Genomic DNA, 72,089 nt, shown 5'->3' with positions numbered 1-72,089 from the left:
TTTTCTGGCTGCCGTGTCTGAGGCGGTCAGGCTTTCTGCACACAGGGCTGGATGAGAGAAACCTTTGTCCCCAGTGGAAAACGCTGGCTGGTCTTCATCCTCCCTTGGGCTCTAGCAGCCAGTTCGGGACCAAGAGACTGTACAGTAGGTCCCCTACATACGAACCTTCAAGTTGTGAACTTTCAAAGATGCGAACGTGTGTCCACATGTCCAATCACATAAATTAGTTCACGTGTCTGGTGTACCTGGTCACCTGCACGCATCCTCTACAAGTGGTTGTGCTTTTGTGTACTTTACTGTACAGAGTACTGTTATTTGTGTGAAAAGTATTATAAACCTATTACAGTACAGTACTGTATAGCTGATTGTGTTAGTTAGGTACCTAGGCTAACTTTGCTGGACTTAGGAACAAATTGGATTTACGCACACACTCTCGGATCGGAACTCGTTCATATGTAGGGGACTTACTTTGTTAGTTGATTTTAACCTGCTGCTGCTCGGGGCACTGGGCACTTGCCTGGGAGGGTCTGGGGTTCGGAGACAAGAGAATCACTGACGGGCACGTCACCTCTTCCTGCCCTTCCATCGTCAGTCCCAGCTTGCTGTCTGATCACGCTGCAGGCTGATCCCCTGGACTTGGGGCCTCTGTTCTGCTTAAATAACTGTCCAACCCCCTCACCCCAGGACACCATGGAAACCACAGCACTTCCGGGTGGGAATTATGGGTTGTGGGCTCAGACAAATAATCCTCGCTTGGATGGAAATGAAGTCAGGTGAATTGGGGGGTGAGTGTGTAAGGACCGCAGGGCCTTGGGTAATGGGTGGGACCCTGGAGGTGACAGGTGGGTTCCTAAAGGAAAGGGGCTGGGAATCAGGAAACATGAGGTTCTAGAACAGGTTCCTCACCTCTAAAGGGAGGAAATTAATATCAATATCACGATTCCAGTCCCTGTGCCACCCGAGTGCTTTCTGAACAGCGCTGTGGGCCATCCCTGCCCGCAGCCCAGGGCTGCCTGCTTGTTCATGAAAAGTCACAGCCCAGCCCCGCATCAGCAGCAGGGACTACAGCAAGTGCGAGAGACGGGCTTGAAAATAGAGAGAGTCGTTCCGTCAGTCTGAGTCCAGCTAGGCAAAGAAAAGCCACTGTGGATTTCAAACAGAGAGTGCGTGCCGAGGAATTTGTTACGGGGGTGAGACAGTCCTGAATTGGCAACAGCAGATAGCAACTACCACCTGAAGGCTGGGGAGGTGTGGGGTGAAGGGAGACGGGAGAACCAGAGCCGAGGCGGGAGCCCCCAGACAGGAGCGAAAACCAAAGCAGGCCTGCCTGGTGGGAGTTAGAATCATGGAGCAGCACCCAGGCGGGGAGGGAAAGGATATAAAAGTATCTTAGATTTTCTCCCTGTGCCCTCGCCTCCGACCTTCTCCTGGCGTACGGTCTTCAGGGGTCAGGCCCTGGCAGGGAGAGTGGAACAAGGCAGCGCAAGTTGGGGCAGATGAAGGGGGTCAGGTATTCTGTGAAACAGTCTCCTCACCTCCTGTGCTCTGCCCTCTGCAACCACCAGAGTTAAACGACAGAATTAAATATTTGCGTAATTATTAGTTTAATGTCTTTTTCACCTCCTCCACACCGCCAGCACTGCAAACCCTGAGCTCCATGAACGCAGGGACGGTGTCGGCGTATTCACTGCTGTAACACGGCACCCAGCATGGTAAGTGATTCCTAGCTGATTCTTTAGTGCATGTGTTAAGAATAATTGAATGAATGAATGGTTGTGTACTGCCCATCGTGCAAGCAATGGATTCTCAGAGTAGAGCCTGCAGGATTTAAAATCTAAAAACAGTAGCACTTAAACTCACCACACACTCCATAAAGTCTAGGAGATCACCCAGCCCCTAGGGTCGACCTTCCAAGAGCTCAACGTCATGCAACTTCAGTGGGATTTTAGAATTTAAACAGCTCTTACTGTGTTACCAGGACAGAATTTTGCCCCTTGGTGAATATGAAATTATTTTGTAAATCACAAAATAACGCATTTATCTTAGAGAGTATAGTAACGTTCATTACATTTTACACGAGTAAGCCCCGCTTCTGCATCTACTGAGAGTGCCACGGAAGGATTTTAGGGTTCCTCTTTTCTAAGACCTATTAACAACTAGCACAGATAGAAATTCCAGGGGATAACTTACACCAGTTACTCACAGGGAGAAACGATTAAGGGGAAGACGAGAAATTGGGTAGAGAGAAGGATTCAAAGAGAGAAAAGGAAAGATAGCCTGAGTCGCTCACACATTCTCAGGAAGGAGGAGCTGACGTGGACCAGGTGACAGGAGGGCAGCAGGACAGTTGCCATGGTTGCAGTGCGTGCTGAGGGCCAAGGGGCCAGAAAATGAGAAGTGAAGGTAGCAGATGCCAATTAGGGCAAAAGCACAGCCAAAACTTGACAGGGTGGATTCAATCAGGGCAGAAAGGGACTAGCAAATTGATAACTATAACAAACAACTACAACAACTAACATCTGTTTATTGCTTTCAGTGTGCCAAGCAACCAGTTCCACAGTAATTCTCAGGACAACCCTGCAAGGTAGATACAAGTATTTCCCCATTTTACTGGTAGGAAACCAGTAGAAATCTGGGGTGTGTGTGTGTGTGTGTGTGTGTGTGTGTGTGTGTGGTGTTCTGTTTGGGGTTTGCAGCATCTAATCCCCCTTCCTAACCACACACTGGTTTCCTTGCGAGGAACATGGCAACTGGTCTCCCAGATGGTCCCATGAGCCTCCCCTTCTGGTATTCACACCCTTTAGGGTCCCCCCACCCCCATATTAAATAAGGCTGACCAATTCTGAGTGTTGCTGTATATTAACTTATTAAATCCTCCCAGTAATCCTATAAGGTAGGTACTAGTATGTCCGGTTGTACACATTCTTACAGAGGAGGAAATAGAGGTACAGAGAGCTTAAGCAACTTGCCCAAGATTGTGGAACTAGCTAGTGGTGGAACTGGGATTTGAATCCAGTTTTCTCACTCCAGAGTTTGTGCTTAACTGAAGCAAAAGTAAATGTGTTGAAGGAAACTAGGTTTACACAGAACTGATGGAGAACAAGGCTGCAGTGGTTTCTTAACTCCCAGAAGGAAGGCATAGTCTTGCTGGATGCCCAGGTGCCCTGTGGTTTGCCCCATCCCTCCCCATTCCATCACAGACCTCCTCGCCTGCCCCCCACCCAGCGCTGCTCTGCTCCAGCCTCCTTCCTCTGCCTGTAGCGCCGGGACCACATCAGAGCCCCGGCACTGACGCTGCCTCCTGGAACCGCCCCCGACGCCCTCCCCACCTTGTCCACCCCCAGCTCCCTCACCTCCTTCAGGTACTTTCTCAGCAAGCTCTCCCTGACCAGCCTCTCTAGGATTTTACCTTCCGCTTGCACTTTATTCCCCCTTCCCCCGCCAAGGTAGACACTGTTGTCGCCGCACCCAGATTGTTTCCTGGGCCAGTGCACTCACCCCAAGCTGCTGTGAGTGTGGCCGCCAATGGCTCCGAGATGCCCTGCTTCTCTGGGGAATTGTCCTCTACCAACAGGCTCTGCCTTGGCTGAAAAGTTACAGCCCCTTCTTCACCCAACCCAGGGCAGCCCACAGCCAATGACTGAAAGATAAGGGGACCCAAGGTGCTGGCTTTCATGCTTCCAGGTGGGGACAATTGTGTAAGAGTTATATGAATACTCCAGAGTCTCTCGTGGATCAGACCTAAGCCCACATTCTTCTTGACTTTTTTCCATTCATTATCTACTTCCTTCACTCCCTTTCATCTAAGAACTCTCGCTCAAAATAAATGAACAAACAAAACAAAAAAACCCACCTTCACCAAATCCCTGTCTCAGGCTCTGCTTCTAGGGAACCCAACCTAAGACCTTCCTGTTGTTTTTTTCTTCTTCTTAGTGCTCACTTAACATAACATATATTTAACTTTGTCCATCTCTCTCTCACTAAGATGTCCATCCAGGAGGGAAGTCACTCTGTCTGCTTTGTCCCCTGCTGCATCCTCAGTAGATAAAACAGCACCTGGTATATAGTAGGTGCTCAACAAATGTATGTTGAAGGAATAAATGAGTCCTCAGGCCTCTATGCATCCCAGGACTTGCACAAATCCTGACCTTGGTGGTCAAGCCAGGAGTCTTGAACTGCTAATGCTGTCGCCCACAAGCTCATTCCACCTTCTCATCTAATTCCTCCAGCCTATGAAAGCTGGCTTCTGATCCCAGTGCGCTATTCCTCCCTATCTTGGATGATTTGCCAGTAACGCAGCTTACTTGCTTGTTTGTCCAAAGGCATCTGTCAGCTCCTCTTGGGACTACTGGCCTCCCACAGTCTGCCCACTCAGGTCTCAGTCAAATGATAAGGTAAACAAGGGAAGTCTATGCATCTGCCTCCAGATGGGATCTGAAAACTAGGTGGATGAAGAAAGGTACTCGGTAGAAGGCACCCAGGTGCAGCTGTGCTTCCTCATTGGGGTGAGGGATCGGAACGCGTGGCAGATAGGAACGGCCACGGGCAAGGGGGAAAGCTCCTTTTTTCCTGAGCTGGAGCCCTGCCAAAGCCAGCTGAGGGCCATTGCCTAACTCATTCTAGAGGTTAATTCTGGCACACTTCACCGGGGTGTCTTAGGGCTGTGTTCCAGCAAGGCTGCATTGCTGCCAGCCAGGAGTGACTAAGGGACTGGAGATGCGGAATCAGTCAGGTGGGGCTCAGATCTTGAAGTTTCTGTGCTATTGACTCGTCAGCGACCTAGTTACCTTCCTGGGCTTGGTTTCTGGGCAGTATATGTTCTTTGATTTCAGTAATAGCAAACAATACTGTTTTCTGTGAGGGCAATCCTGGCTGTGGGCTGCTCTGGGTTGGGTGAGGAAGGGGCTGTAACTTTTCAGCCAAGGCAGAGCCTGTTGGTAGAGGACAATTCCCCAGAGAATCAGGGCATCTCGGAGCCATTGGCGGCCACACTCACAGCAGCTTGGGGTGAGTGCACTGGCCCAGGAAACAATCTGGGTGCGGCGACAACAGTGTCTACCTTGGCGGGGGAAGGGGAAATAAAGTGCAAGAAGAAGGTAAAATCCTAGAGAGGCTGGTCAGGGAGAGCTCGCTGAGAAAGTACCTGAAGGAGGTGAGGGAGCTGGGGGTGGACAAGGTGGGGAGGGCATCGGGGGAGGTTCCAGGAGGCAGCGTCAGTGCCGGGGCTCTGATGTGGTCCCGGCGCTACAGGCAGAGGAAGGAGGCTGGAGCAGAGCAGCGCTGGGTGGGGGGCAGGCGAGGAGGTCTGTGATGGAAGGGGGACGGAGGGGGCAAACCACAGGGCACCTGGGCATCCAGCAAGACTATGCCTTTCTTCTGGGAGTTAAGAAACCACTGGAAGGTTCTGAGCAGAGGCCTGACATGATCTCACTTTCGTTTTAACAGGTTTGTTCTGGCGGCCATGTTGAGAGTAGACGAAGAGACCAAGAGTGGAAGCTGGGAGGCCAACCAGAGGCCACTGCAATAATCCAAGTGAGAGAAGAGAGAGGCTTGGACCAGGGCAGTAGCAGGGAGGGTGGTGAGAGTGGTCAGATCCTGGAAATATTTTGAAATTCGAACCAGTGGGATTTTCTGAGAATCTGAATATCAGGTTTGAGAGAGAGAAAGTCAAGGTTGGCTCCAAGGATTTTGGCTTGAAATCTTGAAAGATGGTTGCCATTAACTGACATGGGGAAGCTGTGGGTGAGGCATTTTCCTTTTCATGTCCAATGGGAGCTCCGTTTGGACATGTTGGTGTGTAACGTCCACTGGACACTGGACATCCAAGTGGAAGTGTTGAGTGACTTGGATATAATTTTGGGAGTCATGGGTGAAAAGATGTCACTCAAGCTATGAGATCATACAGGGAGTCGAGATGCAAAAGAGAAGGGGTTCAGTAATATTTGTCAAACAAAGCACGCTGAGCATGGGCCTCCCCACTGGACGTAGGGGTGTCTCCCTAATGGCCTGGGCCAGATCCACTTTTACATTCCCCGAGCACTCACCTGTTGCAGGGAATGTCACTGATCTCCAGAAGCCCCCCACCCTTGGTGATTATGTTTCAGAATCATAAATACAGAGATACTCAAATTTAAACAATCACATCAAAAACCTACATTTTCAAGAGAGATAAAGTAGGGGGTGATAATAGGTTGTGTGAATGAGTCCCCACAGACCTGCTGTCAGTCAAGCTTCACACACAGCCCTCTCGGGCATTTCAAACAGGATCCTGTCTGTAAAAATAAGGCCCCAGCTTTTATCAGTGCACCTGTTGTTCAAAGGGTCACCGGTCCCCAAGTGGAGATTTGCAAAGGTCACCTGTTCACACCACCCCGTGGGAATGTTACCTGCCAAGCTGCCCATCCAGGCGCTCTGTGCCGCGGAAGAGGATGAGAGCAGAGCAGGGAGGGAGGAAGCAAAGCTTTCTCTGCTTCTGGGCCCTGTCCCCCAGCACCACTTGTGAGTCCCGCCTGTCACTGAATTCTCTCTCTCTCCCAGTCCCATGCAGACGGAGGCATGCCATCACAGGAAGACACTAAAAGAGTTTGCCTTTTCAGAAATTACTCTAGTTTGGAGGCCTTTTTTAAAGCACCTGTGCTGTGGTAGAAGGAACACTGGAGTGAGAGGCCCTCCATCCTGGTTCTGCCAGGAACCAGCAGGTTGGCTTCGGGAGCAAGTTTTACCTACTTGTGCCTCAGTCTCCTCATCTGTGAAATGGGTATCTGAGTGCCCCATGAGGTCATTCTGAGGGTTAAAGGAGTTGAAATGGGTAAAGTACACAGAAGAACGTCTGTCACAAATTAAGGTATATTTTATTTCATGTTGTGTTAGCAATACTATAGCTCTTGGTTGCTGTTATTTTTGTTGTTGTTGAATTGACCCTGCCAATTAGCTTTGCGATCTTGGGCAAGTCGCCCCACTTCTCAAAGCCCTCAGGCTCCTGTCCTCGGAGGTGCTCTCACAGTAGTCCGTGAACAGCCCTCCCTTCCAGGCTCTGAGAGTGGGGAAAACTCCACAGCCGCACATTTGAGAGGCCCGGTGACCGCTGAGGCCCTTACAGGAAGTGTGATGGCACTGTCAGAAGGGGGGGATCCGCACAGGAGGTGAAGGGGCTGGGAGGTGGCAAGGCTGCCCTCGCTCCCCTTACTCTGTTTCCCTTTCCCACTGGAACACGGGTATCTTCTCCAGTCCCCCCACTTCTCCTTTACACCCTGAGTCCCTGCAAGAGCTGTACAGAGTGCTCTGAACAGCCTATCCTGGTGGTGTTCTTTGTCTACAATTTCAAGAAAACAATCACATGTCATCTGTTTATTCCAGGAAACAGGTTCCGTAGTGACGAGAAGCCCCAAACTTCTGAGAAAGAGTCTCTGTTTACAACATTTGTAGAGTCTTGCTTATGTTTGCGTTTCCCCTACTAGTAATAGTTTTGGCACTCCATCTCCTGCTGCACGCAAGGGCACTACCTGAGCCCGGGTGCACCTTGCCAAGTTGGAAGGGAATTGCTTATAGGCAGCCCGTAGGAATCGTTGGGTTCCTGGGGCTGTGCCAGCACGGGAAGAGGGAAGTAAAGGAAGAAAAAGTAAGAGAGCCTTGGGCTGGGAATCAGGAGCACACCCAACTGAGGCACCCCAGGCAAGCTAACCATTTGGCTCCTGACTCAATTAGAAAGAGCGCTTAGGGCTTCCCTGGTGGCGCAGTGGTTGAGAGTCTGCCTGCCCATGCAGGGGACACGGGTTCATGCCCCGGTCCGGGAAGATCCCACATGCCGCGGAGCGGCTGGGCCCGTGAGCCATGGCCGCTGAGCCTGCGCGTCCGGAGCCTGTACTCCGCAACGGGAGAGGCCACGGCAGTGAGAGGCCCGCGTACCGCAAAAAAAAAAAAGAAATAGCGCTTAATTGCTCATCTTAGCGGTACCTTCAAGAAGAGGTTTATTCCTCTCTTACATAAAAGAAGTCTAGAGGGCTTCTGTCGTAGCTCCACAAACTCTTTAGCTCTCTGCTCCACCATCCTAGTTCATTGCTTTTATCCTTCAAGTTTGCTCCATGATCCAACATGGCTGCTAGGAGCTCCAGCCATTACAGCCACATGCCAGGCAACAGGAAGGAGGAACCAAGGAAGGGCAAAAAGAGCATTCACACGCTCTACCTTTTACAGAGCCTTCCCAGAAATCCCATACAACAGCTCTGCTTACATCTCAATAGCCAGAGCTCAGCCACACAGCTGTTCCTGACTGCAGAGGACGCTGTGTTACCTACGGAGACACTGAGAGTGGTTTGAGGGAAAGGGGAGAATGAGGACTGTTAGCAGCAGCACAGCCTCCAGTTTTCTGTCCTGAGCAATTCTGCTCTGGCCCCAAACTTGCACACCCACCTAGCAAAAAAAAAAAACACTTCATAAAGCACCGTATTTACTTGTTGCTCAAATATTCCCCCAGAGAATGTTAAGATTTCTCCCATCTTTGTTATACTATACTCTCCTACAGAGGAATTCTAATAGAGTTTGTTCCATGTCAGAACACGTCTAAGGATGCTTTAGCTTAACAGCCATGTTTAAACTCCCCTCAACTCTTGGTCTGAGAAGTTACCTGGCTCTGACAAGAGACCTAGGACCTAGTCTTAGCAAAGACACCATCAGTCTGGATCCTTTATTCATTCAACAAATATTTGTTTAACATCTAACTTGCCCAAGACGTTGCGCTAGGTATTGTGGACCTGGGAATCAACACATGCAATGTCAGTGCCCTCGCGGTGCTCACAGTATAGGAAATTCACAGGCACTGGTAATACATGATGGAGAGGTGCTGGGGGCCAAGTGTGTGAGGCTCCCTGGCAGTTCCTCGGCAGGTCTTTGACCCTATCCAGGAGTGTCAGGAAGGCTTCCACAGGGGTGACCTCCAAGTTGAGAGCTGAAGTTCAAGCAGGGGTTATTCAGACTGTGAATAACAAAGAAGTCACAAGATCAGAGGATGAAAGATCCTTGTGGCCACAGTGCAGAGGAGGAATTGGAGAGGGGCAAGTGTGGGGGCAGGGAAACCGGCAACGAGCCTGTTCCTCCATCCAGGAGAGCAGGAGAGGCAGAGGCAGCTTGGATGGTGAGAAGGGAGGCATACGAGAGGCATCCTGGAGGTGGCGTCCAGAGGACGTGGTGACTGGTTGGTGACGATCGTCTGTTTGGAACAGGAGGAGGGATCCAGACCTGAGGCAGGTTTCTGGCTCAGGGTTCCCGGCTTCAGAAGCTGGCTGGTGGTGTATCCCAGGGCTGGATAACACAGCGGAACAGGCCAGGGCCCGTGGCTGAAGCCTGCCCCTTCCCCCGCATCATGAGGAGTCAGGCATGTAGACACTCCGGCCCACGCAGCCCCTGCACACCACCGGTCACACGAACAGCTTCTCCTGAAGCAGAAAGCATCCTCTGGGGGACTGACCCGGCCCAGAGGCCTTCGCAGACTCGGGGAGAAGCGTGACGCTGTTTGAGCGGGGAATTCTAGGGCCTGGGAACATAAGGTGGTTTGGGGGTCAGCACGTCCCAGTGGGAAGGGGCACAGCCAAAAGTCAGCAGGAGAGGGGGGCCTCCAAGTGCCCTGGGGCAGAGGTCCCAGGACCCCGGGTGTAAGGGCAGGACCGGCCGGAGAAAGTAGGGTGCGAGGAGATACTGACTTTAGTGCTGGGGAGCTTGTGTTTGAAGGGTCTGTGGCGCTAACCAGGAGGTAGTCAGAGCTGTCATTCGGGGGCACAGAAGGAAGATTTTGAAGTCATATATCTGTCTTCGCACACTGGCTACCCTCAGCATCATGTATAAAACAGGGCTATGCTGGGCTATGGGACCTGCTCCCGGAGCCTCCTTCCTCCTCCGAGCGTCTCCAGGCCATAAATCAGCCTCCCCATTCCACTGCCCTGCCCCAGGGCTGGCGGGCCTCGTTGGGGCAAAGTCTGAGGAAGCCTGTCCGAGGGGCCCAGCCTCGCCCGATTCACCAGATTCCTGTAATCAGTTTGGTTACACAACAAAATTCAGATCAGAGTGAGGATTAGCAGAGGAAATTCGTGCACGGCGCTTTGAACTTCACAGATGAAAGCCCCCTCCCCCATTCGCACAAAGAAAGCCAGAGGTACGGAACGGGACGGGACGTGAACACATCTCCCCTACCCTCACCGGCCTCACTGCCGCCCGCTGCAGCCGGCCGGGTGAGCCATTGTCATCCCAGACGGCCTTCCCCCCGTGGCATTCCACCCAGGTCTCCCGGACGGGGGGAGAATGGATTCTTTCCTCAGCCCGCTGCTCCTGGAATTGCAGGCATTCGGTGAGCCGGCCCCCAGCCCTGCCTTCTCCAGGACTCCCGCGTGCAGCCGGTCCCGCAGAGTAACGGGGACACTCGCGTCCTCCCCACCTCCCCATCCCACTCGGAGTCCACAGCCCACGGCTGCACAGGGAGGGAAGGAAGAGGGCCTGGTAGGGGGAGGGGGCGTGCAGCCAGGGCAGCCCTCCCGGCGGATCGGCCTGCCGCTGGCGGGTGATTGTTCCCAGATGGAGACTGTTAAACCCTGTCGGCCTCAGATACACACTGAGCGCTACGTCCGCATTCCTGGGATGTGTAACTGCCCGGCTTCACCTTCTGCGGCCCTCGATTCAATAACATGTCAAGTTCCCTCAATCTCACCCAGAGCTAAAACCCTTTCACCTACTCCCAGTCTCTGCATTTGGAACGCATATTCGCTGTGGCTGTCTAAATATTTGCTGGGCTAAGGGGGAGACGTATGTAATTGGATTGATTACACTGAGTTGTCGGAGCTGAGTGGGTGTCACCTGTTAGTGCTGGCTTCATGATGAGCTTTGGAAGCCCAGAGTCATGGACTGTGCTCTCTGGGCTCTAGGACTGATGATCATGGATGCTGTCCCGGCGGTTAGCAGCCCTGGGTACCTGAGGGAGGAGCATGGCAATTCTGCTGATGATTCTTTACTTGAGGGCCTGGCTGCTGGAGGGATCCTGTGCCCTTGATTCCGCACTCGAGGTACCAGATCTACCATGCTAGGAAGTGCATTCCACAGCCCTCTCCACCCTGACTTGGCATTGCCTCTCAGAGCTGTGATACTGCTCCCACCCTGGCAGACCCTTTCCACAGTGAGTCCTTTCTCTTTTACCAATCTGCGATAAATTAGGCTTTTATTCATACTGCATTGAATCTGCAGGCAGCAAGGATACCTGTGGCATCTGGGGCCCAGAGATGGTAAGTGACTTGCTCGAGATCACACAGCAATTGGCGGTGAAGCTGCATCTATAACCCCAGATCTTTGACTTTCTATCTGTTATGGGTTGAATTGTATCCCCCGAAAGAAATGTTGAGGTCCTAACCTCCGGTGCCTGTGAATGTGACCTTATTGGGAAATAGAATCTCGGCAGATGGAATCAAGTGGAGATGTGGTCATTACGGGGACCCTGATCCAATATGATGGTTTCCTATAAGAGGAGGGAAATGTAGATAGAGGGCCACACATAGAGGAAAGTCAGCCACTTGAAGATGAGGCAGGCATTAGAATTACACAGCCACAACCCAAGGAACAGCCGGAAGAAGCCACTAAAACGGGAAGAGGCAAGGAATTGTCCTCCTGTAGGGGCTTGGAGGGAACATGGCCCTGCCAACACCTGGATTTCAAACTTCTAACCTCCAGAACTGTGAGAGAATACACTTCTGTTGTTTTAAGTCATCCAGCGTATGGTATTTTGTTACAGCAGCCCTGGGAAACTAATACATCATCCAATAGCGTTTCTGATGCGAGAGGTGAGTGAAATTCTGGGTGAAATCGCAGCTCCTTGGAAGTGATGAGAGATGGCTCATTATGGGTCTGGACTCCTGATTACCTACCAGACCATGTTTAGTGTGCAAGTCGCCTTTGAGTAGGGCCTGGCACTCTGTACCTCCTCCTATCCGGAGGAGTGCCCTCCAGAGACGCCCTGGGTTCCTTATCAACTTCTGAACTTTAATTTACGGATTGATGTAATATTGGAGGACTTTTCCTTCTAATCTTTCTTTAGGCTGCCCAACATAATTCTGATCATTTGCATGTAAATGGACTTCCCCTCTGAGGGATTTCAAGGCACTTATCAAATTCTGTGACCCATGGGAGTGGCCTCTGGGGTTAGGAATTCCTGGTTTACATCTACTCTCTGAGCTCACCCTGTCCCAATGACTTCATTAAACTGAGGCCTTTCATTTAGTGGACTTAGTACAGAAGATAAGAGCTGGCATAAAAGTACTGTGGCTCGGGCTTCCCTGGTGGCGCAGTGGTTGAGAGTCCGCCTGCCGATGCAGGGGACGCGGGTTCGTGCCCCAGTCCGGGAAGATCCCACGTGCCGCGGAGCGGCTGGGCCCGTGAGCCGTGGCCGCTGAGCCTGTGCGTCTGGAGCCTGTGCGTCTGGAGCCTGTGCTCCGCAACGGGAGAGGCCACGACAGTGAGAGGTCCGCATACTGCAAAAAAAAAAAAAAAAAAAAATACTGTGGCTTAAGCTTGGCCTGACTGTGAGCTGGGGCTTTGGGCAAATGGATGCTTTGCAATTAACCTTAATGTTTTTCTTAATTCTCAAGCGCTGGCAATTTTCCAAGAATCCATGGGCCAGCTCCCGAGTCTGTGGGGTTTCTTACAGTCAGTCGGTGGTTTGCATCCAGGGGTGGCTGTGTTCGTGCACTAACACCCACAATACTGGTCCATGAGAACCCCTGAGCCCACTGCTTTCTGTCAGCCTCACACATTGGCTGAGGTCAGTCGCCCAAACCCCAAATCTCCTGGTCGCGTAACTTTGGGAGTAACTGTTCTCATAGACGTGTTCTATTTTCTTGCCTCACTCCTCTTCACCAAAGCTTCTTGTTTACTGTGGAATTGCTAGGAATCTAAACACATCAAGGGACAATGCTCCCTTCCCCATAGGCATGAGTTGAACTAAATGGAACCATACCTTTGCTTTCTTCCCAAACCAATGGGTAGAACCAATTTAAAACGTCATGATCATTCAGTGTGTGTGCAGAGACTCCCCTGTGTGTTTTAATGTTCCTCCTGAGAAGGACATAATGTTCTTGCCTGTGTTTTATCTACCAAAGGCAGGCACTGCACTGCAAAGGCAACAGGTCTAAACAACTGGCCACTGCTTAAACCAATTACGGTACAGCCACACAGTGTACCCCTAGGCAGCCACAGAACATCACGCTGTGGAAGCAAATTTAATGACATGAGAAAATGTTTGTGGTCTTCTATTAAGTGAAAAAAGCTGCTTACAAAACAGAATGTACAGTATGAAAACAATTATGCAAAAGTAGGTATATATCCATTGAAAATCTGGAAAGCTATACTCCAAAATGTAGACATCGATGAAATACTCAGGGCCACGAACACACAATGGCCAGTTTGTGCACCGTGCAAGAGCATCTCCTTGGGAGAACAGCAGTGGCTGACACCCTGGCACAGGGCTGGCCCTGCCGGGAAGGGCCATCTTTTTCTAATCATACATGGCACCATAGAGATTGGCGTTAGCTCTGGGAACGTGAGTCCAAATTGTTTTCTATGTGCTTTTTCATGATTTCCCAAAGTTCTTCAATGAGTATGTGCTACTTCTGTGTCAACTAAAAACCATGATATATAATATAATCAATCTTAAAAAGATAATCGGTGGAAATTTGAACACTGACAGAATATTTGATGGTATTAAGGAACTATCTTTAAGTGTACTAATGATATTGTGGTTATATTTTTTAAAGACTCATTAGCCTTTAGAGATGCGTACTGACATGTATATAGATGAAATGATATGTGTGGGATTTGCTTCAAAAGAATACGGGAAGGGGATTCCCTGGCGGTCCAGCAGTTAGGACTCGGCACTCACCTCCAGGAGCCCGGGTTCAGTCCCTGGTCGGGGAACTAAGATCCCATAAGCCTCGAGGCATGGCTAAAATTTTAATTTTAAAAAAAAAAGAAGAATATGGGAAATAGTTAAGTGGGGAGGTGTATAGTATAAAAAAGAAAGGTCATGATTTAATAATCGTCGAAGCTGAATGCTAGGTACATGAGGGTGTGTAATACTTTTCTATTTTTGTATATGTTGCAAATTGCCATAACTTAAAGTTAAAATAAAGGTAGAAAACTATTTTAGGTTTTCTAAATGGTTTAGGTCATTGTGACTGAGATTAACCTGGGTTTTCCCTTACCTTTGCTTCTGGAGAATTGTGCAGACCTTCTGCGTGCCTTCCTGAGTGTGCCTACTCGTACGGGGGTGTAGTGGCCAGTGAGGGCATGATGCCATCCTGCTTGGGGAAGCCAAGATGAAAGGCAACAGGACACATGCCACCTACCCACTTCTGCCAAAGCCACCAGGAGTTTTACATAGTAGTGACATTATCACCACCACAGCTGAAGATAGACAAATAGGTCCCATAAACTGGATTGTAACTAAAGTTTAACCCTTGACAAGAGCCATTACATATCTAACAGGTTTAACAATGCAAAGATGGATTACCAGCAAGTCCTTGTCTCTGCTGAGACAAAATAAGAGGAAAAGGATTAATTTACAAGTGCGAGAAATTGGATTTAGCTACATGGAAAAAAATTAGTACTGGTAATGGAATGTTAAATACCCACAGGATTATTGTATCAGCTAGGAATGCTTTCAGCTGCAAGTAATAAAAAAAAATCTTACAGTGGCTTAAGTCGTAAGTATCAATACATTTGTCAGTTAACAAGGAGTGAACAGGTAGAAAATCTCAGGGCTGTTTAGCAACTATTGGTGATACCAAGATATGGAGAAGCCAGGTGCTTTCCATCCTTCTGTTCTTTTATTTCTTAAGCAGACATTTTTTTAATCTATAGACTTATTGCCTCATGGTTACAAGATGGGTACTGGAGCTCCAAACATCCCAATCTTAAATAACCACATCCGAAGCCAGGAAGCAGAGGGAGGAGAGCAAGAGAAAGTTCTCCTGTGTAGCTCTTTTTTTCTTTTCTATTTTTCCGGAAAGGAAAACTGTTGCTCAAAAGCCCTTCAGCAGTCTTGCCTTTGTATCTTATTGGATAATACTTGGTTGCCTGGTCACCTCAAGCTGCAAGGGAGACTAGGAAAGTGAGTACCTGTCTCTTTAAGGCCGTACAGGCAAGAAGAAAAGGATTGGGAGTGGCTGCCGTAATTATGGAAGAGAGCTATGGCATGTCTGCCCTCATTATTGAAGCAATTTTTGCTAATTCTAGAAAAATTGAAAAATGCAGGCAATTACCTATACCACATCTTCCAGAGAAATCCACGGATAATATTTTGGTGTCAGAGCAGTAGCTTTTAACGAAGTTAGATCTCCTTTATTGGGTACATGAAGATAAGTGGAGACAGAGCAGGTCAGCCCAGGCCTTCCAGGTCTTTCGCAGGTTTGTGAGTCAGGGTAAAAGGCTCAATCTTGACTTCTTCCATTCCTCAGGAATAGAAAGAGGGGATTCGGATAGAGTTTATCAGTTATGTGTTGCTGTATAACAAACCACCCCAAACGTAATGGTTTAAAACAACCACCATTTATTATTGTTCACGTTTCTGTGGATAAGGTATTTGGGCAGGGCTCTGTGTGAAGACTCTACTTCATGTGGCATGGGCTCCTTCACTCCACCAGCTGCATTCAGCTGACAGGTCAGCTGGGCTGGAAGATCCGAGATGGCTTCACCCGTCTGTCTGGAATGCTCCGTGCTTCTCCCTGTGGCCTCTCTGGATTCATTCTGTCTGGTCCTCCGGGGCCTCTCTCTCCAGGCGTCCCCTCTCTTTAGCAGAATAGCCTCGAGTTCTCTCCATGGTGGCTGCTCTTCCTAGGTGAAAGCAGAAACTAAAAGCAGCTTAAGGAATGCCTTGGAAGTTCCCGAATGTCATTTCCACCATTTTCTAATTAGCTGGAGCAAGATCCAAGGGAAGGGAAATAGACTCTATCTCTTTTTTTCCTCGTAGAAATTTTTTTTTTTTTTGATTTTTTGCGGTATGCGGGCCTCTCACTGTCGTGGCCTCTCCCGTTGCGGAGCACAGGCTGCGGACGCGCAGGCTCAGCGGCCATGGCTCACGGGCCCAGCCGCTCCGCGGCATGTGAGATCTTCCCAGACCGGGGCACGAACCCGTGTCGCCTGCATGGGCAGGCGGACCCTCAACCACTGCGCCACCAGGGAAGCCCTGTAGAAATGTTTTAAATTACGAATTCACATCATTTAATAGATATAGAGCTATTCCAGTTCTATATTTCTTCTTAAATGAACTTTGGTCGATTGTATCTTTCAAGGAATTTGTCCCTTTCATCGAAGATTTTGAATTTATGGATATAAGATTTTTTATAACATTTCCTTATTATTCTTTTGATGTCTGTATAACTTTTAGTGACGGTCCCTCTTTTATTTTTTTTTAATGAAGTATAGTTGATTTACAGTGTTGTGTTAGTTTCTGCTGTGCAGCAACGTAATTCAGTTATACATACATATGTTTATATATGTATTTTATGTATATACATTCTTTTCATATTCTTGTCCTTGGAGGAGAGGCAAAGGGCTTGCCAGATATTGTCATAACGATCTTGGAAACAGTCTGCTCCATATTGCAACACATCTGCTCAGGGTTAGGGAAGTTAAAACACACACACATGCAAACTAAAATTCAAAACTGAACACTGTTTCACCTTTGGCAGCTCTATGCCATGTGTGTATGTATATATGCACCAACTGTGACACTGTAATTCTTTGCAAATAGGAGCTTTCAGGTTTGTTGAGGAATCTCTGTCCACCACTGATGAGAATGTAGGACTTTATAGCCTTAGCCTCAGAGCCAGAATGTCCGGATTCAAATCCAGCCACACCTCTTTTTTGGACGAGATTAGCATTTGAATCAGTAGAGTGAGTAAAGCAGAGGACCCTCCCCAACAGGAGCATGCCACCACCCACCACGCTGTCAAGAACCCGAATAGAACAAAAAGGTGGGAGGAAGGGCAAATTTGCTTTCTCTCTCCTTGAGCTAAGACATCCATCGTCTCCTGCCCTCGGACATTAGCGCTCCTGGTTCTTGGGCTTTCAGACTCGGATCGGTCTTAAGACATCAGCCCCTTGATTCTCAGGCCTTCAGACTCAGACTGAATTATACCATTGGCTTTCCTGGCTCCCCAGCTTGCAGACGGCCGATCATGGAACATCTTAGCCTCCATAACTGTGTAAGCTAATTCCTATAATAAATCTCTTCTTATCTACAACTCCTATCTCCATCTCCATCTATATACCTATATCTATTTCTATTTCTATCCTGTTGGTTCTGTTTCTCTAGAGAACTCTAATGCAAGACCCTTAGTTGAATTACATCTGCAAAGACCCTTTTCCCAAATATGGTTGGTCACTTTCACAGGTTCCAGGGGTTAGGATTCAGACATTTCTTTCAGACATTATTCAACCCACTACACCACCCTATTTAATAACTGCAAAACTATAAAGTCTCGTGCGCGCACACACACACACACACACACACACACACACACACCAGGTCCTCCTGATACCCCTTATCCTGTTACCATTTCCTTATTTTCTACAGTACTTGCCACCTTCTAATGTACTCGATCATTTGCTTATGTATAAGGTTTATAGTTATTCTCCCCTCCCACTGGAATGTAAGCTCACCAGGGCAGGGATTTATGTCTGTCTTGTTCATTGATGTAACACGAGAATCTAGACGTAGAGTAATGCTTGACACAGAATAGGTGCTGACTAACTTCTTACAGAATGAGTGAATGAATGAATAAATGAATGCCACGTGTTACCGGGAGCCAGTCGCCCAACTAGCTCCAGGCATAACAAGCAAGAGTCAATACATGTCTTTTGAATAAAATGTGGTTAAACAGTCTTGAACTTGCCCTTAGGAGAATCCTGGGAGATCCTATTGAAAAGACAGTGATTCCCTTCCCAAGCTAATTTGTCAAGTTTTTTGTTGTTGTTGCTTTTGGGTTTTCTTACTCATCAGATTTAGCTGCCCACTTTAGGAGCAGTGATTCTCCATTGGTGATTCAGTATTAACGTGCTTCCTGAGCTGGCTGTGCTGAAAATTACTCCCCCCAAATTAGAAAAGGTTACATTTCTAGAGAATATATGTTAGTCTCTTAATAAGGTATAATTAATCACACCAAGGAGCATCATGACGAAACTAGTTTCCAAAGACCAACGTAAAGCTGGATAATTATAAATCAGGGAGCTTGATGACTCCAGGATGCTGCTAGATGGGGCACTGATGGCCCAAGCTGAGCAAACCGAATCTTCCACAGAAGAATAACGACGGGGGCATGCTCTGTACCTGGTTTCCAGGCTGCCGCCTCCCCCTTTGCACCCCGCTCTGACGCTCACTCTTGTTTGTCCTTTATAAGCTATGTTGGGGTATGTTTATTTCTTTATTTCCTGAAATAATGGCCTTTAAGACTAGAAAACAATTGGCTGCTGAGAATGAAGTTTGGGGGCCTGAGTTTTGTGTAGCTCTTTTGTCTTATCTCAGTTTGGTTTGGTTGTTTTCACCTTCTGCAAAGTTCAGAGCACAAATGAAGTCTTTAAATACAAATATATTTCTTATTTTTAGTAAAACAGTAAGAGCTGTTTTGAAGGGTATTTGGGAAATGCAGATGAGCAAAAGGAAGAAGTATTTGAAACAGCCTATAACCCCACTGCCCAGAGACAGCCGTGGCCATCGTTCACGCTGAGTCTCACCACCACCTCTTGGTATCTCATGAACTTCCTCACTTCCAGCCCATCTCACTCCTTGTTCAGATATTTTAGGTGTGTTTAGGGCGGTTTAAAGATGGCATGTGCCGCAGGAGGCAAGGAGGCCGGTGACAACCAGCTGACACCCCCAGTGTTTTCTCCCACGTGTGTCCTCAACTCTTGGACCCACTCCTGCGGAGAAATCATCCTCTTGCATTAGTCTCGCAAGGATCAAATCACGGGCCTCCAGGAAGGGTGTGGCCCAGAGCCAGAGCTCCACCCTAGAAGACACACCAGTTCTAGATCTGTCTCAGCATTACTGTGGACCTTTAGCTTCCAGCAATCAAAGAATGAAAAGAACAAATCTATCCGTCATTCATTTGACAAATATTTACCAGTTGCCTACTCTGCGCCCAGGTTCACATTATCTATCGCTGCCTAACAAACCACCCCGAAAGAAAATGGCTTTACACAACTATTTATCATTACTTCTTATAAATGTGTCCTTTGGCTGGGCTCAGCTCAGGGATCCTTGCTTTGGGTCTCGCGTGGCTGCCATCAGGTCGTGGCTGGGGCTAGACTTATCCAAAGGCTCATCTGGGCTGGACGACCAGGGCGGCTCCCTCGCACAGCAGGTGCCCCATGGACTTTCCCTCTCCCCTCACGTGGTATTTCACCCTCCAGGCCTTCTCCACTTGGCGTGAGCTTCGCACAGCATGGTGGTCTCAGGGTACTTGCTCTTCTTACATGGCAACTGGCTTCCAAAGGTGGAAGCTGCCAGCCCAGTTAAGGCCACACCTAGAACAGGTACAGTGTCACTTCTGCCATAGCCTATGAGTGAAAGCTGTCACAGGGCCTACCCAGATTGAAGGAGGTGGAGAAATAGCTTCTACTCCTTGATGGGAGAGTGGAAAATCACACTGCAGAAGCGTATGTGGGATGGGAAATATTGTTACCAGCATCGTTGGAAACTACGATCTGCCACAGGTGGGCATTGTGTACAGCCAGGGTATACAGCCTTGGGTCCCTTAGTCCTTAGAGCTAATATCTAGTAGTTAAGGCAGACATTAAACAATTAACCATGCAATAAAATATATATTTCCACATTGGAAAGCCAGGTGCCAGAAAGGAAGAGCATAAAAGAAGCTTGGTCAAAGAATGCCTCTCTGAATATGGGGCACATAGACTGAGACCCCAATGATGAGCAGGAGTTATCCAGGTGAATAGCATTCCACCCAGAAGAAACAGCGCATGAGAAAAAAGGAGAGTGGGGTTAAAATGTACGGATGAGAGAGGGATGCAAGACGAAACTGAAAAAGTAAGCCAGGACTGGGTCATGCAGGGCATGGCAGCCCTCATTGAGTATCTAAGATTTTTTTTCTTAGTGCAGTAGAAACCACTTGTTTTGTTTAGGTTAGGTTCAGCTGCAAGTGACAGAAACCCCAAATAGCAATCTATTAAACAAGGCAGAAATATATCACTTCCCCACATGAACTAAGGTTTGCATGATCCCTCAGAGGCTAGGATGACTGTCCACGGTATCAGGGACTAGCACCTTCAACCTTTCATCTGCCATCCTCAGGACAGAGTTTACCCCTACCTCATGGTTCAAAATGGCTGCTTGAGTGCCAGCTATCATATCTACATGGCAGTCAGCAGAAAGGAGGAGGGACGATATGTTTTCTCCCTTTGGGGATACACATCATTTCCACTTACTCTCATTGCCAGAACTTAATCATGTAGCCACATCTATCGGCGAGGGAAGCTGGGAAATAGTCTTTCTCCCGTTGCCCGTGTGCCTGGTTAAAAATTGGATGCGTTATTACTAAGAAAGAGGGGAAAATGGATATAGCAGTCTCTGCTATAGTACTGAAAGGTTTTAAGGACGGGAATATTTCTAACATTGCCAAAACATGTTATAAAATAAGACACTGGTTTCTTTGTCCAGAGTTCTGAGTTCTACAGTGCCCCTCCCCCCACCACTGTTCTCAAGGTGACCTTGAGAATTCCCTTAACTTCTCTGGGCCTTTGATTTCTCATCCACGAAAGGGAGGCTAGCCTGCCCATCGCATAAAATTGTTCTGTGAGCTGGTGAGGTAATAATTAATGGGCTTAGCAGGGGGTAGGGGTGAGTAATGGAGGATGTTAATTTTGAGAAATTCCCAATCTGTGACGTATTTAGAGATTTGGAAGCACCAAGGAAGCAAACAACACTCCATCTGTCTGATGTTCATCCTGTAACCCAGCAGCCAGTAAGAAGTCCTTAAGTGCACAGAAGTGCGATAACGTCCACTGTCCTTAAGTGGACAGAATTAGGCTGATATCATCAGCTTCCTTGGAAATGCCAAAGTTAAACTGACCGGCTCCCTGAGCAGTGAGCAGTCACGAGCCTTGGTCACGGAGCTCAGATTGCTGGTAATTGACTAGAATGTCGTTTCCAGGAAAGCTGGACCACGCCACACAGAAACAGGATTTAGGATGAGGCGGTCTCCAAAACCTGGTTTAGAGGCAAAGTAGGGACAGAACTAGAGTTCATTGGTTCTTGTTCTGAAAGTTCCCCTCCACCTAACAATACAGGAAGATTAGCTGTTATTTATGGACTGCCTACTAAGCTAAGTGGCAGACTCTGGGCTAAGCTCTTGAAATAATTACCTCATTCAACACTCAATAGTCCAAAGAAGCAGGTGCCAATCATGCCCCCATGTTAAAGATGAGGCAGTTAAGGTCTAAGAGTCCACAGTTCCTATGGGCTAAGAGCGTTATTTGTTCCAAGAAGTCTGGCTCCAGAGCAATTGAATATAAACCACTAATTACCCTGCATCCAGCTACCCAAAGTCTTAAGATGCCTCACTTCCAAGCACACAGGTCTTGAAGGCCTAGTGTGTGCCAGGTCCTGGACTAGGTGTTGTACCGTGAAGACGAAAAACCAAAAACCAAAACCAGCGCTGGTCCTCAGGAAGTTTACAGCTGGAGAAGTACACCAGGTAAAGGCGCTGCTGGGTATGCTGAGTGGTTGCTGCGTACACGGGAGGAAGGCCTAATCCACCCTGGAGACTGTGCTGGGGGCAGTCAGGGAAGGCTTCCCGGAGGAGGCAATGCATGAGCCACGTCTGAAGTCCCTGATCCAAACACACTTGACGTATCTGAAATAGTAGGCTTCATACTCACACACGTGTACACAGATATTACGGCTTTACACTTCACCCTTCTGATCCATTAGTCCTATTTTCCTAATTTATTTATAAACAGAGCTCCAGGGACCATTGGTAAGGACAGCTGGGTGGGCTTTCCTGAAACTCAGCCCCCAGAAAAGACTCAGCCCCCAGGAAAGGCTGAGCCTTTCCTGGGTCAGCCCATTTATTTTATCATGTTTCTTCTTAGGTTCCAGAAGATTTTGGAGCAAAAGGCAGCCTCACATAAGCATCCAGAGAACAGAGGCAGGCCCACACCTGGGCCCGGCCCGCCCCCTCTGGGCCTCCCTGCCCGGCCAGGCCCCGCACCCCGCTCCCTGCTCCCCGCCCATCTGAAGAGCCTGGGCCCCAGGTGTGAACCAGATTGTTCTTTCTGCTATTCACGTTTCTTCACCACAAGCTTGTTCTGACCTTCATTCCCATATTTTATCCCAATAGTTGTTTCCATGGAGAACATTTTCTTCTGTTGGAAAACACAAGCCTTGAAATGGAAAAAAATTAAAGCATGTGTTCAATTTTCAATTGCTTTCTGGGGGAGTCCTACATGGAAGGGTCCATGTCCTGCATCCACCCATCTGAACATTCTTTCTCTTTTTCTTTCTCAGCAGTGGAAAGAAAAATGAGAAGCCTGGGATTTTAACCCGTTGCAAGCAAGAAAGATCCAGAAAGGGCACAGCAGGAATAGTGCAGGCAGCCTGGGTGATGTGCCTTGCTTCCTGAGAGGTACAGTATTCCGGATACTCCGAAAGCAGGTAATAGGTGCACAGAAATGTGGGCCTGGCAAAGAACTTCTACAAACATGGGGTTGGCCAACCAGGCTGATAGAGGGTGTACAGGGTGGGGAAGGGCTCTGAGGCCGCACCTTATATAGGAGGCAGAAAACTTCAGTTGTCCATGTCGGAGATGGAAGGCTGGATATTAAGAGTTGTGGGCTAAAGCTGCCCCTTCAGATTAGAAAAAAGAAAAGATAAAGGGAGAGAGAAGACTAGAAGGAGGGAGAGGATGAATGGACAGAAGGGGGGAAAGAAAAAGCACAACCAGAATTTCTAAAACCAGCTTCTGTCAGAAATTCTTGCCACCATTTGTTAAGGATTTGCCATTAGGACTAGAACTCTGATGTGGCATCATGGGGTGATTAAAAGCACCTGAGTTTTAGAGGAAAGCAAAACTGATTTTTTTAAAAAATAAATTTATTTATTTATTTATTTTGGCTGTGTTGGGTCTCCGTTGCTACGCGCAGGCTTTCTCTAGTTGCAGCGAGCGGGGGCTGCTCTTTGCTGGGGTGCATGGGCTTCTCATTGCGGTGGCTTCTCTTGTTGTGAAGTACGGGCTCTAGGCACACGGGCCCCAGTAGTTGTGTCTCGTGGGCTCTAGAGCGCAGGCTCAGTAGTTTTGGCGCATGGGTGTAGTTGCTCCGCGGCATGTGGGATCTTCCTGGACCAGGGCTCGAACCCGTGTCCCCTGCATTGGCAGGCAGATTCTTAACCACTGCGCCACCAGGGAAGCCCCAGAACTGATTTTAAGTCCTGACACTGCTGCTTGTCAGCTGAATGAGCTAGGATAGGCCTCGTTTCCTCGAGAGTAAAAACAGGTGTGATAGTACCTGGTGGACAGGCTGTGTGCCCCACAGCGTGGTCTGTTCCGAGAGGACGCAGGTGGGCCTTTCCTCCCCTTGCGGGATTAGGAAGCCTGATGGCCTGGCCCGATGTTCCCTACTCCTCCCCGGGGAGAGGGGTCTCCTAGGAAGGCATTTCTACCTCTGCTGGAGGGTCGGAAGGGGGCCTGAGGTGAGAAGGGCAGTGGCCCTGACGGCACCCGAAAAGGTAAGACTGTGCTGAGGGCGTGTGAGTGAAAACAGAGCTGGGGGAGGTGGGCGGCTATTAGGCTCCAGCCCTGCCCGGGCGTTTGCTGAAAACCACTGGACCACTAGGTTCTCCCAAGCGAATTAGTTTTCTTCTCTTATCCCTGTTTATAGGCGTGTGATATGCTGGCAGTCACCTCTCCATTCATTTATAGCCTCTATTCCAGCCGTGGCATTCAGGCCGAAGCCCCTGTCTTCCGTTTCAAGGTTGATGGTGCATCTGTTCTCTCTTCAGTAGCTGTCCCCTTCTCTTGGGCTACGTTGACGTGTGCTAAACACACTCTTTCGAGCAGGCGTTTAGCTCATATTCAGGTCTCAGAAGTGAGGCCAGTTTGCTGGGGGCCCGTGTGCACAGTCGGGTGTGTGCGTGCGTACCCATGTGTGTGTGCCTCTGTGTCCTTCTCCAGTGTGGCCCCTCCTGTCAGCCCCTCCACTCTCTTCTCAGCCTCTCTTTTAATAAATTCATCCCAGTCCTTTGAAACATTTTATCTTTAAACCCACAAGAATGTTAAGATTCTATCTGGGCTTCAGGAATTATCTATTTTAAAAGTCACTTCTAATTGCATGACCATTAATGTAGAAACATTAACCTTTCTGAATCTTTCCAGTTGTTCAGCAAGCAAACCTAAATGTGTCCCTTTCCTTCTTTGTTTAGTAAGTTAACTAATCATTCTGGCATTGTCCTCATTTTCGATGTTAAGAAACCCCCCCACAGTATCTTTCACACTATATCGGTTTCTGAAAGATTTTAAAATGGCTGTGATCAGAAAAAATAAAAAAAAAACAAAAAAACCCACAAGTGACATTTTCCAAGATGGGCTTTAAAGATTATTCTCCAGGAATGGAGTTAAAAGAGAAAAGTTATATGTAATGAATTGCTTAGGAATGTGCCTTAATACAGCGATTTCTTAATGTGATGACACAGTCTAAATGTTCTGTTTGCAATTTCTTGAAACAACTTGCGGTACTTTTGTGCTGTGGAATGAGATACTTCTCTCCAATTAAGAGATTCTAGCTCCAAAGAGAAAAAGAATATAACGCCTATTTGGGGGATATCTCCAAAAGAAAGGAAAAGAAAAACTAAACCTTATTAAAACTTGGAAAATCTAGTGGGCTTAAATGAAATGGTTGAGTACAGTTTACCTAGATAAGAATATTGCAGTACAATGAAACTATTTTAGTCTTGGCTATATGAAATACAGTTGTAACAATCTAACTTCTTAGAACCCTTGGGTATTTCACAGGGATCTAGTATTTCATTTCACCTATTCAGGTATGCTGAATTTTTTTCATAACATTTATTAATGTAGCATATAAATAGAAAGGCATATTTTAATGTTGAGGCAGAGATTCCTTTTAAAAATGACGTTTTCTTATTATAAAAAGATACACAGAAATTTACAGAGAAAATAAAAATCACCCATAATCAGACCATTAGGAAGAACCATTATTAACATTTTGGTATATTCCTTCTAGTCATTTTTCTGTGTGTGTGCATAAATAATGTAATTTTTCAAAACTGGGGAATGATGATGTGTATACAATTTTGTATCCTGCTTTGTCGTCTTTGTTGTTTATATTTAACATATGCTGGGAAGGTTTTTCCATTTCATTATTCGTTCTTCTATACCATCATTAGTGCTGACTACGTAGTTTTCCGTTGTGTGAATGTACCATGATTTTTAAAAAAAAATCAGTTCCCTGCTATGCATCACTTGGCTTCTTTCCTGGTTTTTTGTTTGCTTCTTTGCCATTACAAACAATGGTTTTGATAGGTCTTTGTGCACCTCCGTGATCAGTTCTCTAAAATAAAGTATATGAACATTTGTAAAGCTGTTTATCCATAGGCAGAATTACCCTCCAGAAGAGCTGCACCAATTAACACTCACTCCAGAAATGGATAAGGATAGTGAGGAAGTCAAACGTGCAGACTGGGCTCGAACCTGGGCTCTGCCTCCCTCCTATCATGCGATCTTGGGCAAATGATAGAAATTTTCTGTGCCTCAGACTTCTCATCTGAAAAATGGGGGAAACACATACATTTATGTCATGTGGCTATTTTGAGGATTAAATGAGAGAAAGTGCTTGGGCCTGGGATGATGGTTCTTCCACTCATCGATTCAATTCACTTAACAAATCCTTAGTGAGTGCCCACCATGTGGCAGGCTCTGTTCTCGGCACTTAGGGTACATCGGTGAGCAAAACAGACCAAGATCGTGGCCTGAGTGGGAGCTCACATCCTAGTGGCAGGGAGGAGGAGATAGACAATAAATAATAGAGCTGAAAGAGAAATAAGTGTATGGTACTTTAGAAGATAATGAGCGTGCTATGGAAAAAGACAAGGCAGGGCAGCGGAAGGATTTTCAGGAATTTGGGGGCTCAGGTTGGAATTTTAAGAAGGGTAATCAGAAGAGGCGCCAGTGAGAAAGTGACAGTTGAGCAAAGACGTGAAGGGGGTGAGAGAGCAGACAAGCAGATAACGGGAGAAAGGCTCAGAGCAGGAGTGTGCTGGAGCCTCGGAGGCTGGCAAGGGGCAGTGTTGGTGGGGAAAGAGGCGCGAGGGGGGAGGTGACAGAAGAGAGGTGGGGGGCAGATCACGTGGAAACTTATAGGGCCTCTTCCCCTGCACGGAGTGGGGAGCTACTGCGGGCTTCTGAGCAGGGTAGCAGCATGAGGTGGCTTCCGTGTTTTAAGAATCACTGGCTGCTGTGTTGGAATAGACTGTATCGGTCAAGGGTAGAAACAGGGAGTCTGTTAAGGGGCCTCCACAATGAGAGAGTATAGTGACTCCGATTATGTGGAAGTAGTGAAGGTGGCCCAACGTGGGCAGGTTCTGGACCTGTTGTGGAGGTAACACCAGCAGGATTTCCCACGGGTGTGAATTGGTTGTGGGGTGTGAGAAGAATAAGAGTCGGGGATTTATTCCATGGCTTTTGACCTGAGCACCTGGAAGAAAGGAGTTGCCTTTCATTGAGACAGAGATCAGTCGTGGGGTTTGGAAAGTGCTAAGTTTGAGGAATCAGTCAGACATCCAAGTGGAGACATGGAGAAGGCAGTTAGAAAGATGAACATTCGGAGCTTGGGAGACAGGGCTAGGGTGAAGATGTAACTTCCGGAGTCACAGGTATAATTTTTAAACTACAAGATGAAGTAAAATCGCCAAGAAAACGCATTTGCCTAGAAAAGAGGAAAAGGTCAATGACTGAACTCTGATGATAACCCACCTTCAAAAGATGGGAGAAAGAGGAAAAAACAGCAAAGGAGAGTGAGAAGAGCCAGCATCGAGGTAGAGAGAAAACTAGAGGGTCTGAAGTCCTGGAATCCAAGTGAAGAGAAAGGCTCAGGGAAGAAGGAGCGATCCAATGGGTCAAAGGCTACAAAGAGGTCAAGTTAGGAGGAGGACGGAGAACTGATGGGTTCATATGGATTCTGCAGCCTCTCCAGATGACAGCAGACTTGATGGAGTGGGCAGAACAAAAAGCCTGATGAGAGCAGGTTAAGAATCTTGAGTAGGCAAGAGTGAATGGGCTCTAGTGCGAAGTGGAAGAACTGGCTTTAGACGGGAGCGTAGGAAATTCCCCTATATTAAGATGTGGCTTCAGATGCCGTCAGTGGGCAGATGTGGTAAAAGGAGGCTGTGAACCTTCTCTTCTGATTGCCACATTTTCTCATGTACTTATTGAGTGTCTACTGCACTTGGCTGCCCATCAGATCATTTTGTCAGGTTCCCCACAGCTTTGACATGCCTTCACCTCTCTGGAATAACTCAGGAATGTTTAGAGGACTTATTAGGTTTCAAGGGACAGGGGTAGGGGTACCCAAAGAAGCCTGGAGGGATGGGCACGTTTCCAAATGCCTCCCTGAATACCTGGGCTTTTCCTGGGGTCAAGAATTTGAAGCAGTTACCCTATCATCCATTACTAAACATTGATAGACGCTTGTGCTAAAAATAGCTGTGCTAAAAATAAAAAGTCCCAGCACGTATCTGAATTTTGTCAACTAAACTGTCGACATCAGCATCTACATATTTGGAAACATCTGTACAAACGCTTGGATCTTTGGAAACATCAGAAACCTTGGCATCATTTGGCATTTTTAAAGCTTTATACTCCTGATCTAGATATTCTGGTTTCATGTAGACATAGCCAGGCAGTGTGAAGGATCCATTTAAAATCAAGTCTCTGTCCACAAAGGTCTGTTTCCATCCCCATACAGATACTAAGGGAGAGAACACAGTAATCACGGAACTACGAGAAACCAAATGTCATTGCCATTTTACCTTGATACTGTCCATGAAAATAAATATTCTCTTATATTTAGAGCTAAACCCTCTCACAAAATTTTCATTTCGTGCGTTAATTCTCATTCTAAACAGTTAAACTAGTTTGATGTCTTCTGTTACCTCAAGCAATTCCAAACCTTTCCTTCATCTTCTTTTTAATGTTTCATGAAATCTTAAACCTATTAAAATGCTTCCAGTGTGTACTCTTCATGGTTCTTGTCAAACCTCATGGTTAAGCCAGCTTTGTTTGTAATTGCCTTTGGATTATGTTACTGCAATTCATATGAGCTGTTGGATAAGACGCTGCAGCATAACTGACTGGAAATTAAATCCAAGGCGCTGCCCAACTTTTCAAAAACCTGTGATTCTTTGCAGTCAGTTAGGTATTAAACTCAGCTTCCTTTATTTATTTATTTTTTTTGCGGTACGCGGGCCTCTCACTGTTGCGGCCTCTCCCGCTGCGGAGCACAGGCTCCGGACGCGCAGGCTCAGCGGCCATGGCTCACGGGCCCAGCCGCTCCGCGGCATGTGGGATCTTCCTGGACCGGGGCACGAACTCGTGTCCCCTGCATCGGCAGGCGGACTCTCAACCACTGCCCCACCAGGGAAGCCCAGCTTCCTTTATTTATACAAGGTCTAATGTTAAAGGATAGGCAAATCTTTTATCCATTCTTCTTTATGACTTAAGAGCACTTTGCAAACTGTTGTCCCGTGTTTATACATACTTATTGTGTATAAGGTGCCACTCAGTGCAACGAAAAACAAATTTTTGGTAGTTGATTCAGAATCCTTGACACCTCTTTGTCCCTTTGGATGTTGAACTCAAGGATGTTTAAATGACTTTCTATATATGGTCTGATTCTATGTAAAAGGAAAGAGGCAGCTGGTCACCCTGCCAGCTTTTTACTCCTTCTTCTGTGGATCTCTCCAATATATTTTAGATGATGGGAGTCTTGAGAGTTAAAAACCAGTGAGGATGCTCATTGCTATAACTAGAGCATTGAAGCCCGTAAATGTTATTGTTATTTTTTTAAATCACACATTTATAAAAAGAAGAAAATAAAGATTATAATTATTAATCAGTCTGTATAGCTTGTATTAGGTAGGGTGCTATAACAACCCCCAAATTTCCACAAGACAGCACAACAGAAGCTTGTTTCTTGCTCATGTGACAGTAGGTGTTCTTCCCCACGGTCATTCAGGGATCTGGGCACCTTCCAAGTCAAATAGCCCCCGTTTCCTTGGAGTCCTCTGCACCTGGCTGACAGATGGAAGAGGGGAGCAAAAAAAAGGCGCAGCCCATTACTTAAAACCCAACCCAGAAGTGACACAGCACTTCTGTTCACATCCCATTGGTGAGAATTAGCCATATGTCCTGATCTGGATGCAAAGGAGGCTGGGATATGTAATCCTTCATTGGGCAGCTGTGTCCAAGTAATAACTCTGAGCTAAGGAAGGGTTAGCCAGCCATCTATGCCACACTGTGTAATATAATCACATTTTAAAAATATATTCTGCAATGCCTCCTACTGTTAACATTTGGAATATAGCTAGCAAATTGGATCATACTATATACACTTACTATTTTATGACCTGGATGTTTCTTTGTTAACAATAAATCAAATCACACATCTGTCACATGTATTGTAGATGTACATCACTGGTGTGAACAGAGCATCGTTGCAAGTAGCAGCCAGGCATTTGTCTGGTGTGTCTATTTGGTAGCCAGTGTCACAAAGACAGAGAACACCATGAGACTATATAGCATAACGGAGCGAGTTCAGGCTTTGGGGTCAAGCATATCTGGGCTGAAGTCCCAGCGCTTGCATTTGCTAACTTGTAATGATAAGGAAGCCCTTTCCTTAACCTGTAAAATGGGAATAGGAGACTTCTTTTACTAGGTTTCTGTGAGGGTTAGTGAAATAACTTATGCAAAGAACTCAAATACCAAGATGGGTGATAACCTTATTTTTTTAAACCTTATAAGTGACTTTAAAGATTTTCAAGTTTTTTAAGAAAACTTCTATATTGTTGGCATTTTGTGGCCTGGTGACGTGGAGACACATGTAAAGCAAGTTATAGACTGCATACGAGTCACCTGGGGATCTTGATGCTGATTCAGTAGGGCATAGGTTGGGCCCATGAAACTGAATTTTTAGCAGTTCCCCAAGGTGATTCTGATGCATGTTGTCCTTGGGACCAAAACTGAGAAACACGGATGTAAAGTCTCTGTCTAGGCAGTCAAAGGGAGACCAGCGGATGGCAAAGAATAGGAAAGCAGAAATCAAGAGAAAGGAATAAATGACCCAGAGTCAGAAGAGAAGTAAGAGATAAGAGGAGTATCTAGCACAGTATCTCAAGAGGCATTTTGGGTGAGACAAATTTTCATTGTATTGGATCATCCCAAGCATTGTAGATATTTGGCATCCCTGTTCCCTGCCCACTCAATGTCAGCAGTGTCTCTACATTTATTGTGATAATGAAAAATGCCCCACATTTCCCCAAATATCTCATGGGAGCAGAGCCACCCATGATTGAGGACCACTGAACTAGTCCAAAAGCCTCACCTTTTCAGATGAGGAAGTTGAGTTTCAGAGAGGTGAAGTGACTTGCTTATGGTCACACAGCTAATTGGTGGCAAGGCTTGGAATAGAACCAAGTACTCTCCTCCAGCTGAGGGTTTATTCCCACCGTGTGGCCATATTACTTTAAAATGCTTTTTGCACAGCAAAGGAAACCATAAACTAGATGAAAAGACAACCCTCAGAATGGGAGAAAATATTTGCAAATGAAACAACTGACAAAGGATTAATCTTCAAGATATACAAACAGCTCATGCAGCTCAATATCAAAAAAACAAACAACCCAATCAGAAAATGGGCAGAAGACCTAAATAGACATTTCTCCAAAGAAGACAAACAGATGGCCAAGAAGCACATGAAAAGCTGCTCAACATCACTAATTATTAGAAAAATGCAAGTCAAAAGTACAATGAGATATCACCTCACACCGGTAAGAATGGCCGTAATCAAAAAATCTACAAACAATAAATAATGGAGAGGGTGTGGAGAAAAGGGAACCCTCTTGCACTGTTGGTGGGAATGTAAACTGACACAGCCACTGTGGAGAACAGTATGGAGGTTCCTTAAAAAACTAAAAATAGAGCTACCATATGACCCATGAATCCCTCTATTGGGCATATAAGCAGAGAAAACCATAATTCAAAAAGATACATGCACCCCAATGTTCAGTGCAGCACTATTTCCAATAGCCAGGACATGGAAGCAACATAAATGTCCATCAACAGAGGAATGGATAAAGAGGATGTAGTACATATATACAATGGAATATTACTCGGCCATAAAAAGGAACAAAATTGGGTCATTTGTAGAGACAAATGAATGGACTAGAGGCTGTCATATAGCGTGAAGTAAGTCAGAAAGAGAAAAATACTGTATATTAACGCAGATATGTGGAATCTGAGTAATGGTACAGATGAACCGGTTTGCAGGGAAGAAATAGAGACACAGATGTAGAGAACAAACGTATGGATACCAAGTGGGGAAAGTGGTGGGTGGGATGAATTGGGAGATTGGGATTGACATATGTACACTGTTGATACTATGTATAAAATAGATAACTAATGAGAACATACTGTATAGCTCAGAGAACTCTACTCCATGCTTTGTGGTGACCTAAATGGAAGGAAATCCCCAGAAAAGGGGATATATGTATACATATAGCTGATTCACTTTGCTGTACAATAGAAACTAACACAACATTGTACAGCAACTATACTCCAATAAAAATTAATTTTAAAAAAAGGTTAAAAAATTTACAATTAAGAAACAACAGCAACAAAAATGCTTTTAACTGCAAGTCATAGAAAACCCAATTTTATCTTCCCTCAATAACAGGGAAGTTGATTGGCTCCCTTCACTGAAAAGCCAGAGATAGAACCCACTTTGGATGATCCAAATTCTGAGCAGAGATTCTGAGCAGAGATGTGGCATAATACTTAGTTCCCCAGACCTTCCCTAGAGTGGGGGTGAAGTTTGCTTATCCCAGGTTGTGTTGAACAGGAGTGAGTAGGTACCTGAACAAAATTAAGTTTCTGTTAGAAGAATGGACCCTCTGGGGCTTCCCTGGTGGCGCAGTAGTTAAGAATCCACCTGCCAACGCAGGGGACATGGATTCAAACCCTGGTCCAGGAAGACCCCACATGCCGTGGAGCAACTAAGCCCATTTGCCACAACTACTGAGCCTGTGCTCTACAGTCCACGAGTCACAACTACTAGAGCCCGCGTGCCACAACTACTGAAATGCCTAGAGCCCGTGCTCCGCGACAAGAAAAGCCACCGCAATGAGTAGCCTGCGCACTGCAACAAAGAGTAGCCCCTGCTCATCGCAACTAGAGAAAGCCTGCGCGCAGCAATGAAGACCCAACGCAACCAAGTATAAAAAATAAAAATAAATTAAAAAAAAAAAAGAAGAAGAATGGACTCTCCTGCTGCTTAGACCACCATCAGTGTTAATGATAATAACCTTGGCTCCTTTGCAGCTTATACTCTTAAGTAGCTATCTAGTCTATAACTATGATGCCATGTTTTTTTGGGTTCCCAGTGATTAAAGAATGTGCATTAAAAACAAAATTAGAGAGTAACTTTTTGACACATCAAACAATATATGGTTACATATCTGGTACATGTATCATTTCAGATTAGCTTTGGCTGTGTGTGACGAAAGACCCAAATAACAGTAGCTTAAAAGACAGAAATGTATTTCTCTTTTGACACATGTATGCAGCCCATAGTGCGGCAGGCCAGCGTGATAGGGTGGCTCCACAATCATCAAGGATCCAGATGTCTATCCCATTTATCCACCATCCTAAATGGGAGGCTCTGTGCCTCATGGTCCAAGTCGGCTGTTTGGCTCCAATCACTGTGCCACACTTCAACCTGCAGAAAGACAGGAAGGCCTGTAGAAGGGTGTGCTCTCCTTTTAAAGACATTTCCTAGAAGGACAATATTAACTTCCACTCAAATTCCTTTGCCACACCTAGCTGCAACAGAGGCTGGGCAATGTGGTCCTTATTCTGGAGAGCTAAGACATTGGGAATTTTATTATTAAGGCAAAAAGGGAAAAGGATACTGGGGATAATTAGGAATTAATGCTACATATACATAAATAAAAAAACAATGAAATATAAGTTCTGAAAATTCCCATGACACTGATAAAATACATTTCAAGAATTACTCAACAATAGTCAACTACAGTAGTTAGAATTCTTGAGCCTCACTGGAAAGTTCATCCAAATAAAAATTAAAAAGTTCCAGCCAAGTAAGGAGGAGCCAGTCTACTCTCGGCTCCTTAAAGGTGCTTCCCTACCCCCTAATACTGGGCAGCTCCCCCCTGGGTGAGAAGAATCAACTAGTCAGAGATAAGAGTCAATGACCCGAACAAATAAAGGGGGTGGTTATCCAATTGTAACCTGGATGTAAGGTGGGGCTCATATTGTTAAATTAAACATTAAGCACATTCGAAGGAAAATGTCTGAAGACCAGAAATAGTTAAAAAGTAACTCTAGTCATTGATTGTATTTTCAAAGATCAGTAACAGAGTCTGAGTCATATCCCACAGCAACACTTCCTTGTCGTTAAGGGATTTTGTTTGCTCACATGCTGACACTGCTTCAGAATCTTGATGCTCTCCTCTTTCTTGGAAGCTTCATTCTCTTTTGTCTTTCCTCCCTCCTCTCCTGCCCTGTCACCCATACGCACTCTCTCCATGTAGAATCCCAAAGACCCAGAAATCAACAAATCAAGACACGACTCTCCTCAATGTGGGGCAGGGGAGAAGGTGAGGCAACAAAGCTAGACCAGGGTAGGAGAAGGGAACACAGAGCGTGGGGACACTCCCGCTGTATTAATCCTGTGTGTGACCACCACTCTTGAATCATACAGTCATAAGGACAGTCCTCCACCTGGACACCCTCGTCTCCTCCCAGAGTGGAATAATTTTCTAGAAAAATATGAATACTAAAATTTATTCAGTGTGAAAAAGAAGATCTGAAGAGAATACTTTGTTAGTCATGGTTCCTATGTTCAAACAACAGAAAATAATTTAGCTTTGTTAAAATAAAAAATGAAAAAAGGATAGTGCAAGGAAAGTTACCAGCCAATATCTCTTATGAACATACCTACAAATAGCCAAAATGAGATATTAGTTCACTGAATGCAGCAATGAATTTTTTTAAAAAAGGATCCAAAGGTAAATCATGCCATAATTGGAAAGGACACCATGATACCACTAGGCACTGTTGTTCCTAAACATTCGATGCTATTTCTCATACCATTGCCACGTGCAAACAAACAAAAAAACAAAAAAAAAAACCCTCTCTAGAATGTCCTTGATTCTCTTTTCATTGGCTCCAGACTTAAAATCCTGGGCACGATGGTCCCCGAGCTGAGCCAAAAACACATTCCCAGGTCCTAGATGCTAGAGGGCAGAGGAAAGTGTATATCTGATTGTTTCAACTCTTACAATGGAATACAGGTCCTGCCTTTAGCCAAGATTCAAACAATAGGGAGTTCCCCAAAAGGAAGGTATTTCAGATGCTGGATGGCAAAAAAAAAAAAAATCCACCAGAACCAATAAATATTAAAGAAATTTAAAAAATTTCTTCCTCTCCCCAAAAGACAGCATGTTCAAATGGTTTTTATGGGCAACTTTTGCCAAATCATCAATTATACAATTGTTCCAAATATTTCAATTCTCCCACATTAAGCTATACATTCACTGCAATCCCAATCCAATTTCCTGTTAGATTTTCTGGGGAATTTGAAAAGCTGATAATAATATTTATATGGAACAATAAATGTTTGAGAAGAGCCAAGATAACTCTGAGATAGTTGGGAGAATCACTCTTCGGGACATGAAGATGTATTTTAAACCTATAATAGTATTAGACACAATATCCATGGAAAAAGAAGGCAGCTCCAAAGAGACCAATGCTTTTGTAGGAACTTGGAATATGATAGGGCGGCTCTGTCTGCCCCTAATTACTCTGCGAAGCCTCCCTGAAGATGAGAGAGGGAAGATTTCAGGAGGCATTTGGTAGTTACGGGGAATTAAAAGTAATGAGGAAACGGGACACATTTTCTACAATTTCCAGTTCAAAAATCACCATGAGGATTTCCCTAAACCTTTATTGCAAATTCTTTCCTTAGTAGATAGATAGATACATAGATAGATATAGATAGATAGATAGATAGATAGATAGATAATTTAAAAGAATAACTCTTTTGACCCACTTACCATTAAATAGCTAGAGTTTTATGCTGTGCTAGAGACTAAAAAATAATGAATGTATTTAAATAGGCTCTACCACATTGAAAAATGAAAAGTACCCAAGCAAAATGAATAGTGACCAAATGAAAACCTTGGTACAAGTCATAGATACTTCATTGATTTATTATATCACCAGAAAAACACACTAAGTACTTGGGGGCAGTTTTTTTTTTTTTATCATTTTAGAGTAAAGAGAATTAACTGCTACAGATACAACAAGGAAACCAAAGGGAATATGAGTGCCAACTTCTTAAAACACAGAAAAGAAACACAGTATGTAGATCAGAGCTCTGATATTATCAGGAACACATCTAGCGACTGCATGGGAAAACCCTATTAAAGGAAGGATTGTCTTTGACTTTGGAAGCTATTGGGTAAATGATAGTTATTATTTCTCGGAGAGTGGAACCAAGCTTACCACACCACAACAAAAGGCATCTCTTAGCTTTGATGTTCACATATTTTACCTTGATAGATACAACAGCAAAAATCTTTCCATTTTCATGTTAGCCCAATCTGATTACGGAGGTCAGTCATCCCTTCTTACACCTTATTATTTTGTTTGTGTCTAAATTAATATTTTACTAAATCATGTGTTACAAAAAACTTAACAAAGTCAATAAAGATGAGTGTATCCAAAATTATCAAACAAACATTGATATTCTGAAGATAGCTGGGAATATTAAACCTATGTAATCTTATTCCCAAAAGTCCTTAGTTCTTAGTTTCCCACAGCTCCGCCCACCACCCCTCATTAAACCAACAGTATTCATTGGCTCCTGGAAAAGGCAAAACCCAATCTAGTACAGAAGAGACATTCTCAGCTTTTTCCTTCAAATTAGATTTTAAAAAGTTAACACTTGGATAATAATTTTCCAAGGGCTTGACATAACGTATCTAAGGGTAGTACTTCTGATAACATTAATAACAAAAATGTATTCATTGATACTTATGTCCCATACCCTGTTCCAAGTGCTTTACACATTTAATCTCTACCATAACTTTCTTATTTTTCTCTCCCATTTTAAAGGTGAGGAAACAGAGACCCAGAGGGATGCAGTAACTTGCCCTGGGTCATGCAGCTACAATCTAGTAGAGCTAGGATTAGAGCCCAGGCAATCTGACTACCGAGCTAATGCAGACCCCACTCCAAAATACAAAGACATAGATATGGTGGATAAACATAAAAAGAGCACTTTAAAATGGCCATCCTCAAAAGAAAGAAAGTTCCAAAAACAGAGGGAGCTTGGAGCTAGAACAGTGACCACAGCTTTGCCTGTCACTTCAGCCATGCATTTAATTGACTTCGCACAACCCACCAGGAGCCTTTTTTTTCCCTCTGACACCAGAACTAACAATGTTCTAGATCAGTCTACTGACCAGCTCTGTCTGCATATTCTTTGTTACCAGTGGAGAAATTGAGTAAGCGCTAAGAAACTTTATAGCAATTTGACGTTGCTGCTACCTCTAGGTGTGTGACTTGTGGACGTATCTCAGTGAGCATGGTCTAGACCTGTCAGGAGCTGTCAGATTTCCGCCACATGTGAGGGAGCCGAGTATTAGGCATGCGCAGTAGAACCATATGACAATATGTGACATTTTGAGGCTAGGTTGTCAAGGGTAACACAAATGTGTATAAAAATCCGATAAAATGTAAGCATTTACTTACTTTTATAATTCATTATTTTTATAATCATTTTAATTTTTAATCAACGTTGTTTTTTAACTTATTTGTTATTAACTAAATTAGGGAATTAAAATCTGTATTTTAAAAAATGTTAACCATTATTGATAAATGATGAAACAAGCTTTTCTGGACTTCTTTGTCAGGAAATGACACTGCTGTTCCAAATCCACCGGTAGTGGGCAGCCAAATGATGATGATGGAAATGATTCTGAAGAAATGAACACCATAGGATGTAACCAATGAGGGAAACTAGTAAACGGTACAAGAGACCTCTCTGTACTATCTGTGCAACTTCCTGTGGATCTATAATCATTTCAAATTAAAAATTTGCCTTTTTTTTTGGCTGTGTTGGGTCTTCGTTGCTGTGCGCGGGCTTTTCTCTAATTGCAGCGACCAGGGGCTGCTCCTCGTTGCGGTGCACGGGCTTCTCATTGCGGTGGCTTCTCTTGTTGCAGAGCACAGGCCCTAGAGTGCACAGGCTTCAGTAGTTGTGGTGTGCAGGCTCAGTAGTTGTGGCGCATGGGCTTAGTTGTTCCACAGCATGTGGGATCTTCCCGGACCAGGGATTGAACCCAGGTCCCTGATTGTTCCCTGCATTGGCAGATGGATTCTTAACCACTGCGCCACCAGGGAAGTCCCCTAAAATTTTTTTTTAAAAACGAGCTTGAGTCCAGACAAGAGACTAGGAGACTACCCTTTCTGTCTCTCCCTCTCTCCACATATATACAAAGACAAAGTACACTAATCAACATTGAACAACTTGCTAAAATTTTAACATATGTATATATCCTTGTGAACATCACCCAGACCACAATATAGAACATTTCATTCACTAGAAAAGATCTTCATGTCCCTTCCCAGTCCATAGCCCTTTTCAAAGGGTATTCCAAGAACATTCTGTCCCAACTTCCGTCACCATAAATCACTTTTCTCTATTTTGAACCTCATATAGGTAGAATCATACAGTATGTTCTCTTTGTTGTTTGGCTTCTTTCACTCGGCATTTGTCTGCTAGATTTATCCATGTTGCTGAGGATATTAGTAATTCTTTTTGTTGCTAAGTAGCATCTCGTTCTATGAATAAAATATACATTATTTGCCCTTCCTACTACTGACGGATGCTTGAGCTATTTTCAGTTTGAGGCTATCACAAATCAAGCTGCTAAAAACATTCTCATTTTAAAAAAGAAGAAGAAGAAGGAAAAGGAAATGAACACCAAAGAAATAAGGTTTATTTCAGCTTTGGGGGCATATATTGGTCAGGAAAGCAAAGCCACTGTAGGTGTTATGGAATAGGGGATTTATTATAGGATTTAGATCTTAATGATTGGGGAGAGAGTCTAAAAGGTGGAGTTAGTGGATTAGAGAAAAAGGCACAAGCAGTTGCTTTGTGCCCTGGTGTAAGTAGACAAGTCTGTAATTCTTGAGAAGCTAAACATGGCCGGCTATTGCAATGGGATCATAAAGAAGGAGCTTGTGGACAGGTCTGTGGGAAGCTGCTGTCTTTATGTAGCTATCCCTGCTGTGAGTCCACCACCAAGCATTTGCGGTGGGTCTGGGGGCTACTGCCAGCTAGCAGGACTAGCTCTGAAAGAGCTAGAGGCATACAAATGAACTTACTTACAAAACACTAATAGATTCACAGACACAGAAAACAAACTTATGGTTACCAAAGAGGATAGTGGGGATAAATAAGGAGTTTGGGATTAAACAGATACACACTGCTATATGTAAAACAGGTAAAAAACAAGGACCTACTATATAGCACAGGGAACCATATTCAATATCTTGTAATAACCTATAATGGAAAAGTATCTGAAAAAGAAAGAATGGATAGATAGATAGGTAGATTTAGGTATATATGTGAATCACTTTGCTGTACACTCTAAACTAACATGACATTGTAAATTAACTATACTTCAATTAAGAAAAAAAAAAAAAAACAGCCGTAAGCAGAGCAAAGGAGAGCAAGGGCCTGCTGGAATCTGTGGACGACCTCTGAGTCTGTTTGTCACTGTATCTGACTGTGAAGACCAACATGAATGTCCATAGCAGCTTTATTTACAATGGGTGAAAAACTGGAAAAAAACCAAAGATCCACTGGCAGGTAAGTGGATAAACAAATGATGCTATATACGTACAATGAAATGCAACTCAGCAACTGAAAGAAATGAACACTAAGAGGTGAGGATACTGGAAGTATTGCCTGCATGGATACTGACATGCCATGAATTAAGATAGGAGTAGTGCTGGAGAGAGTATCAAGGAAGCAGGAGCTAAAATAGTTTTTAAATGAAGGGGGGAAACCTATGAATCAGTAGAAGATACCAACCGCAAACGGTAGCAGGTGGTAAAATCTGGGGAAGAGGGAGAAAGAGTGGCAGTGATACTCAGACACATGGGAGAGGCATGGGAGAAACAACAGCCAGCTCTGGAGAAGGCTGTAGGGCAGTGCCTTGGGGAAGATACCAATTGCATTAGATAAAGAAGGAGAAGGAAGTCTTCAAAGAGGATGGGCGTAATTTCAATGGTTATATGTATACATATATATATATATATAGTTTTTAATTTCTGGAAGTTCTATTTGATTCTTCCTCGAACAGAGTTTAATTTTTAAAACTTTCTCTTCCTTTCTCAATTTTCACTTCATCTTTTATCTTTAAATGTTTATGCATCATGTATGTTCTGTAGCTAATAATGCCAATATCTTAAATTCTGGAAAGTCTATTTTTTTGTTAGCATTTTTGCTGCCTCTCGTTCTGAGGAGTCAGTTTTTGTGCTGGGTGATGTTTTATTGTGAGCCTCTATTTTATTGCACTTGATCTGGGGGAAACCCTGAGCCCAGTGGGAGGTGCTTTCCTCTACAGAGGCTTGGCCACACGCCTGGAGTCCTTTGCAAACTGTGAGCCACATAACGTCAGTTCTGAGTTTGGGGTTCCCCCTGACTGCACTAGCAATACAAATTTACATCCCACAGCCGCGTGTTGGAGGTGCTGTCACTTTTCACGTGAAATAATTGTTTTTATTTTTTCTACCCAGAATAATGATAGAAACAAATGGTTCTCCTCATAACCTCAAGTGGCAGCAGCAGCAAGCAGGTGAGTCCTCATTCTCACTGAATGACAGCCTATCAAGCTCCCAGCTTTACCACAGGTTTTACTCTTGGAAAGTTTGGGAGAAGCAGGTTAGGGACTTGAGGAACTTAGCCATCAGGAAAAAGGAGCTTTAAAAAATGTATAGGGCTTCCCTGGTGGCGCAGCGGTTGAGAGTCCGCCTGCCGAGGCAGGGGACGTGGGTTCGTGTCCCGGTCCGGGAAGATCCCACATGCCGCGGAGCGGCTGGGCCCGTGAGCCATGGCCGCCGAGCCTGCGCGTCCAGAGCCTGTGCTCCGCAACAGGAGAGGCCACAACAGTGAGAGGCCACAACAGTGAGAGGCCCGTGTACCGCAAAATAAATAAATAAATAAGAAATAAAAAATAAAAAAATAAAAAATGTATAATAAGGGAAATTTTATCATGGTAAGTTACTTGCTTCACCAAGTAGGATGTAGTCATGATAATCACATTGTAACTCAGCATGTAATTAGGCATATAAATAGGTAATTATAATAAAATAAACACTGACTATTCACTTAAACAAAAATTGTGATAGAACTTTACTGGGAGAGGACGTGAGAGCATGGGGATAGAAAAGTATTTGATGGTATCCCATCATCCATCATAGAATATCAATAGATAACGCCTAAAATGTATACCCTGGAAATAGTAATGGAAGCACACTGTTTAAAGGTATGGATGTAAGCCAGAAAGAGTTTCAGAAGAGGAATTCAGGAGTGGGCTGTGGTGTGCTAGAGCTGACTTAATTCTGGCTTGAGAAGCCAGCTGGGCACATCTCTTCCCAATTCCCTATTCAGTGGTATCACAGTGGGACCTTGAAATCAGTCATGGTGGGAGTATTTATATCACTGGAACAGAAAACACTATACATCAAAGCTTTTTTTTCTTTTTCCAGTCAGTCAGTTGCTAAACATTCACAAGCATGCCACTAAGGGCCAAAGAGAGACTCCTTTTTCAGTTATAAGCTTTATGGTACTATTTGGTTTTTCCAACTGTATACATGTATCATGATATTTTTCAAGGAGTAACCCATGGGGGAAGAAAGAAGAACAGAGCGGGGAGTTGCCTTATCAAACATCAAAACATACCATAAAACCAGTATAATCTAATCAGTGTTGTATAGACATAGTAATAAACAGAAGAGAAGAACAGACTAGAGAATCCATAAATTGACCCCTTTATATATATATAAAGTTATACATGATACAATGGTATTTCAGTTCAATGAGGGAAAGCTGATTAAGTAATAAGTAATGTTGATACAATTGTCTATCCACCTATACTAGTTTGCTAAGGCTTCCATAACAAAATACCAAGCAGCTTAAACAACAGAAGTTTATCTTTTCACAGTTCTGGGGGCTGGAAGTCCAAGACCCAGGTGGCGGCAGCTTTGATTTCTCTTAAGGTCTCTCCTTGGCTTGAAGATGGCCATCTTCCTGTGTCCTCACATGGCCTTTTCTCTGTATACACAAATCTCTGGTATTTTTTCCTCTTCTTATAAGGACACCAGTTATATTGGATTAGGACCCACATTGTGACCTGATTTAATCTTAACTATCTCCTTAAAGGCCCTATTTCTAAATGCAGTCACATGTGGGGCTTAGAGCTTCAATATATGCCTTTGAGGTGGACACAGTTCAGTCCATAACACCACCTTAAAAAGTAAATCTCAACCCTTATCTTATAGAATAAGATAGAAAAACTTAATTATAAAAATTAAATCATAAAAATCTTAAATGATAATCCAGGAGACTCCATGTAATCTAGGGTCATGGATGTTTCTTAACCAAGTCAGGAATCTCATAAACTTTCATAAAATAAAAGTAGTAGACATATTGACTACATAAAAATTTTAAACTTCTCAAGGTAAAAGATATCTTAAAGTGTATCAGTCAGGAAACAGTGCAGGAAACACAACAACCTCAGGGTATTTCAAGAAGAGAGGCATTTAATATAGGGAATTAGTTGTTTATAAAAGTATTGAGAGGGCCAGGAGAACCAGTGAGCGTAAGGTGGCTGCCACCGTATGACTGATTTCAAGGGCACATTAACAGAGTTACAATCCAGATGTGAGAAATTTGTTGCTGCTACCACTACTGCCTCCTCAACTCTCATGATCAGGAAGCTGGTGATCAGACAACAGAATGCTAAGTAAGGCCACAAATATTCATGTCTCTCCAACTTGCTTTCCAGCAAAAATAGCACTTCTATCTTCCAGACCTTGCATGAGTACGTCTCATTGGTGCAATCTAATTCACATCACATTCCTAGCTGCAAGGGAGTCTGTGAAATGTGTTTTTCTCTTTCCAGCCCCTGTGATCAGGAAGTATTTAGAAAGGGTTAGGAATGTACTACTGTACATCAAATGACCTGACTATATCTAGGAAACAAAGTCAATTTAAAAAGCAATACATTGAGGGTGGATATTACTGTTGATAAAGACAAAGACTTAGAATTTAATATATTATTAAGAGCTCTTCAAGATGGATAAGAAAAAGTTAAACAACCCAAAAGAAAACTGGCAAAGGATATGAATAGGCAATTCACACAAATGGCAAAGATAAAGAAAGAAAAAAAATGCTTAGACTCATATCCAAAATTAAGCAATACCAAGATATCACTAATACCCATCATACTGGCAAGAATTTTAAAGAGCAGTGACATATATTAATCATGGGATTTGGCAGGAGAGTATTTGAATAAGGCCAGGATTCATGTGAAGAAAAGAGGCACCATTCTAGCTGCTTTAATTAGAAACTTAATACCAGAAGTTATTATTGAAAGAACTAAGACAGTTGGCTCTAAGCTGGACCTCCAGTAATGATTCCCAGAAAACCCTGCTGAACTCACCACCAGAGGCACTGCTTTCTTTTTTCTTTCTTTTATGTGGCAGTGAATATAATGAGATAGCATTTCTGTAAAATTACAAGATTGTGTGTGCACACGTGCACGTGCATGTGTCTGCATAAATGTGTATCTGATTACGTGAGCTTGAGGAAAAACATGGAAGGATGGGTTACCGGCATAGGTGGAGGCATGGAAATGGGGTGGAGGGTTTGAAATGATATGAGTAAGAAGAGTAAGAAAAACGTCCATTGTTTTCAGCATGGTTCACTCAAAGTCACCCTCTCAAAACCTATAATTTAAAAGGCTTGTGTCCAAACATTGACCTGTAAGAAGACACCGTCATTCAGCCAAATATGGCATTGTGGTTGATATGCATGACAGCAAACACTGAGCTAAATGATTTTTAAAATTTCCAGATGTTCTAGAATGGAATCTTTTCTATTCTGGAAAGCTATTTGGCAAAAGACATAAAACTTTCATATCCATTGACCCAGAAATTACACTTCTAGCGATCTAAGGGGAAATCCTAAGGAGATTTGGGTACAATTTTTGGTTTAAAGATGTTATTTTAGTATTAATTAAAAGCCAAAAAAAAAAAAGGGAAAAACGAACAATCTAAATGTTTAGGAAAAATTAATTTAATAGATCTATAGAACGGAACATCAAGCAACTACTAAAAGTAATATTTTTAAGTTTTACACAGGAAATTTGCTCATGATATAATGTTAAGCGAATAATAAAACAAGACGTAAAATTATGTACTGCATTATTTCACTATTGTTACAAACACAGAAGACCTTAAGGAGATACACCAAAATGTTAATGGAAATACACCAAAATGTTAATGGTTAACTAACTCCCTATATTAAATGCCTCTCTTCTCGAAATACCCTAAGGTTGTTGTGTTTCCTGCACTGTTGCTCAATGGCTGCTGCTGTAGCCTTCCAAGATTCTTGAACCATGATTAGCTCTAGGAAATAGATTAAAGATGATCATCACGGGCTTCCCTGGTGGCGCAGTGGTTGAGAATCGGTCTGCCAATGCAACGGACGTGGGTTCGTGCCTCGGTCCGGGAAGATCCCACATGCCGCGGAGTGGCTGGGCCCGTGAGCCATGGCCGCTGAGCCTGTGCGCCGCAAAGGGAGAGGCCACAACAGTGAGAGGCCCGTGTACCGCAAAAAAAAAAAAAAAAAAAAAGAACAAAACAATGACATTTGCAGGAACACAGATGGACCTAGAGGTTGTCATACTGAGCGAAGTAAGTCAGACAGAGAAAGACAAATATCATATGATATTGCTTATATGTGGAATATTAAAAAAGGCTACAAATGAACTTATCTACAAAACAGAAATAGAGTTACAGATGTAGAAGATAACAAATGTAACAAATGCATCGTTGCATTTTTCCTTGAGTTTCCCCAATACAAAGTGAAATTACCTTCGTATACTTTGTAGTCATCTTCTTCTGACCAGGAATCCCACCCCAGGCTAGTGTGATTAAAGTTGAGGGTATAGTTACAAAAGGAGTCATTTAACCAGCCCAAGATGTGTCCCCATCCCTCCAGGTTCTGAAGAGTCTGGGCCTCAGTAACCTGTGTCAAGGAGACCACTGCATACCCTGCCCTTCTACATCCTTCGGAAACAAAACTACTTCCATCAGTGAACCAAACTTCCTCAGGGTTTTGTAGTGGAGTATCGGTTAGATCGGGTCGGGGCAACAAGGAATGAAATATTATATCTTCACATTGATGAACTGGTAGACCTTCCTCAGGGAAGAGGAACAGTGTAGCTGGATTTAAAGAGAAATAGATCATGACACGTAGGTCTGGATTCTGCAACAGTAATGCCTGACGTTTGAGGATCCTGCGATCTGTGAGCCAGAAATGGCCTTTCCTTTCCAAGAGAGAGGTAACCTGATGGGAGGTATATACTGTCGGGGGTTGCCCCAAAATAAGCTTGGAGGCTTCTTCCTCCAATAAGGCCAAAGCAGCAACTACCCTAAGACAGCTGGGCCATCCAGTGACCACCGGGTCCAGTCTCTTTGACAGATATCCTACAGGTCTCCGGACAGGGAGAAGTTCCCGAGTTAAGACTCCTAAAGCCATCCCTTGTTTTCCTGCCACAAGTAGTTGAAAAGGTCTATCAGTTCTTGGGATTTCCAAGGCTGGGGCCTGAGACAGTAATGTCTTTAGCTGCTGGAAAGCTCGGGTTTGGTTAGGGCCCCAGAGCAGAAGTTCAGAGTCAGATTTTCCTTTCAGGGCCTCATAAAGAGGTTGTGCTTTTAGTCCATAATTAGGAATCCATAATCTGCAATACCTGTGAGGCCTAAAAAGGCTCGGAGCTGTTTTTGGGTAGCTGGCTCTGGCAGATCTAAAATCCCTTGTATTCTCTCAGGGGAGATCCTGCGTTGCCCTGGGGAGGGGATTATTCCCAGATATTTGACTTCCTGCTGTGCCAATTGGACCTTGGACTTAGAGACTTTATAGCCTCATTTGGCCAAAAAGTTAAGGGTCTGGGTAGCATGAGTTAAGGCTCTCTCGTGGTCTGGGGAGCAAATAAGAAGGTCATCCACATACTGGATGACAGTCCCTTCTTCCAGGCGTAGATCTTGGAGGTCCTAGGCCAGGGCCTAGCCAAAAAGGTGAGGGCTGTCTCGGAACCCTTGGGGTAGGGCTGTCCAGGTGAGTTGTTGTTCTCTATTCCCTTCCCCACGTCACTCAAAGGCAAAGAGGTAGTAGGACCGTGGGTCCAGAGGTATGGAAAAGAAGGCATCCTTTAGGTCTAACACAGTGAACCAGAAGGCTGTGCCTGGGATGGTCCCCAACAAGTTGTACAGGTTGGGGACTACTGGATGGAGTGGGACAACTGCCTCACTGATAGCTCTTAAGTCTTGGACCAGTCTGTATTCTCTGTTTGGCTTCTTTTTTTTTTTTTCTGTTTGGCTTCTTAACAGGTAAGATAGGGGTGTTGCAGGGAGAACTGTAAGGAATAAGTAGCCCATGTTGTAAAAATTTGGATATGAGATGCTGCAGTCCCCTTGGGGCTTCTGGGCGAATTGGATATTGTTTCTGACTGGGGAAAGAGTTTGGCTCCTTTAAGGTGATAAGCACTGGGGAGGCGGTTATAGCTCCCCCTGGCATTCCATCAGCCCAGACCTGGGGGCCTACTGGCAACTCAGCTAAGGCTGGTGTGCCAGTCCTCAGAGGGGGCTGTGTCTCTAAGACTAAGAACTGGAGGGGTGTTACTGCAGTGGTTCCCCCAAGTAGCAGTCTGGTTCCCAGATTGTTCATGATGCCCCTACCTAACAGTGGGTGGGGGCATTCAGGTGTGACCAGGAAGGAGAGAATGTATATCCTTCCCAGTAACAATACAAAGGGAGAGTGAAAGGCCTAGTAGTAAGTTTACCCGAGACGCCTGTAACCTGACAGGAGTCGGAGGAGAAGGGTCCAGAGAAGGAAACTAGGACAGAGTAGGCAGCCCCCGTATCCAATAAGAAAGATATGGTCCTACCTGCCACATCCAAGTTTGCCCTTGGCTCCAGTCCAGTAATACTGACATTAAACAGGGGGTCCATCTGGAGTGGAAGGCCCCTGTCAATCTAGGGCCATCCAAGGGGCTGCCCCTGGCCCCTCGGCCTTTCAGCCCAAGGGCTGTTGGCTACCCAATGGCCACTTCTTTGGCATTTTGGGCAGGGTATCTTAGGAGGCTTGTCCTTGTTGGGGCATTCCCTCGCCCAGTGGCCAGGCTTTTTGCAGACTCGGCACCGGTCTTGGCTTCCGTTGGGACGGGTCCGGGCTTCTCCGGATGAGGTTTGCCCCTGTAGGGCTGCCAATAATTGGGCCTGCCTATTTTTTTTTCTCTTTTCCCTCTCCCGAGCCTTGACCTCCTTCTCCTGGTCCCAGTTATAAAAGGTAGTGGTGGCTGTAGCTAGAAATTCATCTAGATTAACATTGAGCTCCTGCGTAAGCTTTCGGAGCTTCCTCCTGATGTCCGGTGCAGACTGGATAAGGAACCTATCCTTTAAAATGGTTTTTCCTTCAAGGGAGTCCAGGTCTAGGTTGCTATATTTAATTATTGCCTCCCTGAGCCTTTCCAGGAAGGCTGTAGGGTTTTCATTGGGTTCCTGGCTGATGGCAGAAAACTTTGAGGAAATAATGGGTTTCCTTCTTCTTGTTTTGAGTCCAGCTTTTATACAGATTATAAGATGTTCTTTTTCCCATTGTCCATTGGGGTTATTGTAATCCCAGTAAGGGTCCTTATGGGGAATGGTGGTATCCCCCACAGGATATTTTGAGCTGGATAAATGGAGGCTGTCCACAAAGTTGCAGGCCTCCTTTAGGACCTTTACTTTCTCAGTATCTGATAGAGTTCGCTCTGAGATTATCATGACATCCTTCCAGGCTAAGTCAAAAGCCGAAGTTGTCAACGTAGTGGTTAGGATCATCAGAAAATTTACCTAGTTTCTGTCTGATGTGCTTTAACTCTAGAAGAGTAAAAGTCTTCTGAATGAGTTGGGGTCCAAATTCACCCGTTGTCTCCACCAAAGGGCAAATTCTAGGGGGAGGCCTTGTGGGAGTCACATCTCCCAGGTAAGGCGTTAAGGGGGCTATCGGTGGCAAAGGGGGATTAGATGGAGAATGGGGTGGGTTTAGTGCTATCCCCAGGTTTAAAGATTTTCTCCCTATGGCTCTTATCTGGTTCAGGTTCCCTTTTAGCATGGCCCCGCTCAGATGGATCCTCTCGAGGAGAGGATGGGGGCTGTCTCATCAGGACTAGCACAGCAGAGTCAATTTTACAAGTCTTGCAGAGTTCTTCCTTATCTCTAAGAGCGAAATAGGCTTGAACATAGGGAATCTCACTCCATTTTCCTTGCCGTTACTTGCAGTGAGGACACGCAACATTCACGGAGAGGAACAGACCATGTGCCAATGGTTCTGTCACCTACAGAGATTCTTTCACCTGGATGAGCAACTGGTTTTTAGGTAGAGGGAACACACCGCATTGAGGCTGTGTCACCAAGAGAGATTCCCTCTCCTTAACGAGCCGTTTGTTTGTACTCTCTGGCTCCTGAATCTCATAATAGCGTGGCTATTCCTTCTTTCCCATTGCCAGTGGGCCAAGGCTCCTATGCAGGTGATCAGGACCGTAAAGCCAAGTCCCTGGAGACTCCTGACAGGCTGGCGATTGGCAAGGTCTGGTAAGTGATGGAAACTGTTCTAGGTGGCTGAGGGGAGGAAGAGTTGGTTTTCCTTAGGGACCATGTAAAACAGATGTTTAAGACGACAAGGAAAAGAATGAGGGGATCCCAAATTAGAGCAGTCTGGCCAAAAAGTGGTGTATGGAACTGCTGGAAGTCCTCACAAATATAACAGATTGGGTGTTTGGGGCGGCCATCAGCCTGACCTATCCACAGAAGAAAGCTCCTTCGAGTCTCAGAAACGGAAAAAAGGGCCCCGAAATGAAAGTGGGAAAAAGACCTCCCTGAGTCCCACTGTTGATCTCGGTTCCAGTCAGTGACAGAAAAAATGATTAGGAGGTCTAGTAAGCTGATCCAGAGAGAGGTGTGAAGCCTTCTCTATAGCCGTGATTCAAGGAAGCTGATCAGGAGGTCGGTTTGACAGGAGAGGTGTAAACACTTAACAGAGTCAGAAGGTGGCAATTCGTCCACCGTTGCTGCCGGCAGTGGTGAAGGACGCAAGCGAGAGGCCGGGAAGGAGAGTTGTAGGAAAATAAAACAGCATTAGGGCCATTTCACGTTAGCAGCGACAGAGTAGTCCCTTCTCAGGTGAATGAGGCAAGGAGCAGAGGCATGTAAGACAGGCGGGGCAACTGTCATGCAAATGGACGAAACCCCGGGAAGGTGCTACTCAGCCGGCGGGCGTAATCCTACCTTTAGCGAACGTGAAAGCGGGGAAAGCCGTAAAGCAGGCTGCGGGAAGCTGCAAAGCAGGCGCGGGGAAGCCGCAAAGTAGGCGTCGCAAACATACCTCTGATCAGGAAGCCGGGGGAGCTACTAGGCCGTGGCCCAAACGTACCGTTGCGGATTCGACTCACGGTAAGAGCAGTGTCACGGGGTGGACGGACGTTATAACAAAATAGCTTGAACCGAGGAGGTCAACGGAAGGCCCGGACCAGCAATCTCGGTTCACGATAGTAAGCAAAGAATTGCAAACTACCCCGTTAAGCTTAAGCACAAAGCAAAGTTTATTTAAGCATAGGTACACTCTGGGAGGGGGAGAGAGAAGGCGGGAGGAGGAGGAGGGGAGGGGGAGGAGGGGAAGGGGGGAGAGAGAGAGAGTGAGTAGGCTGTTTCTGAGAGCGGGCTGTTTCAGCGAAGTGAAGCAAGGCCAAAGCAAATTTTATCGACCCAGAGGTACACTCTCAGAGGGAGAGAGAGCGGGCTGTTTCTGCGAATGGAAAACAGCATTCCTATACACGCTTAAGGGTGCTTTTAAGGAGCATTTTGCAGGGAGGCGGGGGTGAGTGACAGGGGATCATTATTTGATTGACAGTCCCGAACTATGTAACAAGTTTACTGCTGCGCATGCTCTCACCCTTGGATCGCTAAGAAACGCCCACGGGGTGGGGGTGGGGCGGCAAAACCACATGTAGATTTTTTATAATTATGGTATAATGAGTTTGGGTTTACTATAGGTTATACGCCTGTCTGGTCTGGGCATGCGCAGCCGGGGGACCTTACCTTGTGTTACTGTGCCCCTCTATTATCAGGATAAACTGCCCCCCACACGACCATAGTTTTACCTGTCTGGGTGGTGTCAAGGGAGAGTCCCCAGATGACTGCGTGTGTGACTTGATTTCGTCTTGGTTTTCTCACCACTGTCACCTCCTTGCTGCTAATGTCTAACTACCTAACAAAAGTACTACTTCCACCTAGGTATATCAGGTTATAAATTAAGCAGAGGATAATATTTGTAAGAGACAGCCAGATATAACCAGAACTCATCGATGCTTGTGTTAATACAACATATGGAATAATTGTCGTTATGTGTGTGAATAAATTGGTCCTCAGGTTCTCTACCAGGTTTCATCCATATCCTTTGATGAATCCTCTCTGGCATCTTCAGCATCCATGGCAACAATGAAACACATAAGCCAATATCATACCATGAAGAGCTGGCAAGGTAGGGCATTTAGTACACTTAAAATTCATACCATATCCTTTAAGACATCAGTTAAAATTTTGTGAAATGACTGTTTTGCTCAAGATCAACATATCTACCATTTTGAGCATGTACTTATATATTAGGCACCTTAACTATGTAATTGCAGTGAATCCTAACAGCAATATTATTATCTCCATTTTATTTATGAGGAAGCTGAGAAGATGTAATTTGCTTGAAGGCGCACAGCTAGCAAATAACAGAGCCAGGATTCAAAGCTGAGCCTGTCCGGCTCCAAAACTCAGTCAGACTCACATCCTTATACACTCCCACTCCAGCTGTACTAAAGCAAGTGTCCCCCCCATCCCCCCACCAACCTTTTTATTTTTTCTTTGCCATTTTGATACATTCATTTGCAGTGTGTTAAACTGGCTTTTTACGTAGACTTTGTTTGTTAATGGATGTTAATACTTCTGTTCTAGAACTACCTTCCCCTCCAGGGGGCCCAGGAACATTTCAAAGCCACATTGAGCAGTAACAAATATTTTCCTTAACAAATTTCTCACCTAGTCCTAAAGTGATTGTGGATGTTGCCAGTGTATATTTGTATTTACATCCTGACTGAGCATTAGGGCAGGAAAACATCAAAGTTTTGTGGGTGACAAAGAATCACCTCTGATCTTCACTTCAAAGACAACCAAACAAACAAAAAAAGCCCTTCCCATCAACACCTTTGGGATTAATGTCAATTAAGCTTTCTCCTCAACTTGTCTATACAAGTATGCACGTTATAATGAATGAAGCTTGTTAAGAAACCATAAACCTCCTCTAAAATGGCAGTAAAATACCTACAGCACACACATAATTTTTCCTGATGTATTATAAGAATTTTAGTAAATGGACCCTTTTTATGCCTTAGCCCTGATTCTCTAACCCCAATTTTTAAAAAGTGCCAATAAGGCCCCATCAAAAAGAGGGATGAGTGCTGTTTCTAAGCCCCCAAATGTAAACTGACATTTTCTGTAACGTCTGCAGAACTTTCCTTTCCTTCCTCTGCTGAGCCCACATCTAACTATTCCTCTTCGTCTGAGCACAAACTGAGCTTCACAAAGCCTTTTGTTCTGGATCTGGAACTTGTTCAAAATTCTCAAGTCTCAAGTCAGAATGGCCATCATCAAAAAATCTACAAACAATAAATGCTGAAGAGTGTGTGGAGAAAAGGGAACCCTCCTACACTATTGGTAGGAATGTAAATTGGTATAGCCACTATGGAGAACAGTATGGAGGTTCCTTAAAAAACTAAAAATAGAGCTACCATATGATCCAGCAATCCCACTCCTGGGCATATATCCAGAGAAAACCATGGTTCAAAAGGATACATGCACCCCAATGTTCATTGCAGCACTGTTTACAATAGCCAATACATGGAAGCAACCTAAATGTCCATTGACAGAGGAATGGATAAAGAAGATGTGGTACATATATACAGTGGAATACTACTCAGCCATTAAAAAGAATGAAATAATGCCATTTGCAGCAACATAGATGGACCTGGAGATTATCATAGTAAATGAAGCAAATCAGAGAAAGACAAAGATCATATAATATTGCTAATATGTGGAATCTAAAAACAAAATTATACAAGTGAACTTATTTACAAAATAGAAGCAGACTTAGAGAACCAACTTATGGTTACTTATGGTTACCGGGGTGGGGAGGGAATAGTGGGGGGGAGGGATAGTTAGGGAGCATGGAACTGACATGTACACACTGCTGTTTTTTTTTTTTTTTTTTTTTTTTTTTTTGCGGTATGTGGGCCTCTCACTGTTGTGGCCTCTCCCGTTGCGGAGCACAGGCTCCGGACGCGCAGGCTCAGCGGCCATGGCTCACGGGCCCAGCTGCTCCACGGCATGTGGGATCTTCCCGGACCGGGGCACGAACCCGTATCCCCTGCATCGGCAGGGGGACTCTCAACCACTGCGGCACCAGGGAAGCCCCACACTGCTATTTTTAAAATAGATAACCAACAAGGACCTACTGTAAAAAAAAATAGAAATTTAAAAATTAAAAAAAAAAATTCTCAAGCCTACCTCCACCTCCATCTCTTCCGGGACATGGCAACCTGAGGAAGGAGGCCCTGCTCCTGGAACTCTTCTGGGGCTGGTTTTGTGTCTCATTTCTGTCTCCACAGTGCCCGGTGCCACCTCGACCACATCACTTACTGTCTGACCATCATCCACGAACTCTTGGAGAACCAGGACTATGTTTGGATCATCTTTGTATCCCAGGCACGTAGCCCGGTGCTCCACACAGCTGGTGCTCAGTTACTGCCTGTTGCCCAATTAAGTGCATAAATGGAAGTGAGACCACCCTTCACCCATGAGGCTGAAAATGAGAGTCCCCAGGAGTCTGGGGAAGGAGAAGGAGAACCCCTAGCGGTATATGTCATCTGGAGCAAGGACAGGCAGTTGGAGGATGTGATGTAGAAAGGTCAGAGGGAGGCAGAGGAAGTACACTTAGTAAGTAGAAAGGGGCTCATGAGGCACAGGCTAAGTTGAGGTAGATGATGAATGACAGCCGTTACTGGGCACACGCTAGAGCTTCAGGCCACAGAGGGCTGATATCATTTTCCTTGTAATCAGTGTCGATGATAGATGCTATCCTTTTTAACTCTTCCCATCCAGAAGTGTTTGGCTGGGATTCTGTATTTCTGTATTATATATTTATGTGAGGTCTATGCTAATGTGGTAGTTCCCTCCTTTGTGTGATAAATGCTTAAAAGGTTCCTCAGTTGTGTACACTCATGACCTTCAAGATGGGTCTGCCCAAAAAGGAGCTTGGTAAGACCCTCAGGCTGGATCAGATTACCTGTAAGTAGTCTATTATTGAATTTGATTAAGGGCATTATGAAATACCTTAAAATGGTTTTTAAACATTTTCAATTAAAATGCCCTGAATTTAATAATTCATTCAGTCAACAAATATGTGTTGAGCTTCAAGTGTGTTTTAGCTACTATGTTAGATCTAAGGAGATGGCCTCGTACAGCCCACGGTCTTAGTTAAAATTAAAGTAGGAAAAGTATATGTAAAAATGTTGCACTTTTCCCATTCCCTCTGTACTTCTACAGCCACTGCCATGAAGAATACGGAAGACTGTGAACACAAGCAAAAGACAGAATATCCATTATTTTACATTTCATCTGGGTTCTGGCATCTATAAAACGGGTGATTTCTCCTCTGAGTTTCTGAAATAAGATAAGACTTGATATGGGAGAATTTTATGAATATGGATTCATTTTGTTCATTGTGTAAAATTCATCTCAGAGTCCAGATAACAAACATTAATAATAGCATGGTCAGAAGCACAAAGCAAATATGTTACATGGACTCAGTTGCAGTAAACAGAATTCACATCAGCAACTGCAGCTCAGCTGGTCTCAGAGCCCCGGAGGTAGGGAGAGGCTGCCCCTTCCTGCTCTGCTCCTCCTTCAAACTCATCCAGGAGAGAAGCCCTTCCTTCCCTGGGGAAGAGGAAGGAAGGGAGCAGAGACAGACAAGCATGTTATTTTACTAGAAATACCTCCACCTGGAACCTATAGGCATAGGGAATTAAGCACTTCCCACTAACCAGCTATATATTTTGAAATAGTTGATTTCGTTCCTTATGATTCTGACCTAGATTCTGTCTTTCAGAAACAAGTAAATCATAATGTGTATCTGACCTAATTGCTGAAATAAGGACTGCGTTCTCCTACAGTGATGTAGACCAGTAACCATTGCCTAGGATGGAAAAGATACTCTCTGACTAGTCAGAGCTCTGCAAAAGCACCACGTTTAAGAATTTTTCTTCCTTCATGTACCATCAATCCCAGGCCTGCGGCATCATATTGGGATTGATGGAAAGATCTCAGAGTGATCAACAATCATTCTAAAGCACATTATCACAAACTTCTCAACTGGCTTGACATGTAAACACGTGGACCATATCCTGACACGCCAACTTACTTCTGGCATGTTTTTTCCAGCAAGCTAGCCTCATTCAACATGGCTTTAATAATGTATTTCAGTCTTACTAATCTTACTGAAAATAACAGTTTTGAAAAAACAAATAGACCTCAATTTATAAGGCAACCCTTTCACTTCCTACTGTTTTGATTATCACTTGAAAGATTTATCTTATTTTCCTTTTGTTTAAATTTGGATACTGGAATTTTAAAGAGCAGCTGATAAAGTACATATTCCAGACTTTAAAGTTTTAGCCTAATATTAACTCGTCAGAAAAAAAAATCCAGCAGATTTTCATTTTTCATGAAAATATAGCAATAAAAAGGTACCTGTAGTTACAAAACAGGTCAAGGTCATTTGTGGCTCTCATTAATCCTGCCCCTCCTGTGAAAAAGGCTAAAAGCATTGCCTACATTTTGCAGATGGAAAAAAAGCAGGTTCCATCTTGCTCTGAGTATAATAGCAAAGCCTGTGTGTGGTAGAGCCAGAAATAGAAGCTGGAGGGATTTGTGTTCCTTTTCTGATGTAGAACAGGACTCATCTGAAGCAGTCTCATTAAATTGTGCTACTGAAGGAGCAGGTCTGGCTCTTTCATTTTCTTTAATAGAATTAAATAGTCCATTTTTTGCTGTACTTGCAATTGGATACCTTATGCTAATTAGTTTAACTGGCCAAATATAATTTATATACTACTTTCATAGAGTACATTGGATGCTAAGCATAATGGATGTTGACTAAAAATATATATTCACAACCTAAAAGTTGAGAGTTATGTATTATTTGGTGGAAATTTTTAGGATTTCAAGCCCGGGAGGTAGCAGCATCTCAAGTAACCCTGAGAGAACTGCTCCAAGGAGGCGAGGTAAGGGCCGGGACGTATAGGAGTTTTGCAACAAAGGGCAGGTAGTCTGAATGTCAAAAGATTATTGTAAATTAAAGAAAACCAGATATCTCAAGTTAAGGAATTTAGCGCTTTTCTATGCATAGGAAGATGCAAGAATCTGGGCTCACTGAAATCATTCCTTTGATATGCACCTCAACTCTCCGGGCCAGTATCCAGTGTTTTCACATCGGTGTTTCCTCAGGACTCACCACAGGGAGTGGCTGCAGTCTGATGGCTGCTAGATGGCAGGTATTCTTTTCCTTCTTGAGTTCACTTGGGGCTCACCAGGTTACCTTCAGCTGCGGCTGCAATCGCTGATGACTGTGACATCCTTTGTTTACTGACAAGGCAGGCAATACTCCATTTCTCATGGATAACATGTAATTATTTTAAAGAGCGCTTTTTTTTTTAAGAAAAAGCAATATTTAAAATCCAGTATAATCAAATACTATAGGACAGCAAGTACCATTGTTCAGGTTCAGCTGGTCAACATGCAACTTCTAATATGGCTATCAACATAATTCTAGATTTTCTCAGAGTTCTAATTGAAATTCCACAATCACTCTTAGGGAAAAGCACCTTCAAAGTTACAGAAATTGAAAATTCCATGCTGCCATCCTGTGTCCACCATTTGGCCATTGCAGCTATGATTTCAGTTTCCTTCCCTAAGGTTATGTTTGTGTACACGTGTTGGGGAGGAACCTGACCCACTGTTTGGATGTGCTCACAATTCCTAATATGTTTACCAGCCACCTAAACTATTAGAGTGGCAGGAGAACAGCCCTCAAAAAATATTAGCAATATGTGGGTCCTCTGGTACAAAATGAGAAATCGTGTACCCAGTAGGTGGCTGAAAGGAGTAAATAAGCTAATCTGTGTAGAGCAGTTTAAGGAGTTCAGAGCATGTAGTAAGTGGGCAATAAAGGTTAGCTCTTACTGTCTTCAACATGCTGGCCTGAACACATGCCAGCCTTGCAAACATCAACTTTTACTGACCTGCATGTATACAACACATTGTTAATGAGCATTAATATATGGGCAATTTTGTGGTCTACAAGTTCTGGCAGCCACCAGCACCTCCAGATAACCCCACCCTCCACACCCCAGTCCCCTACCCCCAAGCCCAGTTTATATCATGCCTATCCTGCATCTCTCTCCATCCCCATCCCTTGGCTTTTTGTGCAGAAATCACAGCAGCCTTCGTACATTCCCATCAATGCACTGAGCTCCTTCCTGGAGCCCACACTCTGCACATGCTCTTCCCTCTACGTGGAACTAAACCCCAGGCTCCTCTGCTTTGCCTCATAAACTCATCTTCAATTTTCTGCTTAATCACCCCTTCCTCAACCTCACAGCTGAGTCTCTGACCTCCATCTTAGCTCTTAAGTGGTAATTTCACATTTTAAAAATGTGATTCTTGTATTAATATGTTTTACCCACTAGACTAAAAGTTCCACATGGGCAAGGTCCATGATTTGTTCTGTTTGTTTTTCTTTTTCTTACTATCTGTGTACCTCTAGGTCTACCACAGGGCTTGGCATATGGTAGCTCTCAATACACATGAGTTCTATAAATGAATAAACACAGCCCAACAGGAGGCAATTCCTTCCAAGGACTGAGCATTTCTCTCTTTCCACTTTATTTCACAATCACTGTTTTCCTCACCCCTGGCTTTACTCAGCTGTACTGTGAAAACACACATGTTTTGGAAGGTAAAAATAGCTTGGGGAAAATAAAAGGTAATTTAGAAGGGAGAGGGAGGAAAAGAGACATCAATGAAATAAACAGAGTTATAAATGGGGCAGTGAATCAGCATAAGCAAAGGGCAGTGTGAATAGTGGTTACACCCATTTCTTGAGCCAGACTGAAGAGCAAAAGAGAGAGAAATTTGAAGAGGCAGGAGATAAAAAATAAATAGCCTGGGAGGGCTGAGGAAGCCAATAGGACTGGAGCCCAGACCAGAGCAGTGGGATTGGTGCTGCTCTGGGGGAAGGGTTCCCCCCAGCTGAGAGAACACTGGGAAGGATAAAGCAGGCTGCAGGCCTATTCAGGGCTGGGAGAGGAGACCTGGGAATCTGAAGGGTTTGAAGACCACTATCCCATCCCCATGACAGTTAGCCTCCTTCCCAAGCAGCCTCTCACTAGTGACTGCCACCAGGACTGTGGACCATGTGTCCCGCAGCCCAGGGCCATTGTCCTTGTCCATCTTGGTCCCCTCTGCGATATGGATCCAAATAGGACCCTACTCGGGATCTCTGGTAAAGAGCCTTCCATCATATTTAGTTATTTCTACAGTGAAATATATTTTCCAAAGCAGCACAGTAACGCTAGTCATGATAAGTTTTGCTTCTTTGTTTCTTAGTGCCATAAGGGGCATTTGTTCACAGCAAAGACTACTGTCTCTATCTTTAGTTTTCCAAGTTGTAATAAAATACTTAGGTTTTTCTCCTTATCACCCTACGACATTTTATTTTTACATCTTGATTCTGTTTTTGTTCTCCACTAGAATATCAAAGTCCTTTGTTTCGCCTTTTTAAAGACTAGAAGGGTGCATGGCACGTAGTAGGCACTCAAATTAAACTGTGGCATAGGAACGAGCAGCTCTGCATTCTAGGGGGTTGTGTGACCGGGAGCCCTGGACCAGGCGGTAACCTGAGGAGAGGATACAGGAGAAGGCCTCGCTAGGAGAGTTCTTGTGGAAGGAACGTTGGCCTGGGAGAACCAGATGCACGAGGGCTAAGGCCTGGGGAAGCGCCAGATAAATCCGGTTTCCGCGCGCGGACTCCCTGTGGCTCCAAAAAGCACGCTCGGCTCAGTCAGCTAGCTCTCCCGCCGCAGCCAAAGTCGAAAGGCCGGGGGCCCCGCCCCTCTCGGCCAGAAACTTCCCTGGGATTGGTTGCCTACACCACGGCCCTCCTCCCGTCCTGCCCCCTCCCCAACCGTCCCGGGGGTTGGCTGCCCGCCCCGCAGCCCTCCTCCAGGTCCCCCCCCACCTGCTGGGTCTCCGCGGGTCGTGGGTCTCTTTGTCCCCCGGAGTTGGGCGGTGTGTTACCCTAGTCTGCGGTCTCTTGCGGCGGGGAGGGTTCCCGGCCGGTCCGCGGGCCCGGGTGGGGCTGGGCTTGCCTCGCGTCCCCTCGAGCTTTGCCCACCCGGAGCTCCGCTGCTCCCGGCGGCCAGAACGCAGGAGTAGAGCAGCCCTCGGCGGTCCGGGGAGGGGTGGGAGGGAGGGGACGGCGGTGCCCGTCCCGGGGCCGCGCGAAGCACACACACTGCGCCCAGCCTCCCGGAGGCTTCCCTGCTTGCTGGCCCGCGCGTGGTAACAAGTTTAGGCTTTGCTTCCCCAGGGCGCAGCCGCGGCTACTTTGCAGCGGGTTCGGGCCAGGCCCAGCCTGCGGCAGCAACAGCGGGTCTCGGACCGACCGTGAGCCTGGGGAGTTTGTCTCCAACGACTGCGGGTGCAGCGGCCTGAGTTCTAAGCGCAGGTATGTGCTTGTCTTTGAGGGAAATGAAATGACGCGGGCTCGAGCACGTGGTCAGTGACTACTGGAGGATTCCCAAGCACGTGTTTCCGGCTCTCCTTTAACAAAGGAAACGGACGTTCACAAGCAGAACAGCTGCTTCTAGTGGGTTTTCAGACTCGGTTAAAGAAACTGCTTAGGTCCACGGACGTTGACGAGAGAGGAACGCAGGAAATCGTAGAGAACCCTGTGAAAAACCCAGATCGCCCTTTCTTGTGCCCTTTTAAGGTTGACGCAGTGCCTTAAGAGGCTAACACAGAAGGGTAAAGAAAGTCTCCATAAAACCCAGAGAAGAGATTGTAGAACTCCTCTTTGGAGCCTGTCTGGAGTCACAGCTGAACCAGAAGAAAATTTCCTTTCATTGTGAGCACCTTTGTGATATTTTTACACAGCTCCGAGCAGAAGCGATGGATTCAAACTTAACCTTAGCATTGATAGTACAAGTGTTGGTATTTGTCATTGAAGGCAGGGACAACCCGCTAGAATGATATAAAGACTATAAATTGAGAACATCTAAATGCACCAGCTGACAAAGGTCATAAAACCTCCAGAGTCACATTTCACTGGGTAGAAACGAGAGTTACCTCCTCCTGTCATGAAATATCTCAGGGTATGCAAAAACTCACCCCAAATGCTTTGACTCAATTTTGTCCATCCCTCTCCCAAAGATGAACGATTATGCAAATCTTTGTGGGTAGCTGGCTCTTGCCACCAGTGGATTACCAACTTCGCTGCCCCTGCCAAACCCTTATATGCCTTCCTCCCAGATACACCACAGAATCCTTTACTGAAGCATTGAAATTCACATTGTCCATCTCCTAGCCCTCAGATTACTCAGTTTTGACAAACCTTTCCACCTATATTGCCATGAGAAGAGTGGGATAGATGCAGGTATTCCAGGACAACCTTTTCCCTTTCACATACACCCCATAGAATATTTCTCATGTCAGTTGGGATCCTATGGGATCAGACATGCCCCTGTGCCTAAGTACATTAACTTGGCTGCCACCCTGATTCACAAGCCAGTAGCCTTACACAAGTTTCCCCTTTTCACCTTTTTGTTCCCATGCTGTATCAGTTCTTACAAGTCCATAAAACACAACACCTCTCTACTCAATGACAGACCACCTATGAACAAGCCCGTTAATTACCCTTCCATCATCTTGTACCTCACCTTGTACCTAATACTCTTAAACCCCTCATGATAAAGAGCCATTCCACATGGTTACCTTACAACCATCTAGATGATTTCTGAACCACAAGAAGACCTCTTGGACATGTCCTTTAGCAAGCCAGACATGCTCTTCTATGTGATGGCTCTTGTAAACAAAATTTTCAGGGAAGCTGACTATCCCAGAGCAAACATTGCTGCATGCTGCCCACTAGAAAATCAACCCAAGCTACAAAACTCATAGCTCTTCCTAGAGCTGATACATTGGCAAAAGGGAAAGCTACAGACATTTATACCGACTAGATGAGCCTTTAGAGTCTGTCAGGCTGTTAGCACACTTTGGCAGTTCCACAGATTCTTGACCTCTGCAGGTACTGGTACTTATTATTTCCCAGTGTACCACCTATAAATCTTACCAAGTTTCTGGAGGGAACCAATGTAGCTCAGGGAGTCTTCCAAGACCCACACTGTCCTTTATGGCACTCTAGGTGGACTTTTAGACTTACCTCCAGCCCTAGGCTCTTTTCACTGTTGAGTTATTGTCTGCATGTTTAGTGGATGGTCTGTGCTAGCCAGCTAGACATACTGATGCCACAACAGTTGTAACAAACTAGTACCTTGGATTATTCCTTGTTTTGGCATTTCTTTATGAACTGAATCTGACGAAGGAACTTTTTTTTTTAATTTTTAAATTTTGCATACAATTTTTAAAGGTTACAGTCCATTTACAGTTGTTGCAAAATATTGGCTGTATTCCCCGTGTTGTGCAGTATATCCTTGTAGCCTACAAACCCAATAGTTTGTACCCTCCAGTCCTCCACCCCTATATTGCCTCCCCCCCGCCTCCACTGGTAACCATTAGTTTGTCCAAGGAACTCACTTTACAGCAGAAACAAATCACTTGCTCACAAAGACTCTGAGAGGATATTTGTTAACATTTCATACTCCCTACCATCCCTTATCCTCAGGGGAAGGAAGACCTTAAAATGTAGACATAAAAAAGAATGCCAGAGGGGAAAAAAAATCTATCTAGAAACTAGACTTATATGGCTAGAAGCATTATCCCTGGCCCTTATACAGATCCAGGATAAACCAAATGGATCCCTTTTGAAATAGTTTTTAGTCACCCCAGTGCCAGCTGGCATCTCTAAACCTTCCATTCCTGGATTGGGCAAGCAGCATGGGGACTTGAGTGAACAATTCAGTACTCTAACTAGTTATATACAAGACCGTCTATACTTGGTGCGTCTCATCAACAGGTGAAAAAAAGCATGGTCCTCACTGACAGGCCTTGCCATCCCTTTCTTCCAGGAGATGAGTATACATCAACATTTTTAGAAGAAAACGTACATTGTCACCTTGCTGGGAGAGGCCTTAGGAAGTACCGCTAACCATCTACCCTGTCATCAGAATAAAAGTCCTCCTGGATTCACATGCGATACCAAGCTAGATCCATGTCATCACCCCCCCCCCGGGACAATTAGAAGGCCATCCCTATGCGTGACCTCAAATTGAGGATTTCAAGAGCTTACTCAGGCTCCAGAAGCAGACGACACCACAGAGTAGACAGCTTTACCCAAGATCTCTGATCAAGAATTTTGTCTCCGTTTATCTTCCCTTGCAACCTCTGCCTGACCTGCAGAATTTTCTGACATAGAAATTTAAACAAAACCCTTCCTCTTTCAGTTACAGAAGGACTGACTGGAGGTTGCTTGTCTAAACCTATCCTCCCTCTGTTCCCCCACTACGGGCTCCCTTTCGGACTATGTCTTGCTTCAGCGAATTCTTACTGCTTTTTCAACAGTTTTAGCATGGCCACAACACCCACTCACACCAATCTTTCAGACCCTGGCCATCTTAACTAATCAGTCTAATTGCTGGTTATGTCAGCGTCTAAATTACGCACCAGAACCTGAACTAGGTTTTGTCCCTGCCAGTGCAAGCACCTGGTGGACCCATTCTGGACAGTGGATGTATGGAAGGCACTCTGCTTCCTCCTGCGGCAGAGTGACTTGGCATTGGGGAGCCCCCACGGAGGCTTGAGGTCTGTCCTTCACTCAGGTGAGGGTATTGGAGGGAAAATTTTCTCTTTGCATTGAAAATAAAAACGGCACTGGACCCTTCCTAGGTAACATACCAAAACAATACTGTAATCAAACACTGGTTTGATTCCACAGATGACACCTTCAAATCCTCCAAAGACGTTATAAATGAGTTCCAGACTGATTATTATAATGATACAAATGTTTGCGTAGTCACTGGACAGTATTCCTGGCCTGCAGGCCACACAAATAGGACCTGGAACAGCTCAGCTGTTCCCCTGGTTGGTCTGCCTGATACCCCAGGCCACAAATGGGTTGACCAAAATTCTGGAATTAACTTTCTCGGTAGCTGCTAAAACCAGACTGAAGGTCTCCTCTTACCCGATATTTCGTAGCCTGTTTTGCTCTTACAGCCTGACAGAGGCACATGGGAAATGGAGATATACAGATGCCAACATAACTAATGACAAAGGCCACCATGGACACCGAACTCCATCCTGGTGGGTCACAGGTTCCACTCTGACCTTGTCTGTGAACACCTCTGGTCTGTGTATTTTGTGTGGCAATAAGGTATATAAAGGGTTCCCACCTAAATGGTCAGGGCGTTGTGGACTCGGCTACCTGGCACCTTCCCTCACTAGTTATCCCACTTGAAATGCTAGCCGGATTATAAACCTGGGCTCCTTCAGGCATGAAGTAGCACCACGTGGACACATCCAGCCAGACATTGTAGGCAAGCCACTCATGTATCGCAATACTGATTCAGTAAGGACCCTTTTTCCAAACTTGAAAACTTCTGATCTGGAAGAAGCAATTCTGAATGTTTCCAAAGTCATGGAACAAGGATTCACTGGCACCCCGCAGACCTTGAAAGCACGTCCGTCAGGGGTTAGCGGTTTCACCTCTGTGCTCTGAAATCGCCGTCTCCTGGCTACACAGGCTGCCCAACAGGGAACACTGTGCTGTCATTGGCAGACAGTGCTGCTCGTATGTAAATAAATCAAAAGAAGTACAGGATGGTTTGAACCGTATAAAAGAACGGGTTGACATCGTACATAAAATGAGTGAAGCAAGAATTAATTGGACTGACCTCGAGAATAAGAGACTGGTTCAGTGAAAGATGGGGCTGTGTGTTGGGAGTTGCCCTTTTATGCTTATTCATCCTTGTTATCTTGTGTTTTTGTTCGCAGATCTCTTACCTCCTGACATCTAATCCATGTGTCCCCACAGCAATCTCCCCAGCTCCTTGCCTGTGAAACTTCATGATAGGTTATAACAGGGAAATGAAGGGACTAACCTCACCAAAATGGCATAATGACTATTGAAACTGAGACCATCTGAACAAACAGCAGCTGCTGGGAAAAAAAAAAAACACTAAAAAACCAAAAAATTTTCTCTGAACTTCCCTTTGATAAGTAAAGCAGGTCTTTCTAAGTATTCAGCTGCTGTAAGCCCTCTCTTGCATCAGGACCTGCCAAGGAACTGCGTAAATACATCCTGGGAGAACCTTCCATACTTTCCCACTGAGGCCTTAATACTGTTCCCCACCCCACCCCCATCCTATTAAGCTGGTATATAAATCCTTACTCCCTACAGCATGCTCTTGCCTACATGTATAATAATCTTGGCTCCTATTAATCTGTCTGTTAATTCACAGGCCCCCAAGTACTTCACCCTAAGTTGGTAAAGAAAAAGTTTTCGTCCCAGTAACACTTTTTAAACTTTTCTTGATACACCAGAGAATGTGTTCAAATACATAAGGGAATTTGGAAACCTTGATTTTGTTGGAAGGTGAAAGAATCCAGTGTACATGTACACAGGCTCTGTAGAAATCCTTTTAAATTTGACTCAAACTGTGTTTAATAACTGACTGAAAACTTTCTTTTTATTTCCCTTAGGGAGAAAGCTGTAGACCATTTAATCTGGGATGATCTGCTGTACTCTCCTGATTTCCCGTGAGCATTTAATCTACGGTCTAAAGGGTCGTTTGTCTGGTATGAGTTGTAGCTGTCTTATGATTATGGGCAGCAGCAGCGAGGGGGGCTGTAGGGACCAAGTGGAGGTAGCATTTATCGTATTGCACGTGTCACTCCGTTGCTCCTGTCCTTACATTATTCCATTTAGTTCTCACACAGTGTTCTTCCCGTTTTACAGATGAATAAATTGGAAGGGTAGATAACTTGCTAAAGATTATGCCATTACTGGGACTTCCTGGTGGTCCAGTGGTTAAGACTCCGCACTCCCAATACAGGGTGCACGGGTTCAATCCCTGGTTGGGGAACTAAGATCCCACGTGCCGTGCAGCACAGCCAAAAAAAAAAAAAGACTATACCATTACTGAAAATAAGAGCAAGATGCAGAACTGGTATCGAGTGTGCAACCTTTCATAGAGCAGAGGAAAGAAGAAAAAATACACAGTCATTCCTTGGAGATATTGCGGGTTTGGTTCCAGACCACTGCAATAAAGGGAGTCGCACAAATATTTTGGTCTCCCTGTGTAAATAAAAGTTATGTTTCCACTATACTGTAGTTTATTAAGTATGCAGTAGCAACATATCTAAACAACAATGCACATCCCTTTATTAAAAATAGTTTCTTGCTAGAAAATGCTAACCATCACCTGAGCCTTCATTAAGTCAATCTTTTTTGCAATAGTGACTTCACAGATCACCGTAAGAAATATAATAATAATGAAAACGTTTGAAATATTGCGAGAGTTGCCAAAATGTGACACAGATGCAAAGTGAGCAAATGCTGTTGGAAAAATAGAACCAACAGACTTGCTCCACACAGGGTTGCCACAAACCGTCAATTTGTAAAATATGCAGTATCTGCAAAGTGCAATAAAGTGAAGCAATAAAACGAGGTATGCCTGTATGTATACGTACATATACTTAGCTTTGCAAAAAGACAACTGAAAGTTGAATATAAGCGAACTAATGAACATTATAGCAAATTGACAACTTCACATAGAGAAAATTATTTCAAAAGTTATTTCAAGCTGTGCCGAAAAATGAACAGTATTCTGGGTACATCCTTAGAGGTGGGTTTATTGTTCATAGTGATATTGGTATCAAAAGAAGATAAAATATGGAAACTGTTCCAGTGGTACAGGGCATAGTAAGAGGGGGGGGCTCCTGAGCAGAAGTCCTCTATTGTTCCTTTCCTGTGTGTGTAAGCAAACAGTAGTTAAACTCTTGCACTGAAACTAGAGAAACCATTAAAAGATGAGCGTTCTGCTTTCAGTATTGGGTATTTTGTGGTACCTGGATAGATGAGGGTCATGGGATGCTGAATTAGAGTGGCAGGAGTGTTCTAAGCAATTGGGGGAAGTGATCGGAAAAGAAATCTAGATTCTTGACACAATCTCAATTTTCTTCTGTAAAATGGAGAAAAACAGTAAAGGGTAGGTAGGCCACCACTGCTTTCTCCGTGGCCTTTTTGACAAGAACTGATACAAAGTTTATTGTTAACGAATTTCCTTTCAGGAGAAGATTGATAGCTACTGACCCTTGGAATTCAGTGCTCAAGGGTCACTTTTAAAGAGGTTTGAGACACACTAGATTATAAACTTATTTGTATACCTATTGTCTGTTCCCTGGTAGAATGTAAGCTTCACAAGGACAGGCATATCTGTTGAATCACAATGAAGAGGGTTGTGGTGAGGATTAAGTAATGCATGTAAAGCTGACCTTGGGCATTGCTTAACTAAACGTAAGATAGAGCTCACTTACAGCCAATGTGAGTAGCAGGTTTGAACTTTGGCACTGGTTGTTGTCAGATGTAAATTTCCAAAAACTTATGAATAAAGTTGATTATATGCCATTTTGGAGTTCTGATCATGGCTTACTTTGTTTCCCTTTTCAAGTATTCGGGTACATTAGAAACCTTAATGCATACATGCAAATCTACTTATTCAGCCCTTGTTTCACACCATTGAGTTCTAACAAAGTTAGGAGGAAAAGTTGTGAAATGAGAGTGTAGTAATTGGAATGTTAGAAAATGTCTCTTGGAAGGATAAGGTCTTCTGTCAACTGGCATGAGTGATTTTCAGGTGTGTTTAGCCACACAATATTGCGTTAAAGGATATGCACCTTTTCTGCTTCCTTATGTAAAGTTTGTAGGGCATGAAAAGTTACAGAAAATAGTTGCAAAATTATTAATGGACACATTTTTGATACTTGGATCTTAAGTTATTTTGTAGGAGGGATACTCTCTTTCCATCATTTTGTAACAGATGGAGCACAAGATACATTAGTTGGCAAAAGAGTTTATTAGCCAACTGAAAATCCTCAGATATTTTAACATTTCATTGAATTATTTATCAACATTTACCAAGACTCAATGAAAGATGCCAGAAAGCAGGGGCCATTGTAATCAATTCTGTTAGAATTAACAGTAATCCTTTGAATGATATTTGTTACAATGATAAATGATTTGAACACCTTAATCTACAAATAGAATTAAGATGGGAGACAGCTTCAAGAAGCACTTGAATTGTGTTCCACCAGACTACCAAATAGGGGAGACTTATCAAGGCAAAAACGGCAAGGTCACAGTTGTTACATAACTTGTTTATCAAGAATTATAGTGGGAGCTGGCAGGAAGTAAGGGTGCTTGTTAAATAAGGATTGATTGGGGTCTGAAATGGTTGCATGGTTACACGGGGGAACAACCTTGAGATAAGGTTGCAGCTAGCAGATGGTTTAAAAATGGCTGGTGGGAAAGAAGATATACAGATTGCCAACAAACAGATGGAAGGATGCTCAACATCACTAATCATTAGAGAAATGCAAATCAAAACTACAATGATGACTTCCCTGGTGGCGTAGTGGTTAAGAATCCGCCTGCCGAGGCAGGGGACACGGGTTCGAGCCCTGGTCCGGGAAGGTCCCACATGCTGCGGAGCAACTAAGCCCGTGCACCACAACTACTGAGCCTGAACCCTAGAGCCGGAGAGCCACAACTACTGAGGCCCGCGCACCTAGAGCCCGTGCTTCACAGCAAGAGAAACCACCTCAGAGAGAAGCTCGCGCAGCACAACAAAGAGTAGCCCCCACTCGCTGCAACTGGAGAAAGCCTGTGCACAGCAACGAAGACCCAATGCAACTAAAAATAAATAAATAAAAATTAAAAAAAAAAACAAAACGACAATGAGTTATCACCTCACACCAGTCAGAATGGCCATCATCAAAAAATCTACAAACAATAAATGCTGGAGAGGGTGTAGAGAAAAGGGAACCCTCTTGCACTGTTGGTGGGAATGTAAATGGATACAGCCACTATGGAGAGCAGTATGGAGGTTCCTTAGAAAACTAAAAATAGAACTACCATACGACCCAGCAATCCCACTATAGGGCATATACCCTAAGAAAACCATAATTCAAAAAGAGTCATGTACCACAATGTTCATTGCAGCTCTATTTACAATAGCCAGGACATGGAAGCAACCTAAGTGTCCATCAACAGATGAATGGATAAAGAAGATGTGGCACATATATACAATGGAATATTACTCAGCCATAAAAAGAAACGAAATTGAGTTATTTGTAGTGAGGTGGATGGACCTAGAGTCTGTCATACAGAGTGAAGTACGTCAGAAAGAGAAAGACAAATACCGTATGCTAACACATATATATGGAATCTAAAAAAAAGAATCTAGGGGCAGGACAGGAATAAAGACACAGATGTAGAGAATGGAGTTGACATGGGGAGGGGGAAGGGTAAGCTGGGACGAAGTGAGAGAGTGGCATGGACATATATACACTACCAATTGTAAAACAGATAGCTAGTGGGAAGCAGCGCATAGCACAGGGAGATCAGCTCCGGTGCTTTGTGACCACCTAGAGGGGTGGGATAGGGAGGGTGGGAGGGAGGGAGACACAAGAGGGAGGAGATGTGGGGACATATGTATATGTATAACTGACTCACTTTGTTATAAAGCAGAAACTAACACATTGTAAAGCAATTATACTCCAGTAAAGATGTTGGGAAAAAAAAAGAAGAATAAAAGTGACCCTTTGGTTCTCCTGGTCTTTTTTTTTTTTCTTATCAAGTTGATTTCTTAATTATTCCCTTATGTACTCATCCATTTCTTCAACAGTCAGGAGACATTAGTTGAGTATTTCCCATGTGCCTGCCATTGTTCTAGGAGCTGAACATACCCCAGTGAACAAGGCAGACATAGGTTTACATTCTGTCAAGAGGAGACAGAATGTAATGTAATGTGTGTGTTTGTTTGTTTTTATAGTTTGCATGAAAACACACCTTCTGTAGGCAGGGTTTATTACCTTCTCACTGGCTAAAAGCATGAAGTTTTATAGTCTTCATGGACATTTTTCTTCCCCTTTTAGACATTTCTGAGAAATTAAAAGAGAATTTACAGAAAGGTACAGAAGTTTCTCCAGATGTTTGATGAAAACCAGCACATTTAGTGTTAGTGACAGAGCGAGTCTGGAGCCCACACAAAATTACACTTTGGAAAGTGCTGTAGTGATATGATTGTGAGTAGCTGGCACTACTACTCTGATAAGCTACTTCTTGCAGTATATTGGGATTTACATACCTTTGCTGGGATTCAGTTTCCTTACTGTAAAATGGGAATGATAATAATAGTCTGTCTCATTGGGTTCTCATGAGAGTGCTTGAATTTTGCATGCAAAGTGTCAGAAAGTGCCTGACATACAGAAAAACACTTCCCAAATGTTAGTTTTTTATTTTTACCTTAAACTGGGGACTCATAAAGTTTCTTGGAGGAAGACATATTTAAGCTGGACCTAAAGGACAAGAAGGACCCAGCCTCGTGAAGATGGGCTGGAGAGAGTGATCTAGGCAGAGGAAACAACTGGTACAAGACTCAGGTGGGGCAGTTCAAGAGCAGAGACCGGGGGGAGGCGAGTGGTCACGTGCCGCCATGGGAGCCTGACGGGGGATTTAAATTTTAAGAGCCACAGAAAAGCAAGGGAGAGTGTTAAGTGTGAGAGTTGACCAGGTCTTACTAAGATCTTTAAAAAGGATCACTCAGCTTGTCATGCAGAGAACGGATTTTTAGGAAGGCAAGGGTGGAACCAGAGAGACAAGTTAGCGGCAAGGCTATTTCAGAGGTCGAGGTAAGAGAGACTCTGAGCCAGGATCGCAGAAGTGAAGACTGGGAGAAGTGATTTATTAACTGTGTGTCATACTTGATTTTTAAACTTCCTATTCTGTTATTGTGCGTTTGTTTTCCATTTTACAGATATTTAAAATTCAGATGTCTTTTTTCTATTGAGTTCTTCAAAGGAGAAATTGACTTTTCTTCCACTGATGTGTTTCAAAAAATCATTCTCTAATAATTCTCCATTAATTTAAGCTTTTACATTTAAATTCTTATTCTTCAAATTTCTATCCAGTTATCAAAATGTATTCATGGGTTTCCTTTATCCCTTTGATTTTGAAAACTCTTACACAGCCAGGTTTTCTGTTTTTTTCTTCTTTAAACTTCTTGGGGTTGTGCCTGTTTCTGAATTCTTCTAAATTGAAGTAGAGTTCTACTATACCATTACTAGTCTGTAATTGCTGCATAATAGGCTATAAAAGCTGGTAATAGCCCTTTTCTTTCCCATATATTATGTATAATATATATTATATTTGAATCCATTTATTTTTCCATTTAAATAATTTTATATTTAGTATTCTGTCTATATTTAATTAGAATTACATTAAAATCTAAATGCTATAATTTACACATTTATGCAATTATAAATTAAATAGGGTAAGCAGACATATAAATACTTAGTCTCAAGTTTCAGATTTCATTTCTTATGCACCCAGTGATTCATTATTTTCTGTCTCCCTCCATCCTTTATGCTTGTAAACTCACTCTGTTCAAGAATATGCTATAGTTCTCCAGCTGTCCAATTCCTTTTTCAAAAGACTGCCAGTAATAAAGTTAAAAGCTAGCACAGAAATGGTACTTACTATGTAGCAGGGACTGTTTAAGCACTTTACATTTTCAAATCGTGTAACCTGTTCAACTCTATGAGGTAGACACTGTTAGCATCTCCATTTTACAGATGGTTAGACTAAGACTCAGGTTAAATAACTTCCCAATTTCCACAACTACTAAGGGTGGAAGCCAGGGTGGGCACCAAGCAGCCTGCTCCAGAGGCTGTTCTCTGTAGCACTACCCAGTATAGTTGATGACTAAACAAATATATACTTTATCTTTTGTTGTTTTAAGTATTATATATTTTTGTGACTGTTTTCAATTGGATCTCTTATTTTTCAGCTGGTTATGACTGGTTATACAAGGATCCTATTGACTTTCTTTTTTTTCCTCACCATTAACCTATTTTTATACCTCCAGGATTTTTTTTTTTAAACCTAATTCCCTTGGATTTTCTAGGATTATCAATTGCATCACCAGCAAATAATGGTGCTTTTCTCTTTTCATGTGTAATTACATTAGCATGGGATTTCCAAAGCAATATTAAATAATTGTGTAAGTGGGAGCTAATTTTTATGCCTGAAATGAAAGAAAATGTGTCTAGTTTTATTATTAGATCTAATTGCGTAAAAGGTAATTTTTGTATTCGTGAACGTATTCATTTTGTCTGATAGGAGCACACATTTCTGCACTAATGGTACGTACATCTGAGATTTCCCCCCGCCCACCGCCCTGCCGAACTTAAATTATAAGTGTAAGTGCTCTGGCTAGAAGACCTTAAAAGACCCTAAAAATATAAAGATGAATTTAATTCAGCTAAATTGGATTTGAAAGTATGGGAAATCTAAGTGTGATTTAGATATTGTAGGGAAAGGATGAATACTTTAGATGAAACAGTGTTTACCAGCTCACTGTTTAGGGCACTAGTTCTCAAACTGGGCTGCACATTGGGATCAACTAGTAAGATTTACAAAAAATACTGATGCCTATGTCCCGCTCCCAGGTAATCTGATGTAATTGGTCTGGGCTGCAGCATGGGCACTGGAAGGTTTTTAAAACACCCCAGATGATTCTAATGTATGGCCAAATTTTATAACCACTAATCAGGGAAGACTTTAAACCTGTTTCTCACCCTGCACAAATTCTGGTTAAATAGGTTTGCATAGCCTAGTAGTAAAATATGCCGCTGTTGTATACCAATGTTCATAGCAGTGTTCGTCACAAGAGCCCAAAGATGGAAACAATCCAATACCCACAGATGGATGTGAATGGATAAACAAAATGTGGTATATACATATAATGGAGTATTATTCAGCCTTAAAAATGAATGAAATTCTGATAGATGCTGCAACATGCATGGACCCTGAAAACATCATGCCGAGTTAAATAAGCCAGATCTTGCATGATTCCACTTGTATGAAGTTCCTAGAAGAGTCAAATTCATAGAGACAGAGAGTGGAATAGAGGTTACCAGGGGCTGGGAGAAGGGTGTGTGGGGAGTTATTGTTTAAGGGGTATAGAGTTTCAGTTTGGGGATGATGAAAAATTTCTGGAAATGGATAGTGGTGAGGATTGCACAACGTTGTGAATGTTCTTAATGCCACTGAATTGTACACTTAAAAATGGTTAAAATGGTAAATTTTTTCTTATTGTGTGTGTTTTTTGTTTTGTGTTGTTTTATACAAATTTATTTATTTATTTTTGGCTGCCTTGGGTCTTTGTTGCTGCACGTGGGCTTTCTTTAGATGCAGTGAGCGGGTGCTACTCTTCGTTGTGTGCGCAGGCTTCTCATTGAGGTGGCTTCTCTTGTTGCAGAGCACGGGCTCTAGGCGCGCGGGCTTCAGTAGTTATGGCACACGGGCTCAGTAGTTGAGGCTCGCGGGCTCTAGAGCGCAGGCTCAGTAGTTGTAGTGCACGGGCTTAGTTGCTCCGCGGCATGTGGGATGTTTCCGGACCAGGGCTCCAACCCGTGTCCCCTGCATTGGCAGGTGGATTCCTAACCACTGCGCCACCAGGGAAACCCTAAAATGGTAAATTTTATGTTATGTATATTTCAGTACAATAAAAAAATTTTTTTAAAGTTGCCGGTGGTGGGCTATGGGCCACCTTTTCCAGCTGGTTTTAGAGTGTTGATGGTAAGGAATGTGATACAGAGTGATTTAGTAACGACCTTAATAGAGTTTGTTTGGTGGTGGTTTTCTCTCCACACCATTTTTGAAGAAGGTAGCTCTTTTACTTTCCTAACAATTGTTAACTGTTATAAAACCTCCGCACGTGTGCAGACAGGTAGAGGCAGTAAAACTGTAATCCGCAGTGCAATGCCGTGAAGACTATTGTG

General features: G+C 44.3%; 1 long non-coding RNA gene and 1 other non-coding gene across 3 annotated transcripts; both read left to right on the top strand.

The window, feature by feature from the left end:
* The first annotated feature begins 48,792 nt into the window (after nt 1-48,792).
* LOC132597358 (uncharacterized) lies at nt 48,793-66,988 on the top strand. Of its 2 annotated transcripts, XR_009564011.1 has the most exons (5): nt 48,793-49,142; nt 50,118-50,229; nt 55,011-55,075; nt 58,441-58,578; nt 63,018-66,988. It is a non-coding gene; the product is annotated as an uncharacterized lncRNA (long non-coding RNA). The 2 variants fall into 2 exon arrangements; XR_009564010.1 differs by lacking the exons at nt 50,118-50,229; nt 55,011-55,075 and having other exon boundaries at nt 48,796-49,142.
* LOC115865754 (small nucleolar RNA SNORA26) lies at nt 58,830-58,951 on the top strand. Its single transcript, XR_004044413.1, has one exon. It is a non-coding gene; the product is annotated as a small nucleolar RNA SNORA26 (small nucleolar RNA).
* Nucleotides 66,989-72,089: the final 5,101 nt, after the last annotated feature.

Source organism: Globicephala melas, chromosome 5 (genome assembly GCF_963455315.2).
Source record: "Globicephala melas chromosome 5, mGloMel1.2, whole genome shotgun sequence".
NCBI lineage: Eukaryota > Metazoa > Chordata > Mammalia > Artiodactyla > Delphinidae > Globicephala > Globicephala melas.
Note: the sequence above shows the minus strand (reverse complement) of the source record. Positions and strands in the feature narration are given on the sequence as shown.